The 72089-nt window shown below is 31.4% G+C and overlaps 4 protein-coding genes, 1 long non-coding RNA gene and 2 pseudogenes across 6 annotated transcripts; 2 read left to right on the top strand and 5 right to left on the bottom strand.

Annotated features, from left to right (window-relative positions):
- The window catches only part of LOC107949188 (BRASSINOSTEROID INSENSITIVE 1-associated receptor kinase 1-like), a 4928-nt pseudogene extending 4912 nt beyond the window's left edge, over nt 1–16 (bottom strand).
- A 9117-nt stretch (nt 17–9133) lies between these two features.
- LOC107949187 (BRASSINOSTEROID INSENSITIVE 1-associated receptor kinase 1) lies at nt 9134–15410 on the bottom strand. 2 transcript variants are annotated; one of them, XM_016883916.2, is made up of 12 exons: nt 14936–15410; nt 14164–14296; nt 13965–14036; nt 13282–13425; nt 12714–12785; nt 12533–12604; nt 12336–12412; nt 11764–11892; nt 11336–11677; nt 10558–10952; nt 9547–9955; nt 9134–9451 (listed from the first exon to the last, which is right to left on the bottom strand). In XM_016883916.2, the coding sequence occupies exons 1-11, from the start codon at nt 15015–15017 to the stop codon at nt 9638–9640; spliced, it is 1836 nt and encodes a 611-aa protein (XP_016739405.2). In that variant the 5' UTR covers nt 15018–15410; the 3' UTR covers nt 9134–9451; nt 9547–9637. The 2 variants fall into 2 exon arrangements, with proteins under 2 accessions (XP_016739405.2, XP_040967529.1); XM_041111595.1 differs by having other exon boundaries at nt 11764–11907; nt 14936–15373.
- An 18575-nt stretch (nt 15411–33985) lies between these two features.
- LOC107949186 (beta-xylosidase/alpha-L-arabinofuranosidase 2) lies at nt 33986–40218 on the top strand. The gene is made up of 6 exons (XM_016883915.2): nt 33986–34736; nt 34809–35099; nt 35886–36153; nt 36302–36652; nt 37849–38259; nt 39444–40218. The coding sequence occupies exons 1-6, from the start codon at nt 34305–34307 to the stop codon at nt 40019–40021; spliced, it is 2331 nt and encodes a 776-aa protein (XP_016739404.1). The 5' UTR covers nt 33986–34304; the 3' UTR covers nt 40022–40218.
- Nucleotides 40219–40719: 501 nt separating this feature from the next.
- LOC107948100 (uncharacterized) lies at nt 40720–42293 on the top strand. The gene has a single exon (XM_016882568.2). It carries the CDS (start codon nt 40760–40762, stop codon nt 42203–42205), a length of 1446 nt encoding a protein of 481 aa, XP_016738057.2. The 5' UTR covers nt 40720–40759; the 3' UTR covers nt 42206–42293.
- Nucleotides 42294–61120: 18827 nt separating this feature from the next.
- On the bottom strand, nt 61121–63205 carry LOC121228244 (uncharacterized). Its single transcript, XR_005925788.1, has 4 exons — nt 62501–63205; nt 62291–62379; nt 62146–62188; nt 61121–61181 (listed from the first exon to the last, which is right to left on the bottom strand). It is a non-coding gene; the product is annotated as an uncharacterized lncRNA (long non-coding RNA).
- Nucleotides 63206–66200: 2995 nt separating this feature from the next.
- Nucleotides 66201–66950, bottom strand: LOC107887691 (vacuolar iron transporter homolog 2.1-like; annotated as a pseudogene).
- Nucleotides 66951–69834: 2884 nt separating this feature from the next.
- On the bottom strand, nt 69835–70849 carry LOC121203269 (vacuolar iron transporter homolog 2). The gene has a single exon (XM_041111594.1). It carries the CDS (start codon nt 70736–70738, stop codon nt 70067–70069), a length of 672 nt encoding a protein of 223 aa, XP_040967528.1. The 5' UTR covers nt 70739–70849; the 3' UTR covers nt 69835–70066.
- Nucleotides 70850–72089: the final 1240 nt, after the last annotated feature.

The raw sequence follows: 72089 nt of genomic DNA, 5'->3' as shown, positions 1-72089 counted from the left end.
CCAAATATTTAATGGCTTAAATAAGCAAGCACCTAAAAGAAGAGTTAAAAAGTAAATTTGAAGCCAAAAAAAGTAATATTCTCACAGCTCTACCATTGATGACCAATGTGAGTATCAGATTCTTCTTGGTCATCTTTAGAAAGCTTAAGCCATTATTATATTGAAGCCTTCAGATTTTATAAAATTAATAATATAAACATAAAACAAAGAAAACACCAGTAGTATTTTTTGAACAATCTCATTATAAGTTTTAATCATATCTATTCTTTTTTAGTACAATGTCTAAAATTATTTATAGCTATTTTCTAACCCATACATAGGAGGATAATGTGCCTTAATAGATTCAAGCTTAGGTCCTTCTCTATCTGCAACAATACTGAAGTCAATCGAGTTAAAACTCAACAGGCAAAAAACAAAAAACAATTTATTTTGAGAGAAATTTGTACTAAGTTTATTTTTCCGAAAATTAACACAAAATAAATGAGAAAAATATTTTTCGTCTAACTTTTTTATATCAAATAAACAGACCTTAAATATATATATAATTACATTATCGAAATTGCTGCATTTATTGAGAAAGTGAATAACTATTTTTAAAAGTAAAAAATGTTAAAAAAATATCCCCAGAAAATTACAAGATCATTATTTAACGTGTAATAATTTTAAAACCAACATAATATCAAAATTAAGACATTATTAATAGTTGAATGACAGTTAGGTACGTTTCATCTAATTCTAATACTTTAACTATTTAATTAGGATGTTTTTAAAATGAAAAACCAATTTAGAGTAAGAGTATATTTGATGAAATTAACTTTAATTTAGAATAAGAGATTTTTTATTTTTAAATAAAAATAAAATTATTTTTTGATTTTTTTTATATATTTTAGGGATAAATCTCAAAATTATATATGAACTTTAGTTTAGTATGTAATTTTATACACAATTTGTTGGAGATAAACCCGATTAAACAACGAATAAGTAAAATAATGAAGAAATTAAAAAAATTGAACATAAATATTTTACGTGAAAAAATCTCTCCGAAGAGGATAAAAAACTACAGGTAAAGATAATTATATTATAACGGTAAAAAAAAGAGTACAAAGATGGAGATAAAACTAAACCCCGAAACTCGCAACAAGAACCCTCAAAACGTAAACACAAAATTCTCTAAAAGCTTGTAAAAGCTAATACCTAAATGTGTAATTGGTTGAGTTTTCAAAAGTTGTAAAAGGCATATTTATATGCTAAATTCGTAGGTCAAATAATATTAAAATAATCTACACTAACCGGAGTTCGACTAAAATAAGTACTCAGAGTTTAACTTGGAGAAGAAAATCGAGAAAATTGCATGACACGTTGCCACATTACGATGTCCCCTATCGTGTTGTTGTGATGTCATTTCTGATTTTCCCTATTTTCGTCGTCACGACGTCGCTCTTTGTTTGTGCCTAAATTTGACTGAAATGCGAGGCATACTCCGCAAATCTCCATCTTGACTCGTATTTCCAGAACATCTTCTTTGCCAAAGCCTGCCATAGGCCTATCTCGAACTATGCAGTATATTAATTGAGTCAAAATTGTGCTTAGAAGCTGGAAGACTTCTAATCTTCAACTTGTGCACTGCCAAATCAAAACTGACCTGGGTTTGATTTTCAGGAATGTAGTGCCTTATCTTTTCAAAGCTTCCACCAAATAGAGAACCACTCTTATATGAAACGGTCATACATTTTTCCCTCCTATGACCTAGTTGCCTTTGCTTTAAATGAGTTAAATTCGACTCCCTAACGAACAAGGGACATCCGATTTCACTTATCACTGTTGATCCTTCCAAAACATAAAGATTGCCAATCTTTTTACCTTTCATCAAAACGAGAGTCCACAAGATAGTTTAATGTTGTTTGACTTGATGTTAAGTTTATAACCCTTCAAGTTCAAAATTCTCAAGGAGATGAGATTTTTCTTTAAGTCAGGCACATGCCTGACATCTGACAGTGTCTTAATTGTCTCGTCATGCATCTTGATCTGAATAGTATTAGTATCAGTTGTCTTACTGGGTGAACCACTCCCCATGCACACAACTCCACCTTCAATTAAATTGTATGTGGAGAACCAAATCCTGTTGGGACACATGTGGGAAGAACACCCCGAATCCAAGATTCACTCGGTTGTAAGCTCAGAGCTTTCACTTGTTGACACCAACAAGAAGCCATCACCCTTGTCATTGGCCAAATTAGCACCAGCTAAATCTTCTTCATTGCTCTCAGCAGCCCTTTTATTTCACAGTTTGTAACAATCTGCCTTAACGTAACCTAACTTCTTACAATAGCGACATCTTTTGTCTCGCTTCCCTAATGCTACCAAAACTGAGGCTTGCCTATCTGACTTGCTATCTGAACCGAACTCATTTTCAAGTTTGTCTTTGCTCAATAAATGACCCTTCATATCCTTGAATGAGAGGTTATCTTTACCATAGATCAGGGTCTCCCTGAAAGACTTGTATGAAGGGGGTAAATAGCATAATAATAACCTTCATTGTCAATCTGAACCTCAACATTTTTTAAGTCATTCAAAAGAGTAATAAACTGACCGATGTGACATTTAAGGTGCTCACTTTCATTCATGCTGAATGTGTATAGACTTTGTTTCAACACCAATCGATTAGCTAAAAACTTTGTCGCATAAAGGGTTTCTAACATTTTCCATACGGTGGATATCATTTTCTCCATCAAAACCTCCTGCAATACATTATTTGTTATACATAATTGAATCATGGATAAAGCTTTTTTATCTAGCCTATCTCATTTTGATTTATCCATGTCTGCAGGCTTCTTCTCTGTAAGGATCTTTTCAAGATTGCTTTGAATCAAAATTTTCATTATTCAAACTTGCTACAGATTGAAATTTTTGATGCCATCGAATTTATCAATATCAAACCTTGTTGCTACCATCTCTGAACAGGTCGAATGCAAAAATCGAACTAGATCTGATACTGGTTTGTTGAGGATAATCTCAAGTAAACAATGAACAAATAAAATAACGAAGAAATTGAAAAGATCAAACACAAATATTTTACATGGAAAAACCCTTCCAAAGAGGATAAAAAAATCACGGGTAAAGTTAATTTCACTATAACAGCAAAAATGAAGAGTACAAAGATGGAGATAAAACTAAACCCTGAAACCCAAAATAAAAACCCTCAAAACATAAACACAATATTCTTTGAAAGTTTGTAAAAGTTAATACCTAAATGTGTAATGGGTTAATTTTTCTAAGGTTGTAAAAGGCCTATTTATAAGTTAAATTCATAGGTTAAATAATATTAAAATAATCTATATTAACAAGAGTTTGACTAAAACAAATACTCAGAGTTTAACTAGAAGAAAAAAAATTGAGAAAATTGTATTACACATCGCCACATCGCGGCGTCCCCTGTCTTATCGCCACGTGTCATTTCTGGTTCTCCCCTATTTTCATCGTCACATCATCGCAACATTGTTTATGCCTAAATTTGACCAAAATGCAAGGCATACTCCACATAAACTTTGATTTTGTGTAATTTTATACATGAAATTTTGATTTGGTCCAATCCTCACAAACTATTAACACTATTATTGATATAACATCATTTTATGTTTATTTATTGCATATACAAATAATTATATTTATCAATTATAAAAATAATTTGATGTATTTATTTCTTCAAATATGTATACTTGAATCAAAATGAAAGTTTCATGTATACTTTTGAACTCAATTAAAGTTTTATGTGTATAATTGCATTAAATCAAAATTTATATATCAAACTGCACATTGAATTAAAGTTCATGTATAATTTTGAGATTTGCCTCCCTTTTTCTTTTTAAGTTATGACTTACACCTTTATCAATTGCTCTGAACAAAATCAATCATTACAAGCACTAAACTCAATAAGTAACTTAGAAACTAAGTAAACTCAAACTAACTATAATTAGAATAAAAACAACTAATTAAAAGTAACTATAACTTATAAGAAAATTTGGTTTAGAAAACAGTGTTTTTAGGCACAACGAAAATTTAAATTTTTTCTTAAAATCAAGCATTGTGATCTTTATAGCAATAAACCCTTAACTGAATTATTACATATGCTTTGTACAAGGCAGTCTAAGTTGTTTCTCATCTTTCTATCAAACGGTCTTTTCTACTATTCTCAAACCTTGAATAGTTTTGAATGTGTGCTCAAACAAAACGAACTGAATACACAGAATGAATTTTTTTTTTTACTTTTTGTATAAAAGTTAATTCTCTTTATGGGAATTAGAAACTATAAGCTTTCACAAAAAAATAGAATTTATTCTTATAAATAAATTTTCACTATTTTTCAAGAGAATAATGACACTCAATTAATTGTGTTTTGAGTTAGCTCATAGTTCCTATTTATAAAAAAAATATACAAGATTTTTGCTTGAATGATGGCAATTAAATAATAATATTTTAATAGAAAATATAGTATAGAGGCAATGACAACCTTAAGGTGTACTAGGGTTTGCACCCCTCATCCTTTAGAATGGGCTTCCAGGCCTATCTCGTGTATTGGGTACAATTATATGTGTTATTTGAACTTTTATCCAACACTTATAATTTATTCAACTCAATAACTATTTTCTATTTCTCAAAATATTAATTAATTAAATTATTTTCTCAACCCAAATCTAATTCCATTAAAGTCATGACAACTTTACCGTATTAGAATCTATGAGGAAATATATTTAATTGTCTCATTCAATAAAACTATGATGATTAATGTAGCGACGTAAAATTTTTCTTTGGGTCGCTCACTGAGGCGATTTATTGAAAATTTGAAAACCGACTTTCGATTTTATTAAAAAAGGGAATCGCCACCGATCTTTTTTCTAGGTATGATCGGACACCTAATAAATTTATTTTTTAAACAAAAAGAAGGCCAAGTTTAGGTCTACGTCAAAAGCCAAAAAAAATTAGGGTTCGGGAGTCGGTTACGCACGAGGAAGGTATTAGCACCCTCGCGACGCCCAAAATTGGTATCTCGTTCAACATGTGTTGTCTTAATTTTTGAAAATCCGAGTTCAATATAACATTTAATCATGACCCGATCAAAACACGAGAATTTTTATAATTTCAATTTCTTTTGAGAAGGACATTCCGTTTTTAACACGAGTCGATGATATTCACCCAACATAGCAGTGAAATCAACGACTTAATGTTAAATCGGCACGTTGCCTTATTTATTGAAATTAATTTAAAGACATGAATGAAAATATTTCTAGATAGAACAAATAAAAGTAAAAGGAAACTAAAATTGATGTTGCACTATGGTATGAACTACTATGCTAAATTCGGGACGGACGAATAATAATAAAAAGTTAAGAATATATGAAACAGATAATATTTAAAACATTAACAATATACATGCGATAGTAATAATATAAAACAATGATAATGCATATGGTATTAAACGTAATAATAGTGTTAAACACTAAATAAAAACAATAAATGTATATATATACATGAATATATAATAGTACGTAAGGTGACGAAAAACATAATATTAATAATACTAATAACGCTACGTACATACACCTATTAAGATATATACAATAATAGGCATTAATGGTGCATTAATAGTATTGAAAATATATATATGATATATAAAAGGATAACATAAAAAAATATATACATAATACAAAGTTAAGAATAATATATAAAATATATATACATAATATCTATTAAAAGAATATACACATAATATATATATGCATGTATAAAAAAATAACCATATATTTAAAAAGAATTATTAACAATGTTACATAAAAGTATATATATATATGAATGTTAAGATATTAATTAAAACTAAAACTAATACTAATAGTAGTAAAACCAATAATATAATATAATATAATATAAAAACAAAACACAATAGTAATAATACGAGGATTAGTAATGGGAATAGTTATAATGAAAATAAAAGTAATACTAAATATAACAATAGTGTTAATAATAAGTATAATGATAAATATAATGATATACGAAAATAATACTATATACACAAAATATATATATACACGTATAGTAAAATATATGTACTAATATTAATAATAAATATAATAGGAATAAAAATAAATATAATAATAATATATATACAATATGGTATTAAAAAATATGTATATATATAATAGTATTTCAGAATATGTACATAAGATAATATAAAATATATACATGAAATAATATAAGAAATATACAACTAATAACATTAAAAATATATACATAATATATATAATATATACAATATATACGTATGATAATAAAAAAACTATTAATATGTACATGTATATCTATATATACATATTAAGTGAAAATGCTAATACTAATAATATTAATAATAAATATAATATTAAATATATATGCATATAATAGTAAGAAACGAAACATTAAAAATATATATAGCTAAATATAATATAATAATAATATATAAAAATAATAGTGATAACAATACTATATATAACATGATTAATATTTAAAGCTGAATTAAATAGCAAAAATAATATGAAATTCAGGGTAAATACGAAAAATAAATGAAAAAAGACTGAAATTGGATTAAAATCAAAGCTTTGGGGCGAATTTTAAAAAGAAATAAAGGGAAAAGGACTAAATCCAATGCGCAAACAAAGAAGAGGGACTAAATCGGGCAATAAACCCTCCCTCCAAAATGTGCAACATTGCAAGGGGCCTGATTGGAAAACGCAACAAATTATAGGGCTAGATTGAAAGCACAATAAATTTGATTGCAAAACCATAAAAAAACGGAGGGGTTAAAAGTGCAATTAGCCCATCCAATGAAAAAACACGCGGATCCTGGCGGGTCAGGTTGGATTGGTCCGACCTAGGGCAAAATAGCGTCGTTTTATGCCCTGGGATTTAATGCCAAAACGGCACCGTTTTTAAGCACTATAAATAGTCTAAAAATCAGGAAAAAAAATCATTTGTAACCAAATCAGAAAAAAAAAGGAGAGAGAGGCAGAGCTGGGGCGATTTCCGGTGGAAAGTCCGGCCACCGTCCGGTCGTAAAGTGGTAATGAAATAAAATTTTAGGTACCTACTTTGACAAAAAAAAAGTTTTAATTTTAAGTACCTAAATGGGAAAATTTGCATTATTTTAATATCTATTTTTTATATAATCCTTAATTTATGTGATTTGATTAAACTTTAAAAATTTGGTATAATATAACAGAATATATACAATAGTAGATTAGTTGGAGATTTGATTTTTTTTATTGGGTAACCTTGAAGGTTATTTAATTATTAATAAGTTTACGTTTTAGTTATTTAATTTTAAAAATTTATAAAACTGTTATTAAGTTATTTATTAGTTTTTATTTAAATCAATAAATCACCGGGATGTCAAAATTATTGTTATATGGCTTTCTTTATTCTCACCTCAGACACCAATCGAAAGGGTAAACTTTCCCTCCTTTTCTATAGTTTAATTTTTTTCATGAAATAATTTTGGACGTCATAAATTTACAAATCAAAATCCAAATGGTTTTCTTCTCTAGTCTTTTGACATCATCCATTAGATTAGCTTAGATTTAAGGTATGTTCTACTCGTCGATGGGTACTACTCATAGTATTGATCATCGAATTGTTGCTCAAAACTTATATTAATATGTTTTTAATTTTCAATATAAAGGAATCTAAAATTCTTATCCACCAGTTAATTTGTAATTGAATTTTTATTTATTGACCAAATGCCTCATTTTTTTTTAATTCAAATCAAACAGTCTTTTAACTTAATCCAAAACAGAACCTTAAAAGAATAAATGAGAAATCTCCTTTTACTTTAATAAAACAAGAGGTTTGCTTACTGAGTTTTTCTTTGAACTGAATTTAAAATTGTTCAAATTATATAATTGTCAATTACTGATATTGACAAACGACCCAAAACAATTATCGGCTAGACTTTAGAGTGACTTAAATAAAAATATAATAATTTAATGGCGTTATGTGTAATTTACCTTTTTTATTTTAGTCTGAGATGAACTTTTCATAGGACGTTCAAGCTATCATGTTATATAGACGTGATAGGAAAGAGAAAAAAAATGGGAAAAAAGAAGAAGCCCAAGCAACTATAAGAAGGTTAAATTATTTAATTAGTTCAAATAGTTGTTCACATAATGATTCTTAAAAGATAAGATTTAATATGTTTTGTTATGATTTTAGAAGAAAAAAATATAACAAAAAAGAATGATTCATATTGAAACTTCTTATATTATCCCATTTTCATTATTCTCATATCTTTATTGTTAATTTGCAAAAATCTCTTATTATTATGATTATTATGAAAACAAAGAAAACTATAGTAAGAACAAAATAATAGAGTATACAAAAATGAAAGTATAATTTAATTTATATTTGGGATATTAAAAAATTTATACAGGTCCTCTATTTATAATATTTCAATCACCATAGATTACAAAAACACAAATAAGAGAATTAAGGTACACTAAATTCTTTATGGGTTATATAAAGGTAAATTCTTTACGGGTTTTGGGAGTTATATGGACACTTATTTATCAATGGATTTATAACACTCCCTTTTGGATATTTATCAACGAAATTAAAAACTTATTAGGAAAAACTTGTGTAATAAAAACTTAATGAAGAAAAAAGTGTAAACAATCTCCTATTATAAGCTGTCTCATTAAAAATCCTTACCAAAAAAACTCAGTGAGACAAAACCTTAAGAAAAAATACAGCATATTTTAGACACCTCAAATGACAACACCATAATACATCTTTGAACCACACATTCCAATATTGCATATTAGTCTTCAAAACGTTGTGGTCCACAATGCACTAATAAAAAGATCAGAATGTGATTGCTGTCGAGTTTCGAAACCAAAAACTCTTCAATTTCTTAGTTTTTACCTTAAATTAAAGTTTATAAATCCAATCATGACTCTATTGAAGCAAAATAATCATGTTGCATTAGAAGAGGCAAAAATGGTAAATTTTTTAAACTTATAATTTAAGTTAGTAGTTACTCCCTGTTATTATTTAATTTTAGTGTTAATTTTTTTAAATTGTTCAACATAAAACATTGATTATTTTGCTTGTGTTATTTACAAATGAAATATAAACTTTCCAATATCAAATGAGTAACAATTCAGAGCGCTACTAGACGCAGCTAATTTTTTTAAAGGTGACGGAAATACCTTATTTTCAATGTGGCCGTCGCTGCTTACAACCATCGAGAAAAGGTGGAGACCAGATACCTTTACCTTCTGCTTTTCAAGCATGGCATCTTCGAAAATTTTTAATGTGGTAACTCATTTATAGTATGTATTCCCGTAAACAGTCAACGCTAACATTTCGGTTTTTGTCAGTTTTTTTTTATAGCACCTAATGTTTTTCTTGACTGCTGCAGTTGGCAACCCTATAAAAAGAAAAGAACCACCTCCATACATTTACCATAAATTACAACAACATAAAAATGGGGCCAAAGAAAAAATTGAAAAGAGGAGGAAAAACCTGAGACACCCATATTGTATATCCACAAAATGGTGAACAATGCACCAACTCTGACCCGCCAGAGGTGTTTTGTATTTTTGTAGAAATGGGGTCATCTAGGACCGGATAATTCGTCTGGTCGGAGGTAAGAAGTGGAGTCTGCAATGATCCAATCAGCATTCTGTTGGTGGTTATGGTTAAACTCTTGCCGGAACATTTCCTCTTTCTGCCACTCTTCCCATCTTTCGGCTAAGCCATCACCCTCCAACATCCTGACCACTTCGGACATCTTTGGTCGTTCCATTGGGGTGCCTTGAGTGCATAAAAGAGCTACCTGGATTAGCTGTTCTACTTCATGGTCTATGTAATTACCCTGAAGATCAGCATCAACCAACGTTTCTAACCTCCTGTCTTTCAGAAGCCCTTTTACCTGAAATTTTTCAGCACCCAAGAAAATAATGAAACAAAAACCACTTGGTCCAATACTAAGCTTAACTTGAGTTTTAATATAATTATGGTCAGTAAAGATGTGAATCTTAGTGGCATAAGAAATCAATATCAAGATTATAGTAACTTATTACATAAGATTCTCAAATATCATTAGTTATGAATCAAGTTACACTCGGATCAATGCAACCACCCAAAGCATGCTTCACGGTGTAAGCAAAATTAATGAACAGAAAGTATTCTAGGAGCCTTCACCCTTACCCGACACTCACACTCAAATCCGAGTAACATAGGATAGAATCTCCCTATAAACTATTTCTATATTTAATGTTTCGCTCTTCGCCTTGTAGAGAAAACATTGTTAAGTTTCAACTCTTTCACCAGCTTTTGCATTTTCACCTAGCAAGGAAAATAAAATTAAGCTTCGTTCTTTAAGAGTGGTGGTTCTGCTATACCATCTTTAGTGTATTGCTTTTGGCTAACCAAGTGATGCGATAATTAGATAATTAAAACACTAGACAAGACTGATAAGTCAAACTTTGAAATGCATCATCAAGAAAAGCATAATAAGAAGAAAGTACTTACCCAATCAAGCAACATGACATCATCATCATTTGCAAGCCGAGCTAGATCGAAAGCCCTCTGTCCTGTAATGAGTTCAAGAAGCATGACACCGTAGCCAAAAACATCAGTTTTCTCTGATGACTTTCCAGTTGATAGGTATTCAGGAGCTATATGACCAATTGTGCCACGAACAGCAGTTGTGACGTGAGTATCTTTGTAGTCCATTAATTTGGCCAGCCCAAAGTCTCCGACAACTGCTTCAAATTCCTCATCCAACAATATATTTGCAGCCTTTACATCACGGTGTATAATCTTAGGGTCACAATGATCATGCAAATATGAAAGCCCCCTTGCAGCTCCTAATGCAATCCGTTTCCTTATAGCCCAATCAAGTGGTGCTTGAGATTCCGGACGCTCTAGACAATGTAAAAATCAGATCAATAGATAGTCCATTGTAACAAGAGTTCAAAAAGTATTTGGCATCCACAAATTTCTAACAATTCCACTTCGATTCAAAGAGAATCCACATTCACCAAGCACATGAATTTAAAAATAACAAATGTTATAATACAAGTTTCCAGTAGGTGATCAGTAGCCCAGAATATCATCTCAAACTGAAGAAGCAAAAGAGAAGATATTTGATAATTGAGGCTAACAATAGATTTAATAATTAACAGTCAGAAAAAAATTGGCAACCTGAAGAACATACATATGATAAATGGTGCACCTAATACAGAGAGCATAGCACAAATGCGAAACATGAGACTAAAGAAATAAACGAGGAGAAAACAGCCGGTACCTCTTAAACAGGATGCAACGCTACCATTAACCATAAAGGGATAGACTAGCAGCCGTTCAGTAGGGGTCATGCAAAAGCCATGAAGACGTAATAGATTCCGATGCACAGCCATACTTATCATTTCCACCTCTGTTTGGAACTGCAACTCTCCACCTTGAGTGCGCTCCTCCTTCAGTCTTTTTACTGCCACTAGAGAACCATCAGCTAAGCGACCTTTATAAACTTTACCAAAACCACCTCTACCCAGAATGTTTTTGTTGCTAAAATTATCCGCTGCCACTTGTAGTTCACGTAAAGAAAACCTCTTAAGTTGTCCTAGATGAACTTCTGGGTCCTCCTCAGCTGTAAAGAAAATTAGAAGAAAGTAAATACAAGCGCATGACATAAAATCAATTAAAAATAAAACTATCTTTTGATAAATCACTAACCAGGTACATCAAAGAAATGATCTTGTGGTTTCTTTTTTCGCCACCAAACAAGTACAATTGCGGGAGCAGCAAACAGCAGGGCAGCACCAGCAGCAACACCTCCAGCAATAGCACCGGTGGCACTATTACCTGCAAGTAATGAAACTAGATAAATCTAGATACTGTTAATACAACACACCTGCATCATGAATATTCGCAACTATTAACATGTATCAACACCAATGGAGCAGGCAACATTTCAACTGAGAGAACTAGTGGGCTAGGGGATCAGAGGGACATATAATGTTCTAGCTCACCAAGGAACCTAAAGCCATCTCAGGCAATATTATAATCAGATTTTAGATCTGAGCTCAAAGGCACCTTCTTAAAAAACAGACCCAGATGTAAAAAAGCTCAGGATCAGCAATATACCAGAAAACTTGCAAATGCAAAGAAAAATACAAAGGAATATCTCAACAACTCCCAATCAAATATCTATATAAATACAAATAAAAGTGAAGCAGGCCTCAAAGTTAAGCACAATTAAAAGCTAATAATAATTAATAATAATAATAATAAAATCGAGAACAAACCTGATGGAATTGGAGCCGTAGGTGTGATAGGAGGCGGCGGAGCAGGTGGAGGATTATTCAACCGATTATTAGCAAAACTGTGAACAAAAGAAGCAGCAATTCAAGAGGCTGGCCTAAGAGTACAGATATGATAAAACAGTGTAGATGAGGATCTGAAGTTAGGGTGAGAGAAACAAGAAATAGCATAAGAGAAAAACCTGATGGGAGTGAAGAGTGAAAAGGAACCATTAACTGGAATATCTCCTTCTAGCTTATTGTTTGAAAGATCCCTGCATGGCATAATACAACATCCCGCACCATTAATAAATTGTTCTTGTAGCAAAGGTTAAACAACTAATGTGTGAAAAAGAAAAACAAAAATCTAACAGCAGCACTCACAGCACTTGCAGTGACATAATAGTAGTTAAGGGCATAGGAATCTGTCCTGCCAACGTGTTGTTGTTGAGACGCCTACTCCACAGAAAGAAAACATCAAAATATTGCATATTGATAAGATGACTAGATATGTAACTTAAAAGAACACATGCTAAGTGAAGCCTGCTACACAAAGAACCATTTCTATAGTGCCCACATCAACCAAGCACCATTGGCCTCGCAACTTATCAGACCAAAGAACCATTTCTATAGTGCCCACATCAACCAAGCACCATTGGCCTCGCAACTTATCAGACTTAAACCACATGACACTCACATCAGATGGGTATGGCTATTACAGCCTGGAGACTTTTTGGACTTACATTAGAAGTGAAAAGGGAACACTTATATCTACAAAAATTATAAATAAACACATACGTTCTTAGTAAAAATACAATATACTGGTCCAGTTCAGTAGCAATATATCAAGACATAAAAAGGCATTCTACATATGCTAAAACACATAACTAGAAAGGAAGAGCGCAAAGAAATTAAGTAAATTAACCAAAAAAAATGTAAAACTTTCTCGTACAGGAATCGTAGTTTTTGAAGCTTGCCCAGAGTAGATGGAATGTGTCCGGTTAAAGTATTCAAGTAAAGATCCAAGCTCACTAAATTCGTCAAATTTCCAAGATCCTCGGGGATTATACCAGATATGTTATTACTATAAAGCTCCCTGTCCCAAAAAATTTAGTAATTCATCAGCAGAAGAAGTTCAATAGAAGCACATAATTCAAGAATGTATCTATGAAAAATGCAACCGAATCAAATGGAATGCAACCATCTTCAAGATTAAGATCACATAACAGATAAAAACCAATGTGTAGTGACAAAAGCAGAGAGCATCGTTGTTTACAACTAGTTCTACTTTTTCTAGGGTGAAGTATACCCTGAGTAACTCAGACATTCTGGAATGTTTTGGTTATTGGGTTTTACCTAGTCAGGAATTTAAGAAGAAGTATTCTGAATGAAGTTATTCACTGCAACCAAATCATGGAAAATAATCTGAAGGAAGTCCTAAACAATCAAAAACATCATTAGCTATTTGGCAAAGCATGCCAGTGCTTTGTTTTTCCTTTATTTATTTACCTTTTACTGCTTTCAATAATTCTAACAATGTGAGGCACAATGTAAGAGACGAGTTTCTTTTTTTCTTTTTTCTTTCTTTTTTTTTTTTTTTTTTTTGTATATCTAGGCCTAAATTTATTGACTTACAAATATTGCAAATTCAGAAGCTCTCCAAGCTGTGGAACCAATTGACCAGATAGATTTGCATTCCCAAGATCCCTAAATTGAAAAAAAAAAAAAAGAAGAGGGAAAGCATTTACTATGTCAAATGAGAAAACAGAAAAAAAAACACACACACACACACACACACAAAAGCAGTAGTAAAATGATATATAAATAAACTTACACTCTTGTTACACTATTTTCACTATTACATGTAACATGAAACCATGTGCAAGGATTAACAAGGGTTGAGTCCCAACTTTGCAAAACGCTATTAGGGTCAGCCAAATTGTTCTTCAACGCATTCAAAGCATCACCTGTTTCGTACAAAAATAAAGCAACTGATTATTGAAGGTCGTGTAACATCATTCTCGGCAGGCAGAAATCAGCAAATATTATATAATATATGTAAGTATATTTATTACAATGAAATAACCATAGGAACATGAACTGGTAAGTGTTTCCATTTGCAACAACAGAAAGCAGTCAAAACAGAAAATCGGGTAAAGAACATTTATTTCATCAAATAAACAGATAACAACAAAGAAGTTAAAATCATATCATGAAAACATTTAAAATATTGTAAAGCGCTAAAGCTCCACTATAACTTGAAAGATTCAACACAACAAACAGAGTTCAAGAAGACATCAGACATGGATGAAGACAACGCATTGGTTAATTTAACCAAAACTGAATATCGAGAATTAGAACGTAAAATTGTATCGAAAACTTTCGCATAAATTAGTAAGTGTGCAAGTATCTCTCCAGTCAAGCCAATTACAGCACCAAAGCTAATTGAAATTTAAAACAAACAGTCAACCTTATGCCACTGCTAAACCAATCCAATAGCTACTAAATTCATCTAATTTGAATCATATACATTAAATTTAACAACAATTCCATTTGCAAAGTTCAAAGTTCAGACAAGAAAATAAGAGGAAAAAATCATGACGAACCTTCCGCATTTCCTGAAACTCTGAAAACCAAATCCAACACCAAAATCAACTGTAAACAAACGGAGATTAACCGCTCCATCATTCTAATTCCGACTATCAAAGAGCAAAATCTCACATATTGATCGTTAGCCGAATCAAGTAGCAAAAAAAAAACTAAAGAAGAAATTAACAAAAGATGAAATTCAAAAACACTCTCTCTGAACTAAAAAAAAAAGGTTAGATTAAAAATTCCAGAAAGTTCTTGGCTTCACTCTCTCTAGTTATCGTCTAGAAAGTAATTACAGTATTTTTTTCTTTTTAAGCTCCGAGTATTATGAAAGAAAATGGAGAGAAAGAGAGGGAAATTTTAGTGTTTGGTAAGAGGGAAAACGAAAGAAAAGGAAGGAAAATTTAGTGTTTGTTGGTTTAGTCAAAAGTAGTTCGATTAGGCACCACTCACCAATGTGTTTTCAAATTAAAAAAACCAAATAACTACATTATCGTAATTAGTGCATTTAGTGATAAAAGGGAATAATTATTCTTTTTAGAAGTAAAAAATATGAAATAATAATTAATTTTTTTCCCCAATGAAGCTTTGACACTTATGGTAAAAAGATTTCTTCAATCATTCTCAATTTTAATCTTGATCAAATTGGTCCTTTTTTAAAAAATCGTAAGAATTTAGTTCTTGTCAATTATAAAAGTGAGAAGTTAAAAGACAATCTATTATGGTATTAATCGTACATTTGTGTAAATGTGTAAAACTTGAGGTTAAATTTGTTGATATTTTAATTAAGATCAAAGTGATAAAATATATAAGTATTGAGGGCTAAATTTATTATTACATCAATCAAAATTATGTACAATTGATATAAGACTTTAATGTCATGATAATTGTACTTAGTTGCTTACTTTCAAATTTGATAGGGATTAAACTGCTCCATTTTTTTTTGGTTCGATGGAGTAATTTGCTTAATTTCAAAATTGAAAGGGAGTAGAAAAGCCTTTTTATCTTAAAAAAAATGAGTTTTTGTATTTAGGCTTGAATCTTAACATGAGTAATTCAATGGATCTCCAATTCCATCATATGTAATTGAGTATGTATAATTGTCCTTGTAATTATATTCTATTTGAACTTTAAAAGTTTATCTTTAAAAAAAAGCAAATAATTAAAGATATTAGTAATGTTTTTTTTTGTCACTCGACAATGAAAAATTACAAAATATTATCAAATAATTTGATTTTCTTTTTGTATGTTTCTCTTACTTATGAAATGAAAAGATTACGTGGTAATTTTAAAATTGACATAATAATAAAATTAATTATTAATGTTTACATATTGTGTGAATTGAATTTTAATTTTTTAAAAAATTAGCGCTCAATATTTAGATATTATTTAATTCAGCCCAATTTCTAAAAAAATATAAAAATAAATTTAAAAATTCAAAAAATATTATTTTTTAATTTTTCTCTACATTAAATAATTAACAAAAGTTGTGTTCTTTTAATACTGTGAAAAATAAAATAAAATAACACACAAATTTTATGTGGAAACCCTTTCGGGAAAAAAACCACGGGCAGAGGAGAAGAAAATTCACTATATCGAAAATTTGAATCCAATACAAGAGGAATAGACTATGTCTATTTATAGGCTTGTAAAGCCATATTCTAGTAGGATTGAAACACCTTATCATAATCAATATAAAATAGATAGAGTTTGATAAGGTTTAAAAACCTTATTCTAAAATAAAATAAAAGAAGTCTAGTTCTATATTAATTTTACTTTTATTTTATTTTCCATCGTATTTTATTAAATAAGAATTCAGGTCACTTAATTCTAACAATCTCGACCTTGACACAAATTCTCAATGAACAAGTTCTTCATCGCGAACTTTTAATGAACAAGTTCTCCACCTCTTCCATAAAACCCCTTAAGGGTTTAACTTCAACAATGAACACCAACCAAGTCTAAGCAATGCTCAAACTTGGTTATAGGAAGTGACTTAGTCATCATATCTGCAGGATTTTCATGAGTACTAATTTTGCTCACAACAATATCACCACGAGAAATAATATCACGAACAAAATGATACCGAACATCAATATGTTTTGTTCTCTCATGAAACATTTGATCTTTTGTAAGGAAGATGACACTCTGACTGTCACAAAATACTGTACTGATTTGAAGGTCTTCATTGAGTTCACTAAATAGTCCCTTCAACCAAATAGCTTCTTTACAAGCCTCAGTAATCGCCATGTACTCAGCTTCAGTGGTAGACAAAGCGACTGTAGTTTGCAAAGTGGCTTTCCAACTAATTGCACAACCTCCGATTGTAAAGACGTAACCTGTGAGAGATCTTCTTCTATCAAGGTCTCCAGAAAAATCAGCATCAACATCCCCTATGACTCCATCTTTAGTTCTTCCAAACTGTAAGCAAACATCAGTAGTGCCCCGTAAGTATCTTAAAATCCACTAAACTGCTTTCCAATATTCTTTACCGGGATTTGCCATGTATCTGCTAACTACACTGACTGCATATGATAAATCTGGACGTGAGCAAACCATAGCATACATGAGAGATCCCATTGCACTAGAGTATGGAACATGTGACATGTACTCAATCTCATCATCTGATTATGGAGACAAAGCCGATAAAAGTCTGAAATGGGCTGCTAAAGGAGTACTAACAGGCTTAGCACTCTGCATATTGAACCTACAAAGAACTTTCTCAATGTACCCCTTCTGACTTAGGTACAATTTACTTGATTTTCTATCTCTGAGAATCTCCATACCAAGTATCTTCTTTGCTGGTCCTAAATCTTTCATCTCAAATTCTTCACTTAGTTGGGCTTTGACCTTTTTTATCTCTCCTTTATCTTTTGCTGCTATCAACATGTCATCAACATAAAGAAGTAGATACACAAAATAACCATCACTGTTTTTCTTAAAGTAAACACAACTGTCTAAACTACTTCTTTTGAAATCATGAGAAGTCATAAAGGAATCAAACCTCGTGTACCACTGTCTTGGTGGCTGTTTTTCAAATTGTAAAGGGACTTTCTCAGCAAGCAAACATAGTCCTCTTTTTCTGAGACTATAAAACCCTCTGGTTGTTGCATGTAAATATCCTCCTCAAGTTCTCCATGCAGAAATACAGTTTTTACATCTAATTGCTCAAGTTTCAAATCATGCATGGCCACAATACCAAACAAAGCTCGAATCGAACTATGCTTAACAACTGAAGATAACACATCTGTAAAGTCCACTACTGGAATTTGACTATAACCTTTTGCAACAAGCCATGCTTTATATCTGGGTTCTTCAACTCCTGGAGTCCCTTCTTTCTTTTTAAACACCCATTTACAACGAACAACCTTTTTACATTTAGGAAGTTTCACAATGTCTCATGTTCTGTTTTTGTGGAGTGATTCCATCTCTTCTTGCATAGCAAACATCCACTTTTCTGAGTCTTCACAGCTAACCGCCTCAGAATAATTAGATGGCTCTTGATTCGCATCTATAGCTTCAGCCACATTTAAAGAATAAGCAACTAAATCAGCTTCGGCATACTTCTTTGGAGGTTTAATTTCTCTTCTAGTTCTGTTTTTGGCGATAGGGTATTATGATGAAGAAGCAACTCTATTCTCAATTTTTGTTATGGCTTGAGGAGTTGACTCTGTATTAATCTGATACTCCATCTGCTTTTGGTTTTCTTTATTGGAAGAGTCTTTAAGAGATAAGTTAGGTAGCATAGCAGTTTCATCAAAAACAACATCTCTGATAATCACAACTTTTCTATTTTCAGGACACCATAACTTATACCCTTTTACACCAGCTTTATAACCAAGAAAAACGCATTTAATGGATCTCGGTTCCAATTTTCCATTATCAACATGAGCATACGCAAGACAACCTTTTGCAACAAGCCATGCTTTATATCTGGGTTCTTCAACTCCTGGAGTCCCTTCTTTCTTTTTAAACACCCATTTACAACGAACAACCTTTTTACATTTAGGAAGTTTCACAATGTCTCATGTTCTGTTTTTGTCGAGTGATTCCATCTCTTCTTGCATAGCAAACATCCACTTTTCTGAGTCTTCACAGCTAACCGCCTCAAAATAATTAGATGGCTCTTGATTCGCATCTATAGCTTCAGCCACATTTAAAGAATAAGCAACTAAATCAGCTTCGGCATACTTCTTTGGAGGTTTAATTTCTCTTCTAGTTCTGTTTTTGGCGATAGGGTATTATGATGAAGAAACAACTCTATTCTCAATTTTTGTTATGGCTTGAGGAGTTGACTCTGTATTAATCTGATACTCCATCTGCTTTTGGTTTTCTTTATTGGAAGAGTCTTTAAGAGATAAGTTAGGTAGCATAGCAGTTTCATCAAAAACAACATCTCTGATAATCACAACTTTTCTATTTTCAGGACACCATAACTTATACCCTTTTACACCAGCTTTATAACCAAGAAAAACGCATTTAATGGATCTCGGTTCCAATTTTCCATTATCAACATGAGCATACGCAAGACAACCTTTTGCAACAAGCCATGCTTTATATCTGGGTTCTTCAACTCCTGGAGTCCCTTCTTTCTTTTTAAACACCCATTTACAATGAACAACCTTTTTACATTTAGGAAGTTTCACAATGTCCCATGTTCTGTTTTTGTGGAGTGATTCCATCTCTTCTTGCATAGCAAACATCCACTTTTTTGAGTCTTCACAGCTAACCGCCTCAGAATAATTAGATGGCTCTTGATTCGCATCTATAGCTTCAGCCACATTTAAAGAATAAGCAACTAAATCAGCTTCGGCATACTTCTTTGGAGGTTTAATTTCTCTTCTAGTTCTGTTTTTGGCGATAGGGTATTATGATGAAGAAGCAACTCTATTCTCAATTTTTGTTATGGCTTGAGGAGTTGACTCTGTATTAATCTGATACTCCATCTGCTTTTGGTTTTCTTTATTGGAAGAGTCTTTAAGAGATAAGTTAGGTAGCATAGCAGTTTCATCAAAAACAACATCTCTGATAATCACAACTTTTCTATTTTCAGGACACCATAACTTATACCCTTTTACACCAGCTTTATAACCAAGAAAAACGCATTTAATGGATCTCGGTTCCAATTTTCCATTATCAACATGAGCATACGCAAGACACCCAAAAATTATAATAACTTATACATCTTGTGGAGTCTTTTTCTCAATGGCAACGGATGGAGATTGGTTGATCAAAAAACATGCAGTAGAGGCTGCTTCTGCCCAAAATGACTTCGGTAAGTTGGCATTTGACAACATACATCTAACATTCTCCATGATCGTTCTGTTCATTCGTTCTACAACACCGTTTTTCTGTGGAGTATGACGAACTGTCAAGTGTCTCATGATCCCTTCTGACTTGCACAATCTATTAAACTCATCAGAACAGAACTCTAAGCCATTGTCTGTACGGAGATATTTTATCTGTTTTCCCATCTGTTTTTCAATCATAATTTTCCAAGACTTAAATGCGAAAAACATATCACTTTTCTGCTTCAGGAAAAATGCCCAAACTTTTCTGGAAAAATTATCAATAAAGGTTAGTATATAATTAGCTCCACCTTTCGAAGGCACTCTGGATGGCCCCCACAGATCAGAATGAATATACTCCAACGTTCCCTTCGTGTTATAGATTCCTCTAGTGAATCGAACTCTCTTTTGCTTCCCAAAAATACAGTGCTCATAGAAATTAAGTTTACAAATTTCTTGCCCATCAAGAAGTCCTCTTTTGATCAATTCAGCCATGCCATTCTCACTCATATGCCCTAGACGCATATGCCAAAGTTTAGTAATGTCATCATCGAACAAGGAAGAGGAAGAGGAAGCGACAGCTACATCACCAGTAACAGTAGAACCCTGCAAAACATATAACTTGGCAATCTTTCTCTGCCCTTTCATTACAACAAGGGACCCTTTGGAAATATTTAAAACCCCACTTTCAGCTGTGTATCTGTACCCTTTTGAATCAAGAGTACTCAAAAAAATTAAATTTCTTTTCAATTTTGGAACATGCCGTACATCATTAAGTCTTCTGATAACTCCATCAAACATCTTAACTTTAATTGTTCCAACACTTGTGATTTTACACGAAGTATTATTTCCCATAAAAACAACACCTTCAGACATTGTTTCGTAAGTTGTAAACCAATCCCGATTGGGACTCATGTGGAAGGTGCAGCCTAAATCAAGTATCCACTCTTCACTTACTTTAGAATTCGTTGACAGAAACGACTAGAAGTTCACCATCGCTGTAGTCTTCTACAACATCAGCTTCACCGAAATTTTCTGGTTGTTTTCCCTTTTGATTCGCAGCCTCCCTTTTAATCTTATTTTGTAGCTTATAGCACTCAGATTTAATGTGCCCTTTCTTCTTACAGAAGTTACAAGTTTTACTTCTATTTGAAGACTTTGATCTACCCTTAGATTTACTACGAAGATTCCGTTCCTGTGTCCTACCACGACCATCATCAGCATTCCGATCTTGTCTCCCACGAACAACGAGACCCTCTCCTTGAGAGTCGGGTTTAACTACAAGATGTTTCATCTTATCATACGAGGTTAAAGAATCATAAACCTCATCAACTGTGAGAGACCCACAGCTATATAAAATCGTGTATCTAAAAGTAGAATAAGACGGGGCAACGAACAAAGTAGAATCAACCCTAGATTTTCCTTATCATACTGAACCTCTATGGCCTCCAAGTTTGAGAGAATTTCTTTAAACACTGTTAAGTATTCGTGTACAGATGCACATTCCTCCAAACGATGAGCATAAAGACGCTGCTTCATATGCAACTTGCTTGTTAGAGTTTTCGACATACATATTTGTTCTAGCCTCTTCCGTAATGTAGTGGCAGTCTTCTCTTTCATCACATCCTACAAAATTTCGTTGGACAAATGCAGATGTAATTGTGTTAACGTCTTTCGATCCTTAAGCTTCTTCTCTTCACCTGTTAATGTCGAAGGCATCTTATCTATCCCTAGCAGGGCATCCTCTAGATCCATCTGCTTAAGAACTGCTTGCATCTTAATCTGCTACAATGCAAATCTGGTATTGCGATCCAACAGCGGAATTTCATACTTCAAAGATGCCATTACTGTGATTGAGATGAACAACCCGGAAGCTCGGATACCAATTTGTGAAAAAAAATAACACATAAATTTTACGTAGAAACCCTTTCGGGAAAAAAACCACGGGCAGAGGAGAAGAAAATTCACTATGTCGAAAATTTGAATCCAATACAAGAGGAATAGACTATGTCTATTTATAGGCTTGTAAAGCTATATTCTAGTAGGATTGAAACACCTTATCCTAATCAATATAAAATAGATGGAGTTTAATAAGGTTTAAAAACCTTATTCTAAAATAAAATAAAAGAAGTCTAGTTCTATATGAATTTTACTTTTATTTTATTTTCTATCGTATTTTATTAAATAAGAATTCAGGTCACTTAATTCTAACAAATACTCAAAATTAGTGTGGCTAATAGAATAACCAAACAGTTACATCCATCGTGTCATGTGTATCTTATTCTGACACATAAGGACCAATTTTTAAAAGTAGAAATAGATGGAATTTTTAACAGAATGACCAATTTACTTTTTAATTTAACGTATAGAGACTAATTTGTCATTTTTTTAGTAGAGGGGGCAAAATGTAATTCAACTTTTAATATAATGGTCTCTATAGAAAATTTCCCTAATTTCACCATTTCTACTACTCATCTATACTATATGTAAAATGACTCACTAAGTTGGCATCACGAGTCACTTCAACACCAACTTAATTGTAAAATTACTAAAATTACTTCATATTATTATAATGACATTTTAATCTTTTCATACTTTTAGATAATCTTCAAATAAAATAATTAAAAATTATTATTTGAAAATCAAACACACAACCAATAAATACATGTAAAAATCTCTTACCACTTCATTTCGTCCACCAATTTTAATATTAATAAAGGCATTTCCAACAATGGGGTTGTTAAATATTTTCAGAAGAAAAAAAAAACATTAATGGGGTTCTTAAAACCTAGATTATATTTCAAAAACAAATTTATGAATTAATATTTCATTGAAAAACTCGATTAGTCTTAAATTAATTGGTATGAGTATTGTTGTTAATATAAGAAGACGTGAGTTCGAATGCGTTGAAGCCCGATGGCTTATGATAATTTTAGGCATTCTATAAAAAAAGAACAATAGCAATGACAGTATAATTATTAGTCTTAAATCAATAGGGTATGAAGAGGGAGAAAGATAAGATAGATTTGAGAGGATTTTTTTTATCGTAAAAAATGGCTAAAGAGACAAAGCTAGAGGTGCTCATGGGTCGGGTCAGTTGGGCCCAAAAAATGGGCCTAAAATTTTGCCCAAGCCCGACCCAAATAAAAATACCAAAACTCGGTCCCAGCTTGGCCCGGCCCGCCCGTATTTATTTTTATATTATTTTATATAACTTTTAAATATACATAATACATCAAAAATACTAAAAAAATAAAATAAATATTTTCTAAAAAATTGAAAATAAATTTTAAAAAATATGTAGACTAAGATAGATGCAACTTAACAAGCAAATACCTCTAAAATAATAACAAAATTAACAAATGCCTTTAAAATAATAACAAAATTAATAATAAAATAAGTTTTATACAATATCCAAACAATAACAACAAAATAGTAGCAACTAATAGTAATATGGCAGTAAAATAGGAAGAAAATAACAAGAAAATAACATTCAAAAACAAAAGAAATAGCATATTTTTTTGTCATTTAGTGAATTTAGGCCGGGCCCGGGCCAAAAATACCTTACCCAAGGCTCAGCCCATTTTTTAAACGAGCCTTATATTTTTGTCCAAGCCCATTTTTCGAGCCTATATTTTTGCTCAAACCCTCTTACATTTTTGGCTGGCCTTCGGACCGGGCCGGGTAGCCTGACCCATGAGCAGGTCTACTTTGTGACATGGGCATAGATTTTTTTTTCTTCTTAAGTTTTTAAAATTTGGATTTTTTAAGGACTAAAAGTAAAATGTTTTACTATCTATTTATTATAGTAATTTGTTTATTTTTCCCCATTTTATTCTAAAAGGAATTCATACTTTAGGGTTTTGATTAGAAAAAAACAATATCATATTGTTTGATGCTTATTATAATGACACTAAGTGGGAATAAAGTGTCTATTCAAATTGAGATATTTAGACAGTTTATTAAATGTAAATTTAAAAATTATATTTTTTATTTAATTTATAATTAATTTTAATTTTTATATTTAAGATAATTTAAAAGTTCTTAAAAATTTATTATATTTATGAAAAAATTTAAATATTAATATAAAAAATCAATAATTAAATCAAATGAAATCAAATTATAAAAGTGTTTAAAAAATTTTAAAAATCCAATTTAACCAATATTTCGCTTAGTGGGAAGGGGATGATTGTAAGCTTCTTAAAAGTGGTCTGTTTTTCTTTGTTAAAGTGATGCGTTTAAAGTTTTCTAAGCTTTTTTTTCATAAGAAAAAGCTTCATTCAAAGCTAAAAATTACAACGATCATTAAGATTGGTACAAGCAAAACTCCAAATCAACGAGTCCAAAAACTCACCCAAGAGAAAAGGCCGAAGGCTAAAAATTAAGACCCGAACCCTTGGAAACAAAGCCGAAGAGGGCAACACCATCCGCACAACATGTAGATCACAGGAGAAAGGGGAGACCAAGGAGCTTCCCAAGTACAGTCAAAATGAGGCAGCAAAATCACTTTGGCGAAACAAAAAAGGAACCACATCAGAGACAAAAGTCAGAATCGTATCGCTGCAACCACGAGTGAGGGGAGAATCAAGCCTAAAGGCAAAGATGTCGTCCGCACGATCCAAAGGGACCTGAGGCCACATTGTGATTCCCGTTCCAGATCCTCCACTGACTGTTTTAACCATCCCTGATAGGAAACAAGATTGCAAAGAAAACTCAAGCAAACACAAAAATAAATAGAACACAGTTCCCAGAGATTAATTATGTATTTGTTAGATATTTAATTAAGGTATTATTGTTAATGCTACATTAAAGGATGTAATTTTCATGCTTATTAATGCTTCTCAGCAATGCCTTCAATTAATATATTATAATTGATACAATGAAATGGAAAAAAAAAGTTGTTAATACAAGGAAGAAGTTATGGTGGTTATGACGGTTCAGAGGGTGAAAAGTTGTAGGGAGATTAAGATGATTGGAATACAAATACCCAAAGAGGATTGGACTGGAAAGAGGGACAAGAGTGAGTTTAGAGTGTTAGCGCAAAGAGTGTATCTTGACCTTCTATTCCTCTTATGCTTGTAGGATTTTAAAGGATTATTCTTGATCATTCTTAAGGTGTCATGTGTCATCCACATATTGATTCTAAATTCTATAGTATTTAATCAAGCTACTAATACTTTGTCGTTTTAAGTTTGAGTTGTCATGTCAAGGGAACATATATATGTAATGTATGAGTAACAAATAACTTGTCAGTATCTAGTAAATGGTCTTAATGGTATTGGGTTGCGAGATCTTGGGGCTACAATATCCTAGGCTTACAGGCATCCTTAGCTCACCAAATGATTCTTTCTAGTTAAGGGCATTGACTTGTGAGGTTGTAAGGATGCAAAGCAAGCTTGTGAGGTATAGGTATAACAATTACCCTTTGATCAAAAGAGAGGTTATAAAGTGACCTCATTTGATACATTGAACTTTTACTATCTATCCTTTGAGATGGTGAGGATTTCCTCAATTATAGCGAGGTGACTTACATTGTTGCAAGGTGCCTACTCTTTTGAGATGCGGTTTCCCTAGTGAATATAGATGCTTGGACTTAGAAATTTTTTTAGGCATTTAAGAGGTCTTGAACTTTAAAAAGATTTGAAATTTTGAAATAAATTTTGATTTTGATTGAAGTGTACTTCAAGGTAAAATGTGCTATAATTAGCATGGTGGGTGTATGTGTTAAATTACCTACTACATGAATTATTTGGATCTCACGTGTTAATAAAAAGAAATAATCTTTATAAATTTAATAACATTATCTAATTTTTTAATTGTTAGATTCGAGTTATTTATACAGCAAGTACACATTTGTTTATAATCTAATCCATGTATTTTAAAAATGTTCTATGTCATATTTAAACTAGCATTTAATGTCTAAATTAACAACTAGCTAAGCTCATGGAAGGATTTGATTTTGATTGATCCAATACTGATACTTTGAAGATTCACTTAGAATGTTTTCGAAGTTAAAGACCGATTTAGAATAAGGATACATTTGGTTAAATTAACGTTAATTATAAAGATATTTTTTTATTTTTAAATAAAAATAAAATTACTTTTTCAAAAAAATATTATATATAAATTTAAGTTACGACTTACAACTATATCACCTGCTCCAAACAAAATTAATTATTACAAGCACATATTTTTAGAATAAAAAAATCAAACTAATTAGAGTTAGAATAAAAAACAACTAACTTAACCTAAAGTAACTATAGTTTTGATAAATCTGAAAGAGAACTTAAATATTATCGTATGGTAGGCTCAAACTTGAAATCTAAAAATTTTTAGGACCTCAAACTTACCTTTGAGTCAATACCTTGACAACAACTTATATATATATATATATTATTTTTGAGCTTCATAGCTTTCGGTCCCAAAATTCTAAGCTAATTCAAGTATTTTTCTTGTAATTTTTATGTTTTTGAGGTCATAAGAGCTTGATTTAGTTAGCCCATGTACCAATTTGTAAAATTGTTAAAGTTTCCAAAAGTTTCCATTGATGAATACTTGAAGAAATTAATACTGAATTGTTAGATTTTAAGCCTTAGAAGTGAAAAGGACTAGTTTGGAAAATAGAATTACTAGTTTTTGAACATAACGACTAAAGTGTATAAATTTTGAAATTGGTGTAAAATTTCTGTATTATAGACAATAGAGAGTCTTAAAAGGATGTAATTGAGATTAGTTTTGAAATTGAAGCTTAAATTTAAAAGGTATTACAAATTTGGTTTTAGGGACTAAATTGAATAAAATGTAAAACTTTAGGGGCATTTGAAAATTAAAATTGAACTGATCCATGCATATGATAGAATTATAAACTATTTGGAATTGATAAATTGAATTGAATTATTGTATAGATCGAGGATTGAACCAAACCAAGGATAACCGGGGAAAAGGCAAAATTATCGATTAGCCCTTACAATTCAACTTGTTTGCTTATTTAACTGGGTAAGTTCATATGGTATAATTGTGTTTAAATTTTTGTGTATATGAATTATAAATATATGTATGTTTAATTGAAATTTGGATTGTTTTCGAATTGGTACAAAAGGTGAGATCTGAACTAAATTGTAAAGAAATGTATATGAACTTATATGTTGAAATTGCCTTGATAAACTTAGTAAAGGTCTTGTACACATGGATACAAATTTATTATCGAAGATTACCGAGATCCAGCATTTTTTGCGGATTCGAAGATACATGTGACACAGGTTTAGCTTGGATGAGTAACTTGATGTTATTTTAAAGGTTTAGCCCGGACAGGTAACATTATATGTATATTTTCAACTTGGTCAAACAATTTGATGTGTCATTAAAGGTTTAGCTCAGACAGGTAACCTGACACGAATATGTATTCAACTCGGACGAGCAATTATTATACTGGAGATACTTGTGTAGTTAAGTCCGTTTACTAAGTTTCATCAGGTGATATAGATGATATGAAATGAGGAATCGAGATGACACAAAATGTAAATGTTCAAATGAGTATTAGTGAATGATTTGAATATAAAGCTTTGGTATACATACATGATTACTTTATTCATGATGAAATTGGTTACTTAAATGATATGAATTGGTATATTATATACTTCGCATATTACATGTGATTGATTATATATAAAAACTCACCTTATTGTTGTGACTTGTTATGTTAGGCATGTTAGATATGTTAACTTTGGAAGGATAGCTTTGGTTGAACTCTAGCTGATGCTTGATTTTGAGAAGGCTAATTTTCATACATATATATATATTTGTGTATGTTTTGGTATAGTGATAAGCCATAAATTGAGTTTGAACATATGGAATTAGTATGTTTTGATGTCAAATAGAAGCTATATTGGAATAGATGATTGGAATTGGTTAAATACTATGTTGTGGCTTGTATTTAGTATGTTTTTGTGCAGGAAAAAGTTGTGCAAAATGCACCAAATGTTAAGTTTGAAAGGCTGACATGAAATAATTACCAAATGATCTAATTTTTACCAAAAATAGGACATAATCGACTATCTTCGGTATTGCGATACCACACCTTGGATATCGTGATGTCCATTATATATTATTTTGAAGGTTTTGTAATTTGGTCCTCAAGTTGAGAAGTTTGGCTACTCCTTCAGGATCGCGATACCCATATGATTTATTTCCACGTTTGGATATTGTATTTGGTATTGCAATACCAAGCCCTAGGCATCACAATACCATCTTCCCACTCATGAAAATTTTCAATTTAGTTCTATCTCAGGCTCGGGTTAACAATTGAGTTTTCGTAAGATCAAATGAGACTTGGAATTGATTGTGTAATTAAATGATTTATTTATTGTATATTTAACGGTAATTGCTCTGGCAACGAATGTGACATCTTGTAACTGGGACTCGACTATTGAGTCGAGCGAAAGGTGTTACATAATATATATATTCAACTCTTAAAGGAGTAATTAGGAGTTACTAAGGGCATTATAGATATCTATTTTAACATTCTTTTAAATTAGTTCATAAAAAATATTTATCAATTTAATTTGGTTCAAAAAAATAAAAATGAAATTAAGAAATGATAAAATGCCAAATGATTTACTATAAAAAATTATTAGTTTTATTTTTTTAAAAATATCTTTTTAACTTAAATTGCACAAAGTTAATTTAAATTTCAGTATTTCATTTTAATTATTTATGATTTAATGTCCAAAAAATTCATTTTTTTCTAATTAATTGTTTTTTCTTTTTAATAATATATATAATATTTTCAATTCTTTTTAAAAGTGATTGGAGTTAATAAAAGTACTGTTAGATATTTCAACATATATTAAGGGTATTATTGATATTCTAAATATATTAAATAAATTTTGAAAATTTGTTATATTACCAATTATTATTTAATTGTATTATATATTTTAATTAATATTGTTTTATTGTTAAATAAATGATTCTTATTTATATCAAATTATTATTTATAATTCTTAGAGTTACATTTTTTTTATTTTATTGTTAAGTAAATGATTTTTATTTATATATTAATTGTTTTTAATTTTCGGAGAGATACATTTTAGAGTTTTTTATTTTTTTTATTTTTTTGAAGGTTACAATCTTTTTATTTGTGTATATATACGTAAAGGGTTTACTTATGCTTTTGTAATATTGGTGTATATTGTTGATATGTGTAATTCTTATTTGTCATGTCAAGATGAACAAGATGTTGTTGATAAATCAGTATCGTTCAACCGTAATCAAGCTTTAATTATTTCTTATTACTGTCTAAATTTATATTTTTAATTAATTATTTATATCTAAATTGTTATTTTATTTGAATACTAATCCTTTTTTTTTTACTTTTTTGTTTAGAGCTCTATTTTACAAGGTACATTGTTTTTAGAGTTAACTACTTGAATTTAAACACGTTCGTATGAAGTTTAGGCAACAATAAAATAACCATCGATGTTGATTTTATCACTAAGGTACTCTAAATTGTCAACTATATTGTCACTCTTTGAGTAGATTATTTTTCTTCTTATTTTTATTTAATTTATGTGTTTCTATATTGTATTTTAAATTTGTAGATGTTTATATTCCTCTTTTCATATGAAGTTTAGTCAACAATAAAGCAATTATCGGTGTTGATTTTATTACTAAGGTATTCTAAATTGACAACCATAATATCACTCTTTAAGTAGAGGTTTTTTCTTCTTATTTAATTTGCGCAATTCTACAAATTTTTGTAGTTTAAATTTATAGATGTTTGTATTTCTTTTTCAAGGTAGGAAACCTTTTAGAGTAGACTTGTACATTGGGAAGGGTTTGGAGAAAAATATAAATCCGAAAAATGAGATTAAGCAAAAAAAGAGACCCATTTAGAAATTGGGTTAGGCTTCAGGTAAGGTTTTTTAGCTTTGCCCGACCCTAATTTGCAAAAAAGAAAAAGTTTTTTTGTTGTTATTTCACTATTATGTTGCTACTATTTTGTTGTTATTGTATAACTCTTATTTTATTATTAATTTTGCTACTATTTTAGAGGCATTTGCTTGTTAAGTTACACTTATCTTAGTGTTATTTAAGTATAAAGACATTTTTAATTTATTTTCAATCTGTTAGAAAATATTTATTTCAGTATGTTTAGTGTTTTTGATGTATTATATATTTTAATTTTTTTATATAAAAAAATAAAAAAAAATTTAATATGGGCTGACTAGACTCGGGTTTTAAGATTTTTATTTGGATTGGGTTTAGGCAAAAATTTAAACCTATTTTTCGAGTTGGGCTAGGGCTAGACCTATCAATTGGGTCTAGAATTTTGTTAAGGTCCGGCCTATAAACAACTCTATTTTAGAGTCATGAAGTAGCTTTTCTGTCATTTTCTTCTAATTTTAGATATTGAATTTTTTACAAATCAAATAGATTATTTATAAATCAAATCTTAAAATGTAAAAGATAATATTGAATGAAAAAATTATTTATATGTTTTAAAAAATAAAATTAATTAACAAAAAAATTATTATATTAAATTAATAAAAAGTTAAAACCACACATGGCGTGGTCATATTCCTAATTATATAAAAATATAAAAAAGACAAAAATACTATCATTAATAATAATTACTATATTATATTGATTCATGAATAAAGTATAGCTATTTTTTTATTCTCTTAAATTCATAACTATTATTTTTAAAAAATTTGTATAAAAGATAATTTATTAGTAAATTTAGGGGTTATTTTTTGAACATTAATCTTATTTTATGTTCTTATAATATTTACTCTTTTGATAAATGCCTTGAAAAACTATCCATAGTCCCTTCCCCTACCCTTAAATAGTAGGATAATATGCTTCAACATATTCGAACTCACGTTTTCCTACATTGACAATAATATCAATACCAATCAAGATAAGACTCAATCAACGAATGTAAGATTTTCTTGATTAGGATTTTATTTATTTATGAAGATACCTTGTTGGGAAATCTAAGGTTATTTTTATTGTCTTAAATTCGTAAGGATTTTATGTATTCATTTTTGTATAAAGGTACCTTAGAGGGAAATCTAGGGAATGAAATCTATAACGAGAAATAAAAGTGCCGGCCACAACTTTGTTCATATTCAATAATCTAATTTCATTCATCTATGCATAATTTAAATAATAATAATAAAGCATTTATTTAAAAAATATAAAAAAAGTTCTCAAAATACACTAAAAAAATAAAATATTATAATTTAAATTCAAACTAATTTAAATGTAAAACATGGTTCAATTAGATGAATATTTAATTATTGACTAAATTTACTATCTTCCACAATCTCATCCCTCATGTTTACTCACATTTTATTTTATCATTTTAGGCCTAAAACTTCCACCAATTCAAATGATTCATTTTACTATTTAAAAAATAAATAAACATTAAATTATATAAATTTAATTAATTTAATTTAAATATATAGAAAATTTTATTATTTAATAGTTAATATTTTTATAATTTTAAAAAAAATTTAAAAGTCATTGTTAATTTAAAATTTTTATGGATATAAATAAAAAATATTCCATTTTAGATGGGTCGGCTTCACAGCATATACTGTCCAAAACAGTGGCAAGTTGGTACTTGCAACTTGCAAGGCTCCGTATCTTAAAACTTCACCACGCGCCCATAAGAACACGCGATTCACTTGCCGTAAACCATAGGGGCCGTTGTTCTCTTCATTATTTTCTAGTTTTTTAAAATTATTATTGTTATATGTTTTACCTATGAATTATGAAACTTATATTTGTGAATGTTGATTATATTGGATAAGTTAATAATAATTAATTCTAATTTAAAATTTCAATAATTAAGTATTTATTAACATAATGTTGGACATAAATTCAATTTAAAGTTGTTAAAATCGGATTGAATTAGGAATCGATCGATATATCAATCCGAAATAAGATAAAAGTTTAATTAATTCATAAATTGATTGAACTGAACTAGAAATCGATTGACTCCATAAGAGGTGATGGTGGTGGTGGTGGAGAAAGGGAGTTAGCGCTAGGTTATAAATAAATCAAGCTTGAACGAATAGATTTCTGTTCATGTTCGTTTATTTATTTTTAAGTTTATTCATTCATGTTCGATACAAAATTTAAAATTATTTTTATATTTATTTATTTAAAATTATATCTTTATTAGTTCAATGTATTAAATCTAAATCCAAAATTTGTTCATAATAAATAAATAAATAAATCTAAATGCAAATCTAATAACTTAATTTCTTATCTTCGGGTTCTCCAACAGAATGATTCAAACGAAATAAACAAAGAAATCAGCCGTATAACCCAAATTGGTAAAATTGTCATTTAGTACTTTAAATTTTGTGAATTTACAAGTTAATATCATAATAAAGTTGTACTTTGATTCTCTTTGAAATTTACAATTCAGTACCGTCTCATAAATCAATTTTTTAATTTCCCCCCTAAACATAACTATACAATGATCCTAACTTTAAGAAACAAATAGTTATGAACTTAGTAGGAATACTTGATAGTAAGCACATTTTGACAAGAAATACAAAAGGTGCCAAAGACTATAAATTTTAGGTTAAATTTTGCTGTTAATTCTATATTTTACAAAAGTTGTGAATTTTGTTTATGTGCAATCTTAAGTTCTGTTCCTACGAAAACAAGCTTAAATCAACCTTCGATCCTTACTTGATGAGGCTTTGTACTAGATAAACATACAAAGAAGGGCTTTAGAAAACACAAGAGAAATGAGAGAATGTGAAAGTATATTTCACTCAAAAGCTAGCTTGTGTACAAACGAGAGAGAAAGCCTTCACTTATATCGATAAGCTCCTACCTTATTAAATGCCATACAAGTGTGGATAGTTTTTTAGCTTCCGAAATCTTTTACATGGACTTTTAGAGTCTTTCGTGACATTCCGACAATCTCATGGTTTAGCTTTCTTGTGTTCTTTCCATTCCAAATTTGTTTCCATGCTTCGAGTAGCTTTGCTCACGGGTGGACTGTGACATACTTTAATTTAGTCATTTTAAGTCTTTATACTTTTCAAAATTTAAAATTTTAGTCCTTAACAAGTGACAACTCTTAAATTTATTAAGTTCTGCTATTTCCAAAATCTAATGCGGCAAACATATTATCATATGTGTAATGTCATGTGAACTTTGCTATTTCTACATGTTACTAAAAATCCAATTAATGGATTAACAATGGTCATCTGTGTTGAGATTGAAATTTAGAAATTCGAAAAAGTATATAGACTTATAATGATCCATTTGGAGAATATAGACTAAATCTACAATTGTGTGCATAGTACATGACTAGTAATTAAATTGAATCAAACAAATTTAATTGTTATTGTCTGGGTCAAAACTAAAATTTAACAAAAAAAAAAGTACAATGACTAAAATTGATCAAATTAAAATATAAAGACTAAATTCATAATTTTTGAAAAGTAAATGGACTAATAGAAGAATTTAACCTAAATTTTAAATCGAAAAAATAAGGATTCAAGCGTAGGGACAAAATATCAAACTTTACAACAGTGAAGGGACTGACTGCAAATATTAACATTTTTATCCATTTGGCTGAAAAACTAAAACTAAAGAATGAAGCCGAGATATCATCCCCAAATCCCTGACGTGAGTTACAGAATTGACAGAAAAACAAGCCCAAAATCTCGATTTACGATATACCATTAAAGCTACTAATTTTCTATCTTTTCCCTTAAATTCAACTTTGCATTCTTATTTTTTACACTAACAAATCACAATCTATAAACTTTGCAAAAAAGATTTCTTTTTTGGATTTTGCAAAAAAACCCAAACTTTGCAAAGACTATATAATCATTACAGCATCTTCACCTATTTTCCCATCACTGGCTAATACAGAGCATCAACGTTGTATTCATTTTAACAACTCTTCTTCTACAAAAATAGAATTACACCAAGCTTTTAACAAGTTTTCATGGTTAAAGAAAGATTGTAAAACAAACCCTTTTTCCCAAGCTTAAGTTTCCTTTTAGTTCTTTTACTTTTTTTTTTATTTTTGAGGATCAAAAGCGAAATTGTGCCAAAAATGATCTCTGTTTTTGAAAACAGAGCACCTAAGGTGCTTTTCATTCTTGGTTTTTTTATTTGTTTTTCATTGATCTCGGTTCGAGTCGTGGGCCAAGTATCACCGGCTGTTTTCGCCTGCGATGCTACAAAAGACCGGAAGGTCGTGCATTACGGCTTTTGCAACGCGTCGTTGGGGAGAGACGCGAGGGTGGCTGACTTGGTACGAAGGCTCACATTGCAGGAGAAAATTCTGAACATAGTGAATGGTGCTGGGAACATTAGTCGGCTCGGGATACCGAAATACGAATGGTGGTCCGAGGCTCTTCACGGGGTCTCTAACATCGGTCCCGGCACCAATTTTAGCAGCTTGGTTCCGGGAGCGACAAGCTTTCCTCAAGTCATCTTGACAGCGGCTTCCTTCAATACTTCTCTCTTCGAAGCCATTGGCAAGGTATAACTTTGATGTTTAATAAGACGTGCCGTGCATCGTTTTTACGTTTTTGAACCCATTTTTTTTTTGTAGGTGGTCTCGATGGAGGCTCGAGCAATGTACAATGTTGGGTTGGCAGGGCTAACATTTTGGTCACCCAACGTTAACATATTCCGAGACCCGAGGTGGGGAAGGGGCCAAGAGACACCGGGAGAGGACCCATTGCTGAGCAGTAAATATGGTTCAAGTTATGTCAAAGGTTTGCAACAACCCGATGATAATGCTGACCCTTCTCGACTCAAGGTGGCCGCTTGTTGTAAACACTACACTGCCTATGATTTGGATAACTGGAAAGGGGTCGACCGCTACCATTTCAATGCTGTGGTAATGTTTATAAGTTAATTTATAGCTAAACTAATTCGGACCAGATCGGATGTAAACAATATAAATTTGATCTTAATCCGATTTAACCTGAATTCAAGTTAAATAATAAAAAATGTTTACTTAATTTAGGACTATTATTATCCTATTCATCATTAGAGTAAAATAAATCTACAAATAAAATCTAAAATGATGTCATATGTCTTAGAGTTATATAATTATAAAACAAGAAAAGCACTTGACACCATCTTAGATTCCTTTGTGAAGCTCTTTTACTCGGGTGGCAGTGGATAGAGTAATTATACGTTAATACCTTTTAAATAAAACTATTTTATATTGTGCTAATGGAGTTTGAAAACTTTAAATGTAAGGTTAAATGAGTGATATTTATGCCCTTAGGGAGGAATAAAATAAAAAAAAAATATATTTTTTAAATTTAATTATTCTATGCTCAAATAGTGAAATAAAAAAATTTCCACAAGCAGATTTAGAATGTTAATATGTGCCGATTATATTTTTTTAATTTTTGTAATGACATATATCAACATCTAAACCCTTCGTAAATTTTTTTATTCTTGTAAAAATGTAAAATATATTTTTAATATTTTCCAATACACCAACAATAAAAATATATCGAAATTGAGCCAAATTCATGTTTAAGTGTTTTTTAGGATTAGACCTCGACCAAAACTCAAACCTAAACTTTAACAAATATCTATAATATTAATACTATACATAGAATAAGGTAGACATAATAGAGAACTCATAGTTGATTTGTGGATGGGTTAGGTAACGCAACAAGATATGGATGATACATTTGATCCGCCATTCAAGAGCTGCGTTGTTGATGGGAATGTGGCGAGTGTTATGTGTTCTTACAATCAGGTTAATGGTAAGCCAACTTGTGCAGACCCTCATCTTCTTGCTGGGGTCATTCGAGGCCAATGGAAATTAAATGGGTACATAGTTTCGGATTGTGACTCGGTGGAAGTGTTCTTCGATGACCAGCACTATACCAAGACACCTGAACAAGCTGCTGCCAAAGCAATTTTGGCAGGTCGGTCTCTTTCCTTCGAAACTGAAACATCTATTCAAAATCACAATTTGGTTATCGCAGTATGAGTTATTTAATGATTATTTAAAAGAATGAAAATTTTGGGCGAATAGTCCATTAGCTAAGTGCTAAATGAATTAATGTTTACTAGGGTTGGATCTCAACTGTGGATCATTCCTCGGCCAACACACAGCAGCTGCAGTGAAGAAAGGGCTTTTGAAAGAATCAGACATCGATAATGCCATCACTAACAATTTTGCTACTTTAATGAGACTCGGGTTCTTCGACGGTGATCCTCGAAAGCAACCTTACGGTAAACTTGGCCCGAAAGATGTGTGTACTGCAGAGAATCAGGAGTTGGCGCGTGATGCTGCGAGGCAAGGGATTGTGTTGCTCAAGAACACTGCTGGGTCGTTGCCTCTATCGCCCACTGCTATCAAAACCTTGGCAGTAATTGGACCCAATGCCAATGTCACCAAAACGATGATCGGAAATTACGAAGGTACTCCAACATCATATTCGCCAATTATCTTGATTGAACTCTTTATTTATTTTTAACATTTCATGTCCAGTCCAACCAGTCCATCCACTTTGATTAAAGAAATTATTAAAAAATTCATAAAAATAAAAAATAAAAATAAAAATCTTGGTTCAACCGTCTGGTTCAATTAGTTTTTTATTGGTTCAACCGATTTAATTCAATTTTTGAGATAATTTGTTCAATGCCTCCCAACCAGTTCTCTGTCCAACCAGTCGGTCCGGTTCAATAACCTTGGTTTCATCTAGCGTTATTTGAATCGGACTAGTTGAACTAAGAATTGATCGATATATTAGTCCAGACATAGGGGTTGAATTGACCTCTAAACAAACAACTCGAAATTGGTGAAAAGAAAAATTGGGCCAAAAACGACGGTTGAACCAATTTTGTAATTTTGTAATATTAACTAATAATTTAAACATTAGTGGACTTATTGTTGAACTAGTTAAATCAGGAATTGATGATCTAACAAATTCGACCATTGGTCTAGTTATTAAAACATTTGTTTCAGGTTGGACTTACAAATAATATCAAACCCGACTAACTTGAAATGTAGGTCTCATATTCAGTTTAAGCTAGTCAACTTAAACTCGTTTAAGTTTGTTTATATTATTTTTTAAAAATTAGTTTTATTAAATTTAAATAGTTACATATATAAATAAAAAATTAATATATTATTAAATTAAAAAAACAGGTTAGATTGAACTCAAATCTTGAATAATTTTAAACTCTTTCAAATATCAAGTTGGCATTGAGGTTAAGGTGAATAAGTTGCATAATCTTTCAAATATCACATCACTGGTTAATTGGAGGGGTTGGTAGGTGTCCTGGTCTCTTAAAATAGAAAATTTTCTATTTAAACTCTTTATAATTTATAAAATTTTAAATTAGTAATAGTAAAATTATATTTTAACCTTCTAAAAATAATAAAAATTTAATTTAATCATTTAAAAATTATAAAAATATATAATTTAATTTCATCCCAAAATTTTTCTTACTTCTCGCATTTATCATGCCAAATATAGGTTGATATATGACGCTCACTCTAAATCCTGGCATCATTGCTTGGATCATGTACTTGTCTATTTTATATATAAAAAAAGTAATTGAACTTTTCCAAATAATATGATTTAACTTGCATATGGGGGAACCTTTTGCAGGCATTCCATGCAAATACACAACACCATTGCAGGGTCTAACAGCTTTAGTGGCAACAAAATATCTGCTTGGCTGCTCCAATGTGACTTGTGGCAATGCCCAAGTAAAGGAAGCAAAGAAACTAGCCGCCACAGCCGACGCCACCGTGCTTGTGATGGGCATTGACCAATCCCTCGAAAGAGAAAGCTTCGACAGAGTTGACCTTCGTTTGCCAGGACAGCAACCACTTCTCATAAAAGAAGTTGCAAAGGTTGCCAAGGGACCTGTGATTCTTGTAATAATGTCGGGTGGAGGCTTTGATATATCGTTTGCCAAACACAATGACAAAGTTACAAGCATCCTTTGGGTTGGTTACCCTGGTGAAGCTGGTGGAGCTGCCATTGCTGATGTGATTTTTGGGTATTATAATCCAAGTAAGTCATTTATCATCAGTATAAAACTAGAATTTCGGTGCTCATTGACTTATGTTTCATCGATTGGGTTCAGGTCAAACACATTTCGCATTAATAGTATCAGAATCAACATCATTTATATTCATTCAAATCAAAATTGATGTAAAATACAGCTTTCAAATTTTAACTTTGTCAAATGGGCGACTCTTTAACGAGAAATCTTTAGAGTGTTATCTGCTGAGTAGTTGGTCAGACCCCCAACAATGTTTGGTATTGTCCCCGAGTCTTGTTTGGGGTTTAATCTCTTGCCTTCGTTAAAAATTAGATTGCTATAAGCGGCCTAGTTCACGAACAAGGAGCACTTTAAGGAATTAAACTGTACATGGGGCACACGACCACCCACCAAGGGGACGTGAAGGGAGAGGGTTTAAACCCTTAACCTATGACATATAGATCATCACTTACGAGAATATAGTACCACTTGGACTAGCACCTGGGGACAATAGTGACCATTGTTGGGGGTTTAGATGGCTGCCCGACAGATGGTAGGTCAAAAACTTCTCTTGGAGGAGTCTCCTCCCCCTCACTTATTTGTATTTATAAATGATTAACTTTAAACTTTAAATCCTCAACGACTAGGTTACCAGGTTCAGACATTGAATATTAGAGTCAAACTCAAAATTTTTAAACAAGCTTAATTTTTTTTCTCAAACTCATTTTTTGAACCTCTTTTTCAAACACTTCCAAATATTGGACAAATTTTTGGATTTGAGTAGGTAATTAGACTCTTGGATGAGTCTATTTCTGTTGCTCTGACTTTTCATTTTACTTGAAGTATTTGTATCCAACATATGATACGAATGTAAATATATGTCTATCTAGTGACCCTCGGGAAAAAAATTAAATGTACTCGTATTTAACACTTTATTTGAATTTAAGTAAAGCTTTGTAAGTTTAGGGTGAAAGGAAGGGGGTAGGCACTGGCCCCCTCCTCTAAATTGAGAAATCTCTGCTTTAAATCCTAAAATTCATAAAATGTTAAATATATAGTAAAATTATAGTTTGTCTCCGCATGTTAGAATTTCAATTTAATTTTTTCAAAAATCATAAAAATATAAAATAATGAATTGTATTTTAATTCTCATAAAAATATATAATTTATAATCTCGCTCCTTAAATTTTTTTTTTTGGCTTCCCTTGTATAGGTGGAAGGCTTCCAATGACATGGTATCCCCAATCATATCTGGAGAAGGTCCCAATGACAAACATGAACATGAGACCAGATCCATCCAAAGGGTACCCGGGAAGAACCTACAGATTCTACACTGGGGAAACGATTTATTCATTTGGACATGGGCTAAGCTACTCCAAATTCAGCCATAAAATAGTTAAAGCACCTCAAATTGTATCCATCCCCTTGGACGACGACCACGTTTGTCGCCACTCGTTGGACTGCAACTCAGTCGAGGCCGTCGAACAACTTTGTAAAAAAAGCGTAACGTTTGACATACATTTGCGAGTTCAAAACAAGGCAAGGCATGGGGGAAGCCACTCGGTTTTGTTGTTCGTCACTCCCCCATCGGTGCACAACTCGCCTCGGAAACATTTGATCGGGTTCGAGAAAATTTCTTTGAAAGGGAAATCAGGGACATTGATGAGATTTAAAGTGGATGTCTGCAAGGATTTGAGTGTAGTTGATGAACTTGGAAGGCGAAAGATTGCTTTGGGACAATATGTGTTGCATGTGGGGAACTTCAAACACACATTGAGCTTGAGGATTTGAAGATGAAAATTTCTTTTTTCAAAATCCCTCACTTCTTTTTTTCTTTCTCTTTTGGCCTAAAATAAGTAGCAATTTTCTCAGCTTTCTTTCTTTCTTTAATGTATAGCCAATTGTTCAAACATTTGAAATCCAAAACTGAAAAAAGAAAATGTTGATTTTCATGTTTTTGTATGGTAGATAATGGCATGTTATCTAAATATGAATGTGAATATCAAATATAAATATGTTTTATACGAATAATTGGATTACCTAGAATATATAAAATATGATTTTTTTTACACCCTTATTATATGTTTTGATTATATCGGCTCTCTTTGACACAATGCCTAAAATTATTTATAACATTTTCTAACCCATAAATAGGAGGATAACGTGCTTTAGCGCACTAAAGTTCACGCCCTTCTACATTGATATAGTTAAATTATTTTTGTTAAATTCAACTTCATTATAACATCATTTTTTCTTACATGGATACTAAGTAAGTATTTTTCTCATTTCAAAATGTTACACTAACAAATTTAATAGGAAAAATTTTACGGTGTTAACAATTTGACTTAAATTTTAAAATATAAAAAGTAAAGAGATTAAATTCAAGGACTAAATTTTAATTATATTAAGAGTATAGGTACTTAAAGCTTATTTTAACCCTTACAAAATATGAAATGGATAAGGCAATGGCCTTGAAAAATTGAAAGATTCACCAACAACATCCTCATCTAATCCAAAACAAAAAATCCAATGCCTCTCACTCTTCTGCCATCTTCAAGCTTCTCTTTCCTCTCTCCCACCTCCAAATCCACCCACAGCCACCGTTTTTTCACTATTCCCCATGCATCCACCACCCAACTCGCCCCCAAGCCTCCGCCGGTCATCAAGACTGATCCCGTCATCGTCATCGGAGCCGGCCTCGCTGGCCTCGCCGCTGCTACCCGTCTCAACTCCGATAACATCCCTTTCCTCCTCTTAGAAGCTTCCGATGGTGTTGGTGGTCGCGTCCGTACCGATGTCGTCAATGGTTTTCTCTTGGATCGTGGCTTCCAAATCTTCATCACTGCTTACCCGGAAGCTCAAAAGCTGTTAAATTACAATGAATTGAATCTCCGGAAGTTTTACTCCGGTGCCAGGATTTACTACGATGGTAAATTCCATACTGTTGCTGATCCTTTGCGTCATTTTTCGGATTCCGTTCTGTCCCTTGGAAATCCCATTGGGTCTGTTCTGGATAAGCTGCTTATCGCTTTGACGAGGGTTCGGGTTTTGAGTAAATCCTACGAGGAAATTATGAGCGCCGACGAGGTTTCGACAATTCAATTGTTGAAGAATATTGGTTTTTCGGATTCGATGATCGGAAGGTTTTTTAGACCTTTTTTTGGTGGGATTTTTTTCGACCCCCAGCTTGAAACTACTTCGAGACTCTTCGATTTCGTCTTCAAATGTCTCGCTCTCGGCGACAACACTCTTCCGGCGAAAGGAATCGACGAAATTCCAAACCAATTGGCAGCAAAACTGCCGTCCGATTCACTCCTGTTGAACACCAAAGTGGTTTCCGTTGATTCCGATGACTCGAATTCACCGTTGGTAACATTAGAGAGCGGCGAAATCCTCAAGAGCGAACTCGGGGTGATAATGGCCGTTGAACAACCAGCAGTGGACAAGATTTTGGCGGGAAAGAAACAACCGCCGCCGCCGCCACCGGGTCAAAGAAAAAAACCAGCCCGAAGTACGGTTTGTTTGTATTTTTCAATGGACCAGGATCAAGTTCCGGTTCAAGACCCGGTCCTGTTTCTCAACGGTTCAGGTAAAGGAATTATCAACAACATGTTCTTCGCTACAAATGTGGCTCCATCATATGGCCCTTCGAACAAAGCATTGGCGTCGGTATCGTTGATTGGGTTGTACGAGAACACCGCCGATGATGATCTAAGAGCTGAGGTTATTAAGGAGCTTTCGGGTTGGTTCGGAGCTTCAAAAGTCGAGTCATGGCGGCACTTAAGAACATATCGAATCGGTTTTGCACAGCCGAACCAATCACCACCTACGGATTTGATGAAGAATCCCGACATCGGACCGGGTTTGTATTTGTGTGGTGATTATATGACTTCGGCTACCTTTGATGGAGCTCTGGTTTCAGGTAGAAGAGCGGTGGAAGCTTTGTTAAAAGACCGGGCATTGGCTCTGGTTTAAGAAAACCATTGTAGATATCGAATTCTTTTTTCATGAACATTAGCAAGAACTACTTCATTATATAAAATTGAATATAATTTATTACCAATATTTATAGCCTGAATATTATAGCTTAGAAATACCAGTTAAGATCAGTTTCCATGATGCTTGATTGATACTTAACCAACTTCACAATTGAGTTTCTCTTCATTTGAATAGTATAGCCTATAGAATGCTCAAATTATGAGTGGCGAGTGCAACAATGGTATTAAAGTTTAGTTCGATCTAGTTAGCCCCCAAAAATTATAGTTTTGTTCAAGCAATCATTCTCCGTTTTGATGGTCATTATGACCATTGGAGTATGCTAATAAAGAACTTTTTATGGTCAAAGGAGTATTGAGTAATTGTTGGGGCAGGTATTGAAGCACCGATGGAAGGCGAAATTTTGACGAATGCCCAGAATGTAGGGTTCAAAGCCAGAAAGTTAAAAGATTTGAAGGCGAAAAATTATCTCTTTTAGGCTATTGATCGTCCCATCTTGAAAACTATTCTTTGCAAAGAAGCTTCCAAGGATAAATGAGATTCCATGAAGAAAAAACTATCAAGACTTTGTTAGAGTGAAGTGAGCACAACTTTAAGTCTTGAAGAGGAACTTTGAGACTCTATAGATAAAGGAAGGGGAATTTGTCACTAGCTACTGTGCTACAACCATGGAAATATGCAACAAGATGTGGTTTCAAGGTGAGAAGATGAAGGATGTCACCATAGTGGAGAAGATTTTGCACTCCATGATGTCGAAATTTGATTATGTTGTTTGGTCCATTGAAGAATCAAAAGACATAAATGTGCTATCTCTTGATGAGTTGCAAAGCTCCTTATTGGTGCATAAGTAGAAGATGAGTCATAATAAACTTTCGAGGAGCAAGCTTTGAAGGCTTCTACTTTTATTTTTTCTTTCAATTCTAGAGGAAGGGGTAAAGGTAGAGGTATAGGTAGAGGAAGAGGAGATCAACACGATAAAGATGATGGAAATAGAAATGAAAACAATAATTTCAGAACCAATGATGACCAAAGCAAAGGCAATGGACGAGATTTTGATAAAACCAAGATAAAATTCTTCTAGTGTCAAAAGTTTAATCATTATCGTTTTGAATGTTATGTTAGATTACCTAATGACAAGGATGAACAGTCACATTTTGTTGAGAATAAGGAACGATTTGAGACCTTATTGATGGCAATTGAAGTTGAAAAGGAACCTAATCTGGATGTTTGGTATGTGGATACAAGTCGCAATAACCATATGTTTGGAAGTAAATAACCTTTTCGTATTTAAATGAGGATTTTCGTTCTATAGTTAGCTTTGGTGATTATTCTACTGTGGATGTGATGGGAAAGGGTAACATCAATATCAGAACCAAGAATGGTTTTGTGGAAACAATATCTAATGTATTATAAGCTCTTGCTTTGAGAAGCAATCTATTGAGTGATGGTCAATTGTTAGAAAAAAAAAGCATGTTGTCACCCTCAAGAATGGAGCTTGTGAGATTTTGTTGAAAAAAATTCAGTTTGAAAACGGTTTTTCTTGTACAGTGGAAAATTAAAATTTTGAAATTGATCTAATTTTTTTTTATATTTATAGCAATAAACCTTAGATCGAAATCGTACATGTATTTAGGATAAAAGGATTCTTGTCATTCTAGACTTTCAACCAAGTGATATTTTCCACTATTCTCGTACCACAAACAGTTTTGAGTGTGGGCTCAAATCAATTGAATCAAAACACAGAACTAGAAATTATTTTCTTTTATGTGGAAAGAAAATTTCTCTTCTTAAATAGAAACCAACATAATTGTTATTTCGGAAAAATATATTTAATAGTCGAGAATAAATTTTCTTTATTTTTCGGCAACGTAACAATATCTTAAAGTTCTATAAATAACTTTACCGGTGCCATCTACTTATAGGAAGAAAAAGTAGAACCCTTGTTGAATTGTGAGCATTTATTTCAACTAGAAAAATAACTTCCTACTTAAAGTAGGAGTAGGGTGGATGATATCCCCTAGTATTCCTACTAGGGTTGTCCCTTTCACATACTAAGAGGGGTTTTTGAGCCTCTCTCACATTGGGTTCAATTACGAATACTTCTTAAAATTTTCAAGCCAGTACTTTGTAATATAATTCAACCCGATTTTGTTTTTCTATTTCCCAAAATAAACTTAAGCATTTTTATTCAATTAAATAATTTTTCATCTCAATTTTGCGCCAATAAAATTATGATGATTTTACAAATTTTGAAAAATATATATTTAATATTTCACAATTTAACTTATTCATTATAATTGAATGATTTATTTTTATTTTCGGGCTTTAAAATAGCTTAAAAACATAAACTCATCTCCTAATCATTTTTAACTAAATCATCTACATTTGCAAATGAATTATTTCTCATTTTCATTTTCATTTTCATTTCCATTTCCATTTTTATTTTGAGAAAACTACATTCGTTTCCAAATAATTTTATTTCTCCATTTTGAAGAAAACCATAATCATTTTTGAATGTTTTCCATTTCTATTCATTCTGTTCATTTTGACTCAAACACGCAATTCATTTTTGGTTTCAACAAGCTAGCAGGGGGACCGGTTGGACATATGTAATTAAGGCTCAAATGATTTATAATTAAGTTTCGACTTTTCCCCTATTAATCATAAACTCATTTAGTTACGAAGTCATTCCACTATAGTATCATGATTAAGCTCTCCCTAACGACATACCATTATGAAAGAAACTACTCGGTACTCATGCAATGACCTTGTCATAAGTGTGTTATCCTCATAGGATATCCTTAATCTCTTTGGGATAATATCTGTTCTCCCAATGTGAATGATGCTATGAATTCCACTATTGTGAATGACGCTACATACTGCAGAAGTCGTACAACCAATGCACTAGCTTTCGATTCCTTATCTATTCGAATTTAGGCTTTTACTTACATCAAGTGTACGAGTCACGCATATATAGTCCGTCATCCACTCAGGATTTAGGTATGCCACACTATGAACGTCACAAGTGAATAAATGTATAAACGGATTCAGGATCTATTCTTCTTAGGTCCAGTCTAATGTAGTGTCAATCCAGTCAGTCACATCTATGTCTTTATCTTCTGGGAGTCATCCGCTCCGATGCCTAAGACAACATTTCTCTAATTGGACTTGATAGGCGATATATTAGTCTTTCAATCGGTTTGCTCATTTTTTATTAGACTAAGAATATGTCTAGGCTCATCTACTAATATAAGTTGTCTTTTCGTATTACGATTCAACCACGTAATATCACTCAGTATTAGTTTAAACATTAGACAACCAATGAGCAACATTTACTTCTATTTTGTTTTGCATGCAAAAACCATATAAGGACAACCATAGAAACTATATTAATGTGATCAAGGAATTTGTTTTATTATTCAATCTGTTCGAAAAATTACTACACTTAGGGCACCAAATCTAATAGATTTATGATCCATCTAAAGTAGTTATTGTTATTCTGAAAATGAGTCAAAACAGGCTGTTTCCATTTAAGATTGAAATTGTTCAAATAATGACCTGATAGTTAGGGGTGTCAGAAAGTGAGGTTCGGGACTTTATTTTTGTAAAATAAACTCGTAGATATTTTTATTATATATATACGGGGTTAGTTTAATAGTAAATTAAATTTTGGATAAATAATTTGCATGAAATTAGGAGTTATTAAGGTATAGGGACTAAATCGTGAAAGTTAAAAGTTGAATTATAAATTAAAATAAATAAAAGGGGACTAAAGTAGCAATTATACCATTAATTAAGTGGTCGGATGGTCATCAGCCATGCTTTAATAAATATGTATATGTATATTATAATTATGTTTGATATATATATAGTTAATAATAATAAATAATAATGATATTAAACAACTAAAATCATTCTTTTGTTTCACATGCAAACAAATTAAAAAGAAATGAAATAAAGGGGGAGAAGAAGCTTGGACGGCACTTTAGAGATTTTCTAAGTTTTCTAACTTCAATTGGTTAGTCAATTTAGTCCCTTTTCTTGTAATTTTTATATTTTTGGAATTCTGGTTGTTGAGGCCCAATTTTGAACAAAAAAATAAAACCTAAACCTACCCAACAGACCTATTTTACACCCTTAGCCCAACACTAATCAAACCCATACTCGGAGCCCAATAACCAAGCCCAATCCCGAAACCCTAACCTCCTAGCTGAATCAACCTCCCCACTTGCCTCTGACGACCCTGCAGCACTGCCCCACCGGTCATGTTCTCCACCCACCGCACTTGCAAACATTAAAACAAGAAAAGACAGAGAAAGGAAGCAAACACGCAACCAAATAGCAGAAATATGACCATTTTGTAAGGGCTTTAAAAGGCCGATTTAGAACTTTGTAACAGGAGGATTTCTCAATACATACATATATTATTTCAAAAAAAAAAACAGTAGATCAAGCAAGAAAATCAGTCCAAATCAGAGAACCAAAGCATTAACAGTCGAAACTAGAAACCCGAAGTGATTTCATCGTTTTTTTCTCTATTTATTTTAAATTCTTTTAGTATATATCCTTATCTATAAAAAATATACATATTATTAAGCCAAATAAAAAATTATAAAAAAATTACCTTTTTCCGGCCACCGTGCACAGTAGCCGGTGACGGTGGCCGGCAGAGGTTCGATGACCGGCCCTGTGGCCGAAAATTTCCCCCAGCTCCCTCTCCCCTCTCTCCCTTTTTTTTTCTTTCAAATGCTACAAATGATTTTTTTTTCAAAAAAATTGGCCTTATATAGCCTTCCAAAACGACGTCGTTTTGGGGGCTGCCTTTTAAACCCAAAACGACGTCGTTTTGCCATAGCCAACCCGCGACCCGACCCGTCCGGCCTAGGATTCCCGTGTTTTTGTGCAGAAGGGCTATTTTCTCTTTTGGCCCTTCCGCTTTTTCGTTATTTTGCAATTAAGTTTTTTTAGTTTTAAATTTGCCCCGAAGATTATGCTTGAATTCCAATCAAGTCCCTCGCGATGCTGCGCGTTTTGGAGGGGGTTAATTTTCCGATCTAGTCCCTCTTATTTGTTTGCGAGTGCCATTTAGTCCTTTTTCCCTTTATTTTTTTAAATTCGCCCCAAAACTTTATTTTTAATTCAATTTTGTCCCTTTTTTTTACTGTTTCTCATTATTTTATTTTAATTTTAATATTATGTATACTATTATATTTTATTACTATTATATTTTATATTTATTATTAGCATTATTATTATTTTTACTTAATACTTATATATATATTCTATAGTATTATTAATAGTTTTTAATATTATTGTTTTTGTTAATGTATTTGTATGTCACATATGTATTCTTTTAATATATATTATACTCCATATTACGCATATATATATATTAATATTATATTATGTATATTATTTTATATATATATATTTTATATATTATGTATATATTTTTACATGTATTATGTACATATTTTCAATAACTGCATCATATGTATATATTTTATGTACATACTTTTAATATTATTATGTATTTATTTTTAATACATATATATATAAATATATATTTATGTAATATTATTAATAGTTGTTTTTTTAACATTATTATCATTTCTAATATATATGTGTATCGTATATGTTTTTATATATATTATGTATATATCTTTAGTTGTAATGACCCGAATTTTACCGTTACCGAAAAAGTGTATTTTCGGGTCTCCATTTCTGAAAAACGGATTCGTAAATATTTATTAAAAATATTTACGAAGTAAAATGAGTGGTTAATTAGAGTTTAATTAAGTGAATTTAATTTAATTAAGAGTAATTAAGAAAAAGGACTAAATTGAATAAAGGATGAAAGTTAAATTGTAGATTAAAAGAAAATGAAGAGGACCAAAATGGCAATTATGCCATTTGTCCTAAGTGAGGCGGTATAAACATAAAAATCTGAGATTTTTATGTGTTAAAATATATATTAAATTATTATTATTAAAAGTAAAGTAAATAAAAGGAAATAAAGGAAAGAAACAAAAGAATAAAAAGAAGGAAGGAAACAGAATAGCAGGAAATGAAACAGAGAAGAAACAGGGGAGAAAGAAAGAAAGAAAAGAAAAAGGGAAAATAAGGTTTTAAAGGTTCCAAGTTAATTTGGTAAGTCAATTTAGCCCATTTTCTTATGATTTTTGAGTTTTTTGGAATCCTAGAGATAAATAGTACTTGTTTTAAGTAGAAATTTTGAAAGTCATTAGATTTCTAAGTTTGGTTCATGTTGAATAAAATGATGGAATTGGGGGTTTGTTTGATAGAAATTTTGATTGGAATTGAATAAATGATTGAATCGTAAACTAAGCTATAAGTTTTGAGTTTTAGGGATTAAATGGAAATAAATTCGAAATTATGAAAATATGCTGGAAATTTAATAGTTAAGTATGAGTTTGGACAAAATTTGAATAGAAATAAAGTATGAATTAAGATAGAAAAGTAAGAGAATTTAGTTAGGATTAAATTGAAATTAAAGTAAATCAACATTTTGCACTAAAACTGTTTTAGACAGCAGCAGTAGTCTAACTTTGAAAAATCATAAAAAATTATAAAAATCTAATTAGAAGATGAATAAAATATTAGATTAAATCTTATTGAGTCTAGTTTCTTATAGAAGAAACGATATAAGCAATTGAATTTTAAATTATGAGATATAATGAATTTTGTGAGACAAGGTTAGAATGAATTTGGGTTCCCCTATTCTGACTTTGGAAAATCACCAAAAATTGAAGAAAAATAATTAGAGGCTTAAAGTTATATTTTTAGAATCCCTAATGAGTCTATTTTCAGGAGAAATCAACGGGAATATTATCCAAGTTCTGTACTATGAGATAATTAATTTTTAGTGAAGAAGGGACGAAACTGTTAGACAGCAGAATAGGGGTGAATTTAAAGAATAAATTGTACTTAATGGCTAAACAAAAAATTCTGAAAATTTTATTGTAAGAAGATTTGTGAGTCTAGTTTCAGGAAAAATTAGCGGATCTTAATTTATAATTCTGTAACTCAAGATATGAATTAGTAATGTATTAATGATTATGAATTGTATTAATTTCGTAGTCAATGTGGTACCGGAAATCTCGGCTAAGAAAGGACAAGACAAAGTCAACGGGAGTTAGCTCGAAAATTACGGTTTGTATTTCTATAATCCAAACTTAGTTATTATTTGTTATATTTATATACATACTGCAATTGTTAGTGTTAGAATTATGATGTTTTACAATTGGAATGGATTGATTTTGGTATGCGATGAATTTATTGAATTTATATTGATTGAAATTATTTGATTGAATTTATATTGATTGAATTATATAATATACATGATTTATGTAGAAATTTTAATATTGAATGAATGTTATATTGAAAAATATATTGATTGGAAATATGAGGAAATTGATATGAATATATGAGATTGTGATATTTGAATATTTGATATTGAAAAGTGAATTGAATTGTATTGAATTATGAATTAATGTGAATAATTGAAATATATTGTTGAATTGAATGAAATTGTATGAATTGTGAAAATGGGTGAATATATGTGATTATCAGAATGGTATATTGATGAAAGAATTATTAAATTGAGAAAGTGAATGAAATACCCTATTAATTAGTCGGGCTGAGTCGGATATAATTGGCATGCCATAGGATCTGGAAGTGTACGGGATTTGTCGGCTTTATCGATCAGGCACTTTATTTGTCGTATTTCAGGCACCTCGTGTGTCGTATCAGGCCCTCGTGTGTCGTTTTAGGCACTTTATGTGTCGTATACTGATCAGGTACTATGTACCGTTTTAGGCACAATGTGCCGTACTGGTGTGTTTGGGTTGGAATCCGTGTATCCGTCAAAGTCTGGGTTTGTTAATAGGGGTAAATAAGTGAAAGATAAATCGAATAAATTTGATTGATCAAGCTATTGAAATGAAACGAGAAATTGAATTGAGAATTGAAAATTTAGATATGAAATTGAAAATATGAACCAAAGGTTCATGAAATGATTGGAGTTCGAATTGATGATATATGATGCCACTTGATGAATTGAAATGTGATTTGAGATATATGAATTGTATGTATATACTGAAAGCTATCAGGGATAGTAAGTTGATACGATATAAATGAAATTGACTGTTATTGAAATGAATTAAAATGGAATATGATTGATAAGTATATAGTTGAATATAGTTTAATGATATTGAATTGTGAGTAAATTAAGGAAAGCTATACCGAATAGTAAGTGAAAGAACGGAGTAAATAGTAATGGATTTATTTAAGAATTGAACAATTATGTTATTGTGTTTATTATATGAACTGTATAAAATTTATATGGTAAGTAGTTGAAATTTATCTATGAATAAATAATTGAATAATTGTAATTATTATTATGATCTTAAGTATTTGTTATATTATTAATTGTTCGGATTATAGAAATACCACTGAATATACCATACTCAGCGTACGGTTTGTTTCCGTGCGCAGGTTAAGTAAAGATAGTACGTTGAATCAGCATCCCAAGACGATCCCGAATTCATTAAGGTAAAGTATGTTGAGTATTGATAATGGCATGTACCTAGGACGTTTTATGAGAGTCGTTTAGGTTATAGAAGTATTGATGAAATGAGTAAATTATGGTTGGCAACGGTATGTAGTATGAATTTTGAAATTTACTAAGAATTCGTAGTGATTCTAAATTAGTCCCGAATTATGGTACATGCTATTATCAATACTCAACATACTTTAGAATCACTAAGAATGTTGAGTATTGATAATGGCATGTACCATAATTCGGGACTAATTTAGAATCACTACGAATTCTTAGTAAATTTCAAAATTCATACTACATACCGTTGCCAACCATAATTTACTCATTTCATCAATACTTCTATAACCTAAATGACTCTCATAAAACGTCCTAGGTACATGCCATTATCAATACTCAACATACTTTACCTTAATGAATTCGGGATCGTCTTGGGATGCTGATTCAACGTACTATCTTTACTTAACCTACGCACGGAAACAAATCGTACGCTGAGTATGGTATACTCAGTGGTATTTCTATAATCCGAACAATTAATAATATAACAAATACTTAAGATCATAATAATAATTACAATTATTCAATTATTTATTCATAGATAAATTTCAACTACTTACCATATAAATTTTATACAGTTCATATAATAAACACAATAACATAATTGTTCAATTCTTAAATAAATCCATTACTATTTACTCCGTTCTTTCACTTACTATTCGGTATAGCTTTCCTTAATTTACTCACAATTCAATATCATTAAACTATATTCAACTATATACTTATCAATCATATTCCATTTTAATTCATTTCAATAACAGTCAATTTCATTTATATCGTATCAACTTACTATCCCTGATAGCTTTCAGTATATACATACGATTCATATATCTCAAATCACATTTCAATTCATCAAGTGGCATCATATATCATCAATTCGAACTCCAATCATTTCATGAACCTTTGGTTCATATTTTCAATTTCATATCTAAATTTTCAATTCTCAATTCAATTTCTCGTTTCATTTCAATAGCTTGATCAATCAAATTTATTCGATTTATCTTTCACTTATTTACCCCTATTAACAAACCCGAACTTTGACGGATACACGGATTCCAACCCAAACACACCAGTACGGCACATTGTGCCTAAAACGGTACATAGTACCTGATCAGTATACGACACATAAAGTGCCTAAAACGACACACGAGGTGCCTGATACGACACACGAGGTGCCTGAAATACGACAAATAAAGTGCCTGATCGATAAAGCCGACAAATCCCGTACACTTCCAGATCCTATGGCATGCCAATTATATCCGACTCAGCCCGACTAATTAATAGGGTATTTCATTCACTTTCTCAATTTAATAATTCTTTCATCAATATACCATTCTGATAATCACATATATTCACCCATTTTCACAATTCATACAATTTCATTCAATTCAACAATATATTTCAATTATTCACATTAATTCATAATTCAATACAATTCAATTCACTTTTCAATATCAAATATTCAAATATCACAATCTCATATATTCATATCAATTTCCTCATATTTCCAATCAATATATTTTTCAATATAACATTCATTCAATATTAAAATTTCTACATAAATCATGTATATTATATAATTCAATCAATATAAATTCAATCAAATAATTTCAATCAATATAAATTCAATAAATTCATCGCATACCAAAATCAATCCATTCCAATTGTAAAACATCATAATTCTAACACTAACAATTGCAGTATGTATATAAATATAACAAATAATAACTAAGTTTGGATTATAGAAATACAAACCGTAATTTTCGAGCTAACTCCCGTTGACTTTGTCTTGTCCTTTCTTAGCCGAGATTTCCGGTACCACATTGACTACGAAATTAATACAATTCATAATCATTAATACATTACTAATTCATATCTTGAGTTACAGAATTATAAATTAAGATCCGCTAATTTTTCCTGAAACTAGACTCACAAATCTTCTTACAATAAAATTTTCAGAATTTTTTGTTTAGCCATTAAGTACAATTTATTCTTTAAATTCACCCCTATTCTGCTGTCTAACAGTTTCGTCCCTTCTTCACTAAAAATTAATTATCTCATAGTACAGAACTTGGATAATATTCCCGTTGATTTCTCCTGAAAATAGACTCATTAGGGATTCTAAAAATATAACTTTAAGCCTCTAATTATTTTTCTTCAATTTTTGGTGATTTTCCAAAGTCAGAATAGGGGAACCCAAATTCATTCTAACCTTGTCTCACAAAATTCATTATATCTCATAATTTAAAATTCAATTGCTTATATCGTTTCTTCTATAAGAAACTAGACTCAATAAGATTTAATCTAATATTTTATTCATCTTCTAATTAGATTTTTATAATTTTTTATGATTTTTCAAAGTTAGACTACTGCTGCTGTCTAAAACAGTTTTAGTGCAAAATGTTGATTTACTTTAATTTCAATTTAATCCTAACTAAATTCTCTTACTTTTCTATCTTAATTCATACTTTATTTCTATTCAAATTTTGTCCAAACTCATACTTAACTATTAAATTTCCAGCATATTTTCATAATTTCGAATTTATTTCCATTTAATCCCTAAAACTCAAAACTTATAGCTTAGTTTACGATTCAATCATTTATTCAATTCCAATCAAAATTTCTATCAAACAAACCCCCAATTCCATCATTTTATTCAACATGAACCAAACTTAGAAATCTAATGACTTTCAAAATTTCTACTTAAAACAAGTACTATTTATCTCTAGGATTCCAAAAAACTCAAAAATCATAAGAAAATGGGCTAAATTGACTTACAAAATTAACTTGGAACCTTTAAAACCTTATTTTCCCTTTTTCTTTTCTTTCTTTCTTTCTCCCCTGTTTCTTCTCTGTTTCATTTCCTGCTATTCTGTTTCCTTCCTTCTTTTTATTCTTTTGTTTCTTTCCTTTATTTCCTTTTTATTTACTTTACTTTTAATAATAATAATTTAATATATATTTTAACACATAAAAATCTCAGATTTTTATGTTTATACCGCCTCACTTAGGACAAATGGCATAATTGCCATTTTGGTCCTCTTCATTTTCTTTTAATCTACAATTTAACTTTCATCCTTTATTCAATTTAGTCCTTTTTCTTAATTACTCTTAATTAAATTAAATTCACTTAATTAAACTCTAATTAACCACTCATTTTACTTCGTAAATATTTTTAATAAATATTTACGAATCCGTTTTTCAGAAATGGAGACCCGAAAATACACTTTTTCGGTAACGGTAAAATTCGGGTCATTACATTAGTATTATTAGTTATATATATTTTTATACTATTTCATGTATATATTTTTATATTATCATTATTATTATTATTAATATTAGTAATGTGTTTTATTATATGCATATATTTTAATATATATATGTATATATTTATGTAATATTATTAATAGTTATTTTTTTAACATTATTATTATTTCTAATATGTATATACTATGTAAATATTTTAATACTATATTATGTATATACTATTACTATATATCTATTTATGTAACATTGTTAATGGTTGTTTTTACTATTATTATTATTCCTAGTATATATACTATGTATACATTTTTTAAATACTTTATTATATATATGTTATAGGCCAATTTTGGGCTGTTTTTAAAATGACTCGGGCCCAAATATATTACATAAACCCAAATACCTTACAACATAAACCCACTAATCCCCTAATACCCAAAGCCCGAATGGCCCACAATAACCCATTAGCTAAACCATCAAACCCATACCCGGAGCCCAATAATTAAACCCAAATTTTTACCTAGCCCAAATACTATTAGCCCAAAGCCTAAACTAACCTAAAACCAAACCCACACTTCTAACCCTTGTCCCATCTGGCCACTTGCATCTGCCCTTGTCCGATCCACCACCGACCTCTGCCACCACCACATTCACCACCTGCTCCACCTGCAAAATAAGAGGGACACGCAACAGCAACAAAGATAGAATAAACAGATTTGTACAAAGGCTATATAAGCCGATTTGAAGCTTTGTAATAAGAAGATTTTTTATTTCTTTAAAAAAAAACATTCGGCAAAATCATATAATCAAACAACAAAACAGTCCCAAAGAATACAGAAGCAATAGAAAGCATTTGAAGAAGAATAAAGAAAGCAGATTAGAGGGTATTTTATTTTATTTTTCTTTTTTTCTGCATATAATACATACATATTACCTTTATTTTCCCATTAATATACATGTAAAAATATATACATTATTAAGCAAAAAAATAAAAAAAAAACAAAATTTTTACCTCTCCAGCCACCGTGTACGGTGGCCGGCGCCGGCGACGGACGGCGGCCGACGATCAGCCGGTGACCGGCCCCCTGGCCAGAATCCTTCCCCTCTTCCTCCTCTCTTTTCCTCTCCCTTCTTCTCTTTTTTTTTTCTTTTCTCCCTTCACAAATGAATTTTTTTCTGAAAATAGGCCTATTTATAGCCCTCCGAAACGACGTCGTTTTGGGGGCTGTACTTAAGCCCCAAAACGACGTCGTTTTGAGCCTACCCAACCCGACCCGACCCGATCCAAATCCGCCTAGGATCCGCGTGTTTTTAATAAAAGGGGAAATTGCATGCGCGGTCCTTCTGCATTTTTGGTGTTTTAAATCAAGTTTATATTTATTTATAAATTGGCCTTGAAATTCGTTATGGTTCTCAAATTGATCCCCCTTGATGCGCACCGTTTTAAATGCGTTGGAAAATTGATCTTTTGGCCTCCACTGCTTTCATGCGTGTTCTAATAAGCCCTTTCCTTTTTTATTTATTTGCAAATTCGCCCCAGAATTATGTTGTTAATTTTTTTTAATCCTTTTTTTGTTTATTCTCACTTCTTTTATATTAGATTAAGTTTTTATTATATATTGTTATTTTTTATATTATTACTATTATCATTATTATTTTATATTATTATTATTATGTATATTTAGTATTATTTTTTTTAATATTACATTTTTTACTATCATATTACTATTATCTTTGTTACTTTCTCTATTAATATTTATTACTCTATTTTTAACATTATTATTATATTATATTTGTTTCTTTTTTATATCTTATTATTATTGCTATTATTATTATTATTATTATTATTATTAGTATTATTATTATATACACTATTAGTGTATTTTATATTATATATATATTCTTATACATGGTATTATTTTTGATCACTTTATTTTAATATTTTTATTATATTATATTTGTTTTTTTGTTATTACTATATTTATTATTAGTATTAATGATAGTGTATATTTTATATGTATATGTATATATTATGTTTTTTTAATACTATATTTTTTAACACCCTATATAGTGTATGTATTTTCTTAATAACTATTTATATGTATATATATACTATGTACATATTTTTAATATTGTTATGTATTTTTTTATACATATATATAGGTACATATTTATGTGACCTTATTAATAGATGTTTCCAACATTATTATTATGTATGTATATATTATGTAACTATTTTAACATTATATTATATATGCATTTTTATATATTGTGTATATATATACCTTTTTAGTGTTGTATTTTTATCATGTATATATTTCTAAAACTATGCTACATTTTTACATATTATCTTATGTATATATTATATATATTATGTACTTATTTTTAGTGTTTTCATGTATATATTGTGTTTTAATACTACGTCATATATGTATTTTTACATTATGTATATATTTTAAATGTTATATATTAAGTATTTCTAATATCCTTATTATTTATACCCATGTACGTACATATCTATGTAGTGTATTAGTAAGTTCATTTTATATTGTTGTCATTTCTAATGTATATGTATATATCATCTATGTGTTATATATATTATGTATATATTTTCAATATTCTTAGCTATATTTTATATACTATTCCCATGTATATAGTATTATTACATTTATTTTACTCCTATTATACTCATTATCAGTACATATATTTTATTATACGTGTATATATATTTTTATATATAGTATTATTTTCATATGTTATTACACTCATTAATATACTTATTATTATCCATATTGCCACTTATGATCTTAATATTATTATATATTATTTGGTGTACATATATCTTTTATTATTACTATTATTACTATTATTATTAGTATATGTTTGTTATATATGTATAGTGTATATGTTCATTTTAAATATGTTATATATATATATATTGTAACGCCCCAATTTTCGAGAATTCTGTGAATGTTGGCATATGTTTAATTATGTTAGTGGGCCTCTAGAAGGCCCAAGCTTAAGATAGAACCCGGCAATTTTAGTTAATTTTTGTTCCATAAGAAAAAGGGGGTGAAATTATGAAATAGGACCTATGTGAAAATGTTTGAAAATGCTATAGGCTAAATTGAAGTGGCCAAATAAATAGGAGTGCAAAATAGGAGGATTTGCATGACAAACCTCCCATTTTACATGAAGTGGCCAGCCATCATGTTGTTGTAGACAATATGAGCACTTGATATCCATAATTCATGGTACAAATTGATAATGGGTTAGGTAAATGTTCCATTATAATGAATTAGGTAAATATTCCATGATAATGGGTTAGGTAAATGTTCCATGATAATGGTTTAGGTAAATGTTCCATGATGGGCATTTCATGTCTTTTGTATTAAAGAATTAAATGGATGAAATATGAAATTTTATTAAAAGAAGAAGGGGTGAAAAGAACAAAGTTTTGTCCATCTTTTTTCATCATAGCCGAAATTTAGAGAAGAGAAAGGAGAGGAGAAAGCTCTTGAATTGTTTGGTCACTTGGGGAAGAAAATTGAAGGTAAGTTCATGGTAGTTTGCTTCTATCTTGATGTTCATGAGTTCTTCTTGATTCTACCTTAACTCTTGAAGCATATTTTGGTTTTTGGTTGTGTTGTGAGCATTTGGTCATGAATTAAAATGAAGGAAATGGTTGTTGTTTCATGTTCTTTTGATGAAAAATGGAAGATAGGTGAAGTTGAGCCAAACAAATGAACATGCATGTGCCTTAGATGCTAAAGGGAAAAATCGGCTAACATGTTGTGCTTTAAAATGATGAAATAGAGATTATACTTAAGTAAAATCATAGATATGTGATGATTGATTGGTGATATACATGTTTAAATAACATGCATGCAAGTTATGTGTGAAAGAGTGAATTTGGTAATAAATCTGCTTTGGGTCAGCAGCAGTAACGTGACTTTGGAAAATCACCATAAATTGTGGGAGATGAATTAGAAGCTGAATAAATTATGTAATTAAAGATTAATGAGTCTAGTTTCAAATGGAATAAACGAGAACATATTTTGAATTCTGTACAATGAGAAATTTGATTTGTAATGAAGAGTGGTCAGATTAGTCAAACAGTGAAACATGGGAAACTTTAAGAAAAATATGGTATTGATTGGCCATACCAAAAATTCTGAAAATTTTATGGATAGAAGATATATGAGTCTATTTTCAGGGAAAATTAACGGAACTTGATTTGGAGTTTCGTAGATCCAGTTATAAATAATTTAGTGACTGTTGCTTAAGAAGACAGCTTGCAGTGAAATTATGATTATGTGGTAAACATTGACAAAAATTTGTTAATGAGTTGCTTATTGTTTTCTTATAAGCTTACTATGATCTGTAGGTGTGGTTGGCCGAATATTGTAAGGGGTTAATACGTAGTTCGTATTTGAATAGTTAGATTAACATGTTAGTAATCAAATTGTAGGTAGTTCGTGTGTGGATCTCATCAGCATATCGTCGCAAACAGGTGTCTAACTAACACCCTCTTTCTTAGTCTAGATCGGCAATAGTAGAAAATCCGAAATGCCGAAAACCGGTATTTTGTAGATTTGCGAGTGTGCGAATGCTCGTGAGGTAAATCGATTAATGTTTTTGGTAAGCTGTAATGTTTGGACTGCAAAGTGCATGATTTCTGTGCCCTCGATATTTTTGGGCTTAATGGGCCAAAATTGGAATGATGGGCCAACGGGCCCAATTCAATAAGAACCCTCGGTACGTGATTCTGTTAGTACGTGAAAAGTAGGAATATGCACGAAAAACCCTAAAATAGATAAATTACTGAAATACCTTTAAAAGTGGAAAATTTACAGTTTTACCCTTAGTAGATAAATTACCGAAATACCCCTAGGGTTAAATTGACCTAAATGCATGTTTGACTGTTGTTATTTACTGCATGCCATGTTGTTATTATCTGATGCATGGGATTGGGATATTGATGGAGGAAGTACTGAAAGTGGCTTGTCCACGTACTGGAGGCTTTGCCTCAATTTACTGTTAACTGAGCAGCAAGGCTGCAACTGTGGAGTGTTGGGCTGGGTGGGTTGAGCTATTCCCCACATGGAGTGTAGGGCTGGTACGGGTGGAGTGTAGTGGTTGGTGGGTTGAGTAGTCTCCTCAAATGGGCTTGCATATGTTATTGATATTGCATGTATTTTGAAATGGGCCTATGGGCCATACTGTTATCTGAATAAGGGGATAAGGCCTAGTTTATTGTAATTTGAAAAGGGTTCTGGTCCAGTACCACTGTTACCTAAATGGGTTTAGGCCCAATAGGTTTGAGCTGACTTGGACTTTGAATGGGTTTTCCTTACACACTGAGTTTCCCCAAACTCACCCCTTTTATTTTCATCCACGTAGGAAATCCCCAACCATAGTGGGCTTGGAGCTGTGAGGGAATTCGGAGTGGCCACCCGTTCTGAAAGTTTGATTTTCTTCTGGTGAACTAGACATCCTTTTATTTACGTTTGAAGTTTTGGGTTTTTAAATGTAATAAGGCCGCTTAATTATTTTTGATGGTTTTAATATGTATTACTAAGATAGGTATTACTTATTTTAACTGTTGAAATTGGATAACTTTAGGGCGCGTTTTTAAAAACAACAATTGATTTCAAAATAACACGACAACAAGCAAAGCTTTTGCAATGAAAGTATTTTCCAAAATTAATAACTTTTCCTAAAAATGACTTAATCAAATCGGTTTCGTAGAAATATCCATGACGTTAAGGTGTGGCAATGGCGGTATGCATGTCTAGGATTGGATCCGAAGGGAGCTTGGTACTTAAGCAGTCCGATGGACTCACCACCTCTTTTCCGGTTTCCTACCTGGTGCACAGCTTCCATTCACTTTAACCTATAATGAAATTATCTTTTAAAACACTAAGTAAGTTTTTGTGGATCAACAATATAAAATGTTTTGAACGCTTCGATGTGGCATGTCGGATCCAGTCATAACGTCTGGGCCGGGTTTGGAGTGTTACATATATTACGTACCCATATTAGTATTATTATGTAAACCTTTTTCATCCTATTTTACGTACATATTCTTAATGTCATTATTACGTATATATATTCATTGTTTCCACTACATATTTAATTCTAGTATTACATTATATCTTTATTGTCTATAATATTATTGTCACACTTATATTTGCTTCAATATACTTATAGATCTGTCTTCTATTTATTTTTATTTTGCTTTGCATTATTTCAAAAATCTTATTCTTTTTTAAATAAGGTAACGTATCGGTTTAATACTATGTAACACCCCAAACCCGGCCCAGACATTACGACCGAATCCGGCGTGTCACATTGAAGTGTTTTTCGAAAACCATGTTTTCATTGAAAACCCTTCTTGATGTTTAGAAACTTTCATCGTTTAAACTTGAATAAAACCTTAGCCTTATTTTTTTCCAAAACGTGATTCATTGTAATAATCAAAACATTGTTAACAACCTTGTAAAATCTTATGGGAAACTTTGAAAACTTGTAAACCTTTGTAGTGGCAGAATCATGTTATTTTAAAAAAACAGTTAAGTATCAAACCTTCTTTGTCATGGCTTAAAGTGAATGGATACTACGCACCAGGTAGGATTCAAGAAAGGAGGAGGTGAGTCAATTAGACTGCTTAAGTACCTAGCTCTTCCATGATCCAATCCTAGACATGCACACATCTATTGCCACACTTTAAGCCTATTACTTGTCCACGAACAATAAATTAAGTTTAAGTCTATTTAAAATATTTATTTCCTTTGAAAACATTTACGTTGCGGAAGCTTTGCTCGGAAATCGTGATATTTTGAAAATAAGTAATTTTATAAAACGCGCTTTAGAGCTAACCAATTTAATAACCCAAAATATTAAAAATAATAAAAAGAGCGGCCTTATTACAACTTAAACCAGAATAAAAATGATCAAAATAATAAATGCGAAACTTATTTTAAAGAAAACAGAAACTTAATCTTCGTGGCCACTCTGAATCCCGCCCAGCTCCAAGTCCATCGATCTAAGGCTCACCTACAAAGATGGGAAAAAGGGGGTGAGTTTGGAAAACTCAGTGTGTAAAGTATCCCAACCAGAGCCCAAATCAGTTCAAGCTTTACTGGGCCTAAGCCCTATTCAGAAATCAGTGTTAACTGGGCCTTAGCCCATATCAGTATTAATCTGGGCCATATCCCTATTACAATATCAGAGCATACTGGGCCTAGCCCATATCAGTATCAGTCTGGGCCGTAGCCCTATTACAAGTCGAGATATATTGGGTCTTGCCCATATTAACAAAGTTGGGCCCATTTTAATACAGTTGGCCCATAATTAAACAGTCTCATATGATTAATGCATGATAACCCCATCCAACCCTGCACTTGCCTCTGTCCATCCCTACACTTCCTGTGGGGAATAAATCACCCACGCCATCCCTGCACTTACAGTGTTAGCACCGATTGCGGCACTAACTATAATCCGCAGCAAAGCTGCTTATATCAGAATATGTGGCACAGCCACCAGAACGGGTTCTTCCTCCATGACAAAACCCAACTCCATGCAACAGATATACATGTTATGGCATACAACAAACATAATCAGAAGATCATGCATTTCTGTCAAAATTAACCCTAGGGGTATAACGGTCATTTTGCACCTAGGGGTAAAACGATAATTTTCCTACTTAAGGGTATTCTAATAATTTAAATATTTTGGGGTTTACATACATATTCTAACCATTAACACATTAACAGAAGCACTTACCGAGCGTTTTTACCGAATTGGGCCTGTTGGCCCACTAATCCGTTTTCGGCCCATTAAGCCCAAATATACCGAAGTGCACGAAATTGCGCACTCTACAATCATACTGCTTGCGATTATCAAAATTAACAACCAAACCACCTCACAAGCGCTCGCACGCTCGCAAGTTCACAAATGCCGGCTTTTCGGCTTTTCGGCTTTTGCCGATCTAGTCTATGAGTGGGTGTCGTTTACACACCTGATTTGTAACGGTACGCTGGCGCGATCCACTCACGATTTGCCTACAATCAAGTTACTAAACGTCAGTCTACATGCCGAAAACAAACTACGTACTATTCCCCCTTACCAAATTCAGCCAACATCCCTTACCCTAGAGTTCTTACCTTTTTGCCGAAATATGGATTAGATCTAGAGATCCAATCCGAATCAGTCTTCACACCCTTCACTGCACGCCCCCTTGTCCACGCTAATGCTTATACAATGAAAAAGAAAAAAAGCACCAACACCCTTAGTCCAAACGTTAGCCACCCTTAAGGGGTTTCGGCTTTTATCTTAAACCATGAATAACTAACACAAGTGATTCGAATACTTACCAATCGTTGTTCTGCCCAAGAGAGTAGTCTTATCTATGATTCTAATCCCGATCTACCATAGTCAGAAGAGACAGGTTCAAGTAGCCCATGATTCGGCTTCCTACACCCCAGATATGAAGGTTTTCGGCTTTTGAAAGAAAAAGGGAAAAGGATAGAGATTCGGCTATAGCAAGATTCAGCTTTTTGAGAAATAATGAAGAAAGGAAAATAAGGGAAAAGATAGAAAGAAAGGAGTATGGGTTCGACTATAGAGAAAAGAAAATATGAATGCAAGAGAGGGGAGAAGAGAGGAGAAACAATGAAGGTCGATCTCAAAAATAATCGTAGATATGAATAGCCCCAACCTAAATCTATTAGTTACTTAAAAATACCCAAGACTAACACCAAAATTTTAAGAGTTTTTCGGCATTTAATTGCCTATAGCCAGATTGGTACTCTGCCATAAGTCTTATTTCGACATAAATTCCTTCCCAAATTTAAATTCCATACTTTTCTCCTAAATTTCAGCCCCCACCAATTTAAATCCTATCCAACTTCCTTGCACCATCAGCTGTAGTCCACCGCTTGACCGACTCAAGCCATGGCTAGGAGAGTTTCGGTCAAACTCTGACTCTCCCCCACGTGAGCAGCAAAAATCCAAGCCTTCCGTGCGCGAGGTGAGGCTCGAACCCCAGACCTCCGTCTGCCCTTGTGCCTTCGCCCGTGCCGCCGGCCAATGCACCATGCTTCTCTTTTTACTTATATACGGTCACAATTATTTATAAACCTTACCTGCTGAAGCTCCGGTTACTTGCGAAACAAAAAGGAAATTTTTGCCTGCTGTACATCTCGAACCTGCGACCTATTAAACACACACATACGTTGCTTGCCACTGCGCCACAGGCTCTCCTTGTGTCAAACTTCATTCGTAACTTCTTTTAAGGCCTATTCCAACCGCAACCTGCATACTAAAAAAAAACCCAATTTGCGCGCGCCGTGCCTTGAACCCAGGCACTTCCCACGGCCTCCTAGCGTGCTTAGCCACTGGGCCAGGTGCTTCTTTATGCTAAAACTCAGCCCAAGTTATTAATAAGGCCTACTGCCCAGATTCTCTTAAGAGGCAAAATTTGAAAATTTCGCTAAAGCTATGGGCCGAGCCTGGACTTTTTCCCATACTATAAGCCATTCATATTTTATTTAAAAACTAAAATAATAATAATAATAACCATAATAATGAAAATTTCAAATACGATAATATATATATTTTTCCTAATAATAATAATTATAATTTCCATAAATCAATAAAAATAGATACTGTAAAATTTTCTAATAATATGTTAATTTAAACACTAAATTAACAACAATAATTTTATAAATATATTTGTATCTAATAATTATAATGATAATAATTTTCATAAAAATTAAAATATTAGTACTAACATAAATATTTTATCAATATATATATTTTTAAACACTAGTAATATTCAAAACTTCTCAATATTCAGGTTTTCTTCTATCCGAATCCCAGACTCAAAGTCCAACTCTTCTAAGCCCAATTTTTGGGGCGTTACATACTAAGTCGCCGATTTCACCGCTATGTTGGGTGAACACCAATCGACTCATGTTAAAGCGGTATGCTCTTCTAAAAAAACCGAAAAAACTAAAATTTCTCGTGTTTCAATCGGATTACGACTAAATCTTACATTGAACTTGTATTTTTGAAGATCAAGACAACACGTGTTTATAAGATACCAATTTTGGGTGTCGCGAGGATGCTAATACCTTCCTCGCGCGTAATCGACTCCCGAACCCTACTTTTTCTCTGGATTTTGACGTAGACCTAAACTCAGCCATCCTTTTGTTTTAAAAAAAGAAATCTAATAGGTGTCTGATCACACTTAGGAAAAAGGATCGGTGGTGATTCCTTTTTTTAAAAAAAATCAAACTTCAGTTTTCAAGTTTTCACTAAATCGCCACAATTAGCGGCCAAGCTAAATTTTTACGTCGCTACAATATATGTATTTTAATACCGTATTATGTACATGTTATTATTATATCTATTTTTACCCCTATTATATTTATTATTAATATTAGTGTATATCTTATTATACATGTATATATATACTTTTTATATATAGTATTATTTTTATATATCATTATATTTATTATTATACTTATTATTTTCACTATTGTTGCTTATTATTTTATTTTAATATTATTATGTATTATTTGGTATACATATATCTTTTTGTACATACTTATACTTACTTCATTACTCATTGATCATTACCATTACCACTATTATTAGTATAATTATTATTCTTTTTCATCATTATTAACATGTATATACACATATATATGTATATATATATTTTTATGTATATATTGTTATTTTTCTATTATTGTTATAAATACATTATTTTTCTTATTATATTAATAGTACATTATTTTTATTTTCTTGTAAATATTGTTATTGTTGTTTTAATATTCTTAGTTTTTAATATTTTTTAATTGCATCATTGTTTGCATTATTTACGAATTCTTATTATAATAATGTTTTACTCATACTTTTTAATTAATTTCAACAAATAAGGCAACGTACCGATTTAACATTAAGCCGTCGATTTCATCGCTATGTTGGGTGAATATTAATCGGCTCGTATTAAAAATAGAACATCCTTCTCAAAAGAAACCGAAAAACTTGAAATTTCTCGTGTTTTAATCGGATCACGATTAAATATTATATTGAACTCGCATTTTCGAAAATTAAGACAACACATGTTTAAAGAGATACCAATTTTGGGCGTCGCGAGGGTGCTAATACCTTCCTCGTGCGTAACCGACTCCCGAACCCTATTTTTTCTCCGACTTTTGACGTAGACCTAAACTCGGCCTTCTTTTTGTTTAAAAAATAAATTTTCTTTTAAAAAAGAGGATTTATTAGGTGTCCAATCACACCTAGGAAAAAGGATCGGTGGCGACTCCCTTTTCTCTTTAAAATCGAAATTCCTTTTTCAAATTTTCCAATAAATCACCTCAATTAGCGACCGAAAGCAAATTTTTTACGTCGCTACACTAGTACTTAAAATTACCTGACTTATATTGAAATTATTAGTATTGTTCAAGATTTTAGATGTTGTCATTGTTGAAAAGTTTAAGTACTAGGGATTAAATAGATAGATTTTTAAGTTAGAAGTGGAAAATGACTAAATTGTGGAGATAATTGTTGATTTTGAGCAATAGAGACTAAATTGAGAAAAAAATCAAAATTTAGGGATAGAATTAAAATATAGAGAAATAAATTTATCTTAGAGTGAAATTAGTACAAAAATATAAAGTTAAATGTGGAGGTTAAAATTAGTCTCGGTTTAGAGACTAAATTGAAGTTTAAGCTAATATATTGTAAAAATTGAAAATTTAATATGAAGATTGAATTGTGTAACATTAATGTATTTTACTTGTTTTATTCCGTAGCTAATGTCGTACCGGAATCCTCGAGTAAAAAGGGGAATAATAAAATTAACTTTAAATAGTTTAGAATTCACGATTTGTGTTTCTATAATCCAAATTAAATAATAGATTGTTGTATATTTAATTGCTTACTTATGGTAAGATTGAGGTGAGTAGTTTGATACTTTAGGATTGAATTGAATTTATAGTTTATTGGAATGGAGTAATAGATCCTTTATATCATCGACATCAGATGGGTCTTGCAAGATTATTGATAAAGCTTCAACTGCATTTCACAATAGTAAGAAATTGGCATTCCATAGAGAGTCCAAACAAGTTTAAACCAAGTCTAAAAGAAGAAACAATTTACAAAAGAAGCAAAAACCAATCAAATTTGCATCCCATGATTGGATCCCAAAAGCAGTACCCATCCACCAACAAGCACCCTTAAGGCCATGCTAGCCACCAGCATCCTCACCTTAGGCTGCCTTATAAAAGCAGCAGCCAATAGTGGAAGCACCGTACCGATTGCAGTTTCTCATCATTTTCATCCCTCGTTGATGAACCTTCTCGCTTCTCTCTTTTCATTTGAGCTATTTCTACATCCCTTTGAGTGTCTACAGATACGAACTCTCTTATGGCCATGCTACAGGCGCCGGCTACCAAACCTGCAAAACCGGAAACAATTACAGCTTTGACGTCTTCTTTAACTGAGGCCACACCCGTCATTAGTGATGCAACGGAAACCAACCCATCGTTGGCTCCCAAAACAGCAGCTCGAAGCCATTGTCCAGTTTGGGAGTAATCCAATACATCAACAGCAGGCTCTTGAATCGGGTTTTCTTCAGTGTTTATGATGTGTATCGGTGTTTCAACGTTGTTAAGCGATGAAAGTTGAAGAGATTGAGAGGCAGCCATGATGAACAAAAACAAGAATATATAAGTAAGAATTGGAATATTGGTGAGATAAGAAGGCTTGTGGAGGGCACACGCCTTTGATGAAGAGAATTTATACAGAAAAATCTGTAATGGTTTGAGTGGATTCACAATGAATACGATGGCACACGTTCTAATAATAAATTATTATATTCCCCATCGGTTTTTAGTTCATTTCTTGAATAATTGGATTCCAGTATACTATTCCACCCAAATCTAAGAAAGTGTAGACCCTGTTCATGCATGTGAGATATTTGAATATGAATATAATGTATGATCCAATAGATATATAAAATATAAATTACAAGATCACATATATTACTATTGGAATTCTAAATCTGTTAGGTAGTTTTCTTTTAATTTTGGTGAGTTATAATAGAAAGATAAAATGTTAACGTACACTAATATGATTAGTACGACTCGAACTTAAACTAAATTTAGAGTAGTAATCACCTTAACCATCATGTCAATACACAAAATTTTAAATCATTTATTTTTTATCTATAATTAAATCGAATTGCTCAAATATATACAAAGGATTAATTAAATTTGTAAAGATGGCAGGCAGTGGTAGGTCTAATGGATTGCTGACTTAGAAAGCATTTGATCAGAGACGAAGAGATCACTTATAATTACTATATTCATAAGGGAAGAATATAGACAATATAAAGAAAGTGCAATGTGTAGACGAAAGTGGGAAAATAGATCAGCCCCAACGTAGTATATTTGAAGTGTGTAGTCCACATACTACACCTCTTTATTGGCTGTGTGAACTACTTTCATGGAAACTGCAAAAGAAAGGAAAAGATTATGCTTTTCAAATCGTATATATTCATATCAGCTTTTATGATGTTTGGAAGCTTTATTTTCCTTTTGTGGGCTGATCCTTACAGCTTCCCCACAATTGTTGATTCCAAAATTAAATTCCTCAGTTTTCACGTTAAGTATGGAACTTTTTTGCTCTCCACCTACATTGATTCCTCTTGCTGTCACTACATTTATGGATGTCTTTAGACTTTTTTAAACAAGGTATCAGATCTTCGGTTCGTAGACCTGATTGATCTGATGGATGTAACTAAATTGATTAAAACACAGTTTAAACAATTCTCTGGACAGGTATCTTGATCGGTTTCGATCCAATTAAAATAACAGTAGTATTAAATTATAATGGTTGAAACTTTAAATTTAATAACCAAGAAATTGTTATATTAAATCATTAAGAATAAAAATGATATGTGAAAGTGTACTTGAATTTAATAGTATGTTGAAATATTTAAATTTTGTAGTTTTGATCTCTCAAATTTGCACACCTTTTTTTAAGAGGAAGTGGATTTTTTTTTCATGAAGTTAAGATACTAAAGGCATCATAATCCTAATATACAATTTTTGCACATTAATTAGAAATAAGTTGAGCATCCATACATATTCGACTTGTATTTTATTTAATAACTAAATCTTAATATGCCTTAACCATATTAGATATTTTTAATTTGGGTTAACATTTTTATGATAGTAAATAATATATAATTATTTTTTATCATATATGTGATGGCCATATTATCGAACTATATCTCATTTGGGTAACACACGCACACATATATATTATCTTATAATTACATGTCACAATATAAATTTTATGAGCTCAAAACTTTACTATCATAATAATAAGGTTTTTCGAAAATCGCATCCTTTAATTATGTTAGCGTACAACCAATATAGCTTTCACTACATATATCGTAGCTAAATCATATCCCCATAACTTAGAAGCATTTAAAATTACAAATTCCTATTAAAACTGAATGCCCTCGAATGACATGACACCTATATGAGCAGGGTACTCATGAAAAAACCTTGAATGGTAGCGGATCCATAGTCATGGAGTTTGTTCGAATATTTTTTATAGACATCTGACTATCCTGAGCTCTTTCTTTAATAAACAAGAGTTTAAAGTCTATGAACTTCGACATTGATATGCTCATGTTGTTATTAGAAAAAATCACTACAATTTGTCACAATTCACAACCTAGTGATAAAAATTTGCATCTATTTTCCAAAAAAACCTAAATTTGTGTACCTGACAATTTCTAAGTTATCAGACATTTGATATGTGATCATGTAACATTTTTTTTCTTAATATGCCATATGAATCATTTGACTACTTTCTAGTGATCCATTGTCAAATTGCTGAAATATTTGCCCAACATTCTAACAATGTATGTGATGTTTAGACACGTGCAAACTTGAGCATATATTAAACCTCCCCATTGCTGAAGCATGGGAATTTTTTTTTTGCATTTCTTTAATCTCAAAATTATTTTTAGGGTATTGATCTAGTAGACTGAATTTATCTCTTTTTAACATAAAGGATATCACTTTATTTACTATCTTGCATATCTAATCTCATCAATACATTTTCAATATAGACACTTTGTGATAACTAAGAATACCTTGAGAATACTTTTGATCTATCTAAATCCCTAATACAAAAGTTGTGTCACTAAGATCTTTCATCTCAAATTTTTTTTTTCTAAGAACCTCTTAGTTTCATGCAACATGCCTATATCATTGTTGGCAAGCATTATGTCATTGATATATGAAACCTATAAAATATAGTTATTCTTACTGAACTTACGGTATACACAATTATCAACTAAACTCATTTCAAAATAGAATGAGATAATCACTTTGTAGTTTTTTAATACTACTGATGAGAATCTTGTTTAGATAAATTTCTTTAATTTGCAAACCATTACCTTTACTTCACCCAACCCAATTTTCTAGTGGCAACATATAAATTTTTAAATTAATGTCCCTGTTGAAAAATGCAATCATGGTATCTATCTAATATAATTCATGGTAAAAATATGAAAAAAAAAATCATTATAGTTTTGAAAGAATGAGAGAAAGTCTCTTTATAATTGTGCTCTTCTTTTTGTGAAAAAAAGCAATTTACAAACATGGTGAAATTATTTAGAAAAAAATGATTTTATGATCATTGATCTTATATATTGTTGGCAACACACGACACTAGCAAAGTTATTGATAAAACATCAACTGCATTTTACAATCGTCTCTTATCGACATTTTTAGACATGGTTCGGACAAACAAGTTTAATCCTTACGAAATTCATGAAACTAACCATGAACCAAATTTGAGAGAAGAAACAATTTACAATGAAGCAAAAGCAAAGCAAAAACAAATCAAATTTGCATCCCATGATTGGAACCAATCAACTTGGTGAGCCCAAAAGTGGTACCCATTGCCATCCATCCACCTACAAGCACCCTGGCACTAGATTTCGCCACGGGAGTTCTCCCAAGCAAAGCACCCACCACTCCAAACACCAACAAGGCCACGCTAGCCACCGTAACAACCACAGCCATCCTCACCATAGGCTGCCTTATAAAAGCAGCAGCCAATAGTGGAAGCACCGCACCAATTGCAAAAGCCAAAGCCGACGCGGCAGCAGCTTGTGCAGGATTAGGCAGTTTCTCATCATTTTCATCACTCTTTGATGACCCTTTTAGCTTCTCTCTTTTCATTTGAGCTATCTCTACATCCCTTTGGGTGCATACGGATACAAACTCTCCTATGGCCATGCTACAAGCACCGGCGACCAGACCCGCAAAGCCAGCAACAATTACAGCTTTGATATCTTCTTTAACTGAGGCGACACCCATCATTAGTGATGCAACGGAAACCAACCCATCGTTGGCTCCCAAAACAGCGGCTCGAAGCCATTGTCCTCTTTGGGAGTAATCGAATTCATCAACAGCAGGCTCCTGAATCTGGTTTTCTTCAGTGTGTATGATGTGTACGGGTATTTCAACGTTGTTAACCGATGAAAGTTGAAGAGATTGAGAGGCAGCCATGATGAACAAAAGCAAGAATATAAGGGCAAGAATTAGAATATTGGTGAGATAAGAAGGCTTGTGGAGGACACACGCCTTTGATGGATAGAATTTATACAGAAAAATCTGTAATGGTGTGAGTGTATTCACAATGAATACGATTGCGACTACATCATAAACAAAAGAGTGTGGAAGGCACACGTTCCAATAATTAATGATTATATTCCCATATTCGACCCAAAGTGTAGAGCCTGTTCATACGTGTTAGATGTTTAAATATCAAATCTAAGTTTATTTGTTCAGCCATGAGCTGGAGCAACAAATATTTTTATATGAATCAAGTTTTTTCACTTTGATAATATTGATGCAAATTTTGAACATATTTCAAAGGGCTTAAACTCACTGAGTATAAATTTTTGATTAAAAATAATTGCACGAGTTGAATCATTTACTTTTGACCCGTAATTAAATCTTAGTGCTCAAATGTATGCAATGGATTAAATTTGCAGAGTGGTAGGTCAAGTGGATTGCTGACTTTGAAAGCATTGATCAGAGACTAAGAGATTACTTATAATTACTACATTCATAAGGGAACATAAAAGAATAATTATTAATTTTTATATATTAAGAAAGTGCAATTTCTACACGATAGTGGGAAAATAGATCAGCCCCAACGTAGTATATTTGAAGTGTCTAGTCCACGTACTACACCTCTTTATAGGCTCAAATAATTAAACAAAAGCTTGATTTCGTTCACCCTTAAAACACAAGTAAAAGTACAATTAAATTCTTAGAATTGCATTTCAGGAATTGCATTTCAACTTTCTATTAGAAAAATAGTTATATTAGTTTCTATATATTTTAAAACGTACAAATTAGTTTTTCTATTAATTTTTTCTATTAAATGATGATGTGAACATTAATTTAAATGGTTAATTATTTTCTTCTACTTTAGTGAATACTGATTTTCGCATCTCCTATGCTTTCGTATCTTTTGATGGTGTGTAATCACTATTATAAAATTTCGATTACTCATTTTTGCACCCGTTAACTATTGCAAACTTTCTCATTTGAAGATTTTATTTTTTAATACCCTAATAAGTTTTAATATTTAAGTTAATAGATTAAACAATTTTGAGTTTAGAATTTTTAGTATAAATTTTTGGGTTTTGAACAAGGATTTCATGAGTTTTAAAATTTTAGAAAATAATTTTTTTAAAAAAATTTATGGGAATAAATAAAAGATAAAAAGTGAAATTTTAATTTAAAATAAAACCCCAAAGCAATCAACACGTCTCCAGGTGGAGAAATTATGAAATGAGCTCATTGTCTTCATCTTCTTCTTTGCGGCCAAAGAGAGATGCAAAAAGAA

The sequence above is a fragment of the Gossypium hirsutum genome, chromosome A04 (assembly GCF_007990345.1).
Source record: "Gossypium hirsutum isolate 1008001.06 chromosome A04, Gossypium_hirsutum_v2.1, whole genome shotgun sequence".
Classification (NCBI taxonomy): domain Eukaryota; kingdom Viridiplantae; phylum Streptophyta; class Magnoliopsida; order Malvales; family Malvaceae; genus Gossypium; species Gossypium hirsutum.
Note: the sequence above shows the minus strand (reverse complement) of the source record. Positions and strands in the feature narration are given on the sequence as shown.

What these genes read in the sequence shown, in the direction of transcription:
- LOC107949187 (XM_041111595.1), bottom strand. Translation starts at nt 15,017, where the DNA reads ATGATGGAGCGGTTAATCTCCGTTTGTTTACAGTTGATTTTGGTGTTG. An exon ending in CTTCAAAAACTACGATTCCT is followed by an intron (nt 12,786 to 13,281) that starts GTACGAGAAAGT and finishes TCTGTGGAGTAG; the next exon opens with GCGTCTCAACAACAACACGT. An exon ending in TCATTTCTTTGATGTACCTG is followed by an intron (nt 11,678 to 11,763) that starts GTTAGTGATTTA and finishes TTTTCTTTACAG; the next exon opens with CTGAGGAGGACCCAGAAGTT.
- LOC107949186 (XM_016883915.2), top strand. Translation starts at nt 34,305, where the DNA reads ATGATCTCTGTTTTTGAAAACAGAGCACCTAAGGTGCTTTTCATTCTT. An exon ending in TCTTCGAAGCCATTGGCAAG is followed by an intron (nt 34,737 to 34,808) that starts GTATAACTTTGA and finishes TTTTTTTTGTAG; the next exon opens with GTGGTCTCGATGGAGGCTCG. An exon ending in TTTTGGGTATTATAATCCAA is followed by an intron (nt 38,260 to 39,443) that starts GTAAGTCATTTA and finishes TCCCTTGTATAG; the next exon opens with GTGGAAGGCTTCCAATGACA.
- LOC107948100 (XM_016882568.2), top strand. Translation starts at nt 40,760, where the DNA reads ATGCCTCTCACTCTTCTGCCATCTTCAAGCTTCTCTTTCCTCTCTCCC.
- LOC121203269 (XM_041111594.1), bottom strand. Translation starts at nt 70,738, where the DNA reads ATGGCTGCCTCTCAATCTCTTCAACTTTCATCGGTTAACAACGTTGAA.